A 72,089-nucleotide genomic window follows, 5' to 3' on the forward strand; every position below is an offset into this window, starting at 1 on the left:
TATGTCATTTCTCATTTCCATATGAAGCAATTAATCACTTGCTTATGTTAAATTTTAACATCAAGTTCTTACTCCATTGGAAAATTTGATCAATATTTACGTGAAGTTGTTCAGTGACCGAACCGATTTACTGATATATTTATTAATACTCTGCAAAGATCTTGCACAAACAGCCAGACGCTTTAAGTCAGTTATTGACAAAGATAATGAACAATTCTGGCCAAACAATATAACACTGCGGAATTCCAGACAAAACTCTCTCCCAGTTTGGATTTCTGTTTATCAATGACCATTCGATGCTGATGGTTTTATAAAGCACTTTCAGCCAATTTAATGCGGTCGTTAACACGAGTGCTGGTTCAAGGCTTTTTAATATCAGACTTTGAACATACATTTACAAAGCAATTTCCTAGTCATATTATAGTTTATTGAGTTAAAACAATACTCCATAACTGATCTTAATGTTTCGCCTTTACATACAAAATCGGTTAGAACAAGTTTATGGCTGTGCCTTATGGTCACTTACTTTAAAGGGGCCTTTTCACGATTTGGTAAATTGAAAAAATAAAACAAAAAATGTTTCAGATTCGCACATTTTCGTTGTAGTGAAGATATTTGTGAGGACACAATAATCCTACACATTTACCATGCTTTAAAAATATCCATTATATGCATCTTTTGACGATTTAAAAACCTGAACATTATTTAACGTTGCAATGCAAAACGATTGAATAATTTGGAGAGTTATGTTGTTGTCGTAATATTTTGTGATACAACGGGGATTGCTTATATAAAGTATAAAATACATCACTTATTGTATGAGCACGAATTGCCGAGTGGTCTAAGTGAGACTTTTACTCCAGGGGTCAGTGGTTCGATCCCAGTTGATAGTTACTTTTTTCTTTCTTTAATTTTATTCTTGTTTTTTATATAACGTTTTAATATATCAATATAAAGCATTTAATGACAAACTTCAATACATGAAAAAATCTGTGAAAAGGCTCCTTTTAATAAAAGATTAGCTGATTGTAAAGATAGTTGTTTCTGATATCGTGGCTGAAGTACATTGTATTGTATTTTGTACAATAATGCATGGCTTGTATACGTATTGTCTTAATACCATTATACACTTTAAAAATATTTCAGAACCATGTCTGATGTGCAGTATGCACAGTACATGCTGTAAAAAGAAAAAATCATAAAAAACATCCCTTTATGTTACAATGTTGACTTGTAAGTTGCCTTACAAATAATTTAAAAGATAAAATGTATTTTATTTTCATATAGTGTTCCACTTCATTGTTTCTATAGAGTTGCTAGATAAAAAGTGTTTTGTAATGTTACAAATACAAAAATAAAAGGAGTAGAATTTGTTTTCAATGTGTTCTCATATAAAGGAAACATTATTCCATGTAAGCATGGCATAAAAAAATATTGTTAAAATTATGTACTTAATGAAAACAATCCACAACAAAATGTGTTTGTGAAACACTATGTCCCCCAATATATTTGACCTTGAATGTGCAGCCCCGTGAGATACACGTGCATTCTAAATATCAAGTTGCTATCTTCAATACTGCAAAAGTTATGGCCAATGTTAAAGTTTGACGCAAACGAACCAACAAACCAACAAACAGACAGGGCAAAAACAATATGTCCAGTATAGACTCGGGGACATAAAAAACACGACATAGAAATTTATCAATACCAACACTTTTAAAAAGTTTTTGACCACACCTAACCGAAATGCAGCAGCTCATAGACAACACAGAAGCTCATAGACAACAAATCATTAACTTCCATTTTATTATTAACAGAAAAACTATGACCACCTTTCAACAACAAAGAGTAAAATATTGATAACACATGTAGCCGGATATAGACAGACAACAAAAGCTCACCTAGAGCACTTCATGCACATGTGAGCATAAAACAGAAGCTACATACACCAATTAATGATTTGTTGTCTGTACGCTGCTGCATTTTGGTCCTGTTGTGGGGAAGCGTGTACAATGTCATCAACTTCCTGTGCCTCACTATTAGGTATTTGCACCTGCTGATCTTTGCACAAATTGTGCAGGCGCATGCATGCAGAAACTTCTTGACAGCTCTTGTCTTGCCGTATGTATAAACACTCCAGTTTAATGTAGACACCTGTCAGTGGGGAATAAAAATCAATATTACCAAGTGATTTAGTTACAGATCCCTCAATTATGCATTTTATTTCAGGGCAACACATCTTCAGAAATTAATTAAATAAGACTAAATTAATAAAACACAGTACATGTAGCCATCAATCTATGGATATACATTGTTATCAACATATGCACGTGTATATGTAAGCAACTTGAAAATCTTTATTTTATGCTTTCCGGTGGTTTATAGGGAAATATCAGTAAATTTAAACTGATATTTCACTGTTTGTGTGAAATTACGCCATTTTGTTGACCAAATGACGTTATTATTAACGCGAAATTTTCAACTTAAACTCTTTTACAATGTAAATAAACGGTCAATTTTAAATCACTCGTGATCATAGAAAATATTTATTTTCACTCGTGGCAGCGACACTCGTCAAATTATTATTTTAAATGATCACTCGTGAATTAAAATCAATATTCCACCGAATCCAACAAATAGCCTCTATGTATCAAATGTTTTTTAACTAGATATGTGTCCTTCGATGATGCCCCCACGAAACGTTTCGATACACAAACAAGTCAATCAGTCATTTTAAGAGATTTTTTCGCACACACAACATCTGTTTATATGCTTTAAACTTGAAAAATAAAAAAAACAAACATTTAATTACACCTTTTTGTTACATTTAAAAATTATTCTTAAAAATCAACGACATATGTAGGTCATGAAGCAGACACAGTTTATGCAAAATCCATCAACATATGTATGGAAAGACATAGATGACGGACAGTTGATATGCTTAAGACTTCCAAATGTGTACATTAACTTAATTGTTATTATTATCATATGATGTAGATGTGATGATTACAATCACTCTCATAGGGTGAGGCATTAAGCATCACACTCGTTAATCCATAAAGTTTGTTTTTAAAAGAAATGCAAAAAATGTCAAGAGAGTAAACAATTTGTGATGGGGTATACATTTTCTTACTTTTCAGTTGGGCCGATATTCAAGACATTATTCAAGACATTATACAATGCTTAATTTTATAGACAACACATTAAAAATGTATGCAAAAAAGGTGTATCAATAAATTGTGTCGCCAACTAACTTGCATGGCAACGTCCAAAATATTCAATATCCGACTACCATTTCAATCCTTAGAATTCAAGTTATTATGGCAATATAACTGTTTACTTGAAGAGAAGCAATATAGACAGTTGTTTAGATTAACATGAAACAAAGAAACCGTAATACTTATACTTTTAAGGGCTAATCAATTAATTACGCGGAAACTAACAAATGCATCGCTCATGCACGACAATTCAAATAATGTCCCTTAAACATTAAATACATATATTAATATACCGAATTCATTAAACGTTATCAAACATAAGTTATTTCAATCATATTGGATTTATCGAGAACATAAAAATTATATGAATGTATCAACAGACATTCGTCATGGAAGGTTTAGAATGTGATGTCCTCGTCGGTTTTTCGGTTTTTGTAGATCATCTGTTAACAACACGACGAACGTCTGTCTAGCAGATAACGACTCAATTTATCTACATCTCGAAGATTGCTAATATCCTTTCTTTCGCGAAACAGCCTCATTTCCCATTGTAAAAAAAGTCTAAAGCTCCCACGGCCGCCTTATTTACGAATGCTAAGACTGGTCTTACCCAATCGTAACATTAAGCAAAACTCTTACGACATCTTAGCTCCGATTTCTTTGATAAAACGGCTCTTGGTACTTACGATAAGCGCATGACCGAATCTTCCGAAATCTTATGTAAGATCATCATTAGATCTGTTAATAAAACGGCCTCCATAACTTTTATTTAAGCACACCTTGTTTTCAGTGTATGGTATAGTTACTGACCGACTGTCCTTTAACGGCCATGACTGGAATGTGTACGTGTGGTATTTCACGATGACTCTGTGTCCGCAAATCTCTTGAGCTAGTGAATTAAGTAAGAATTAAAATATATTTTCAAACCTTGAATAGATTCAAACAAATAATATTTCTTAAAAAAACTTATTTATTTTAAATCTGAAGCGACTACGCTGTTTTGAATTGTTATGCGTATATTTGATTTAGTTTTCATTGCCATTTTTCTAAAATACAATTATATGATTGTGGTGTAATTGCCGTGTAAACGTCAACTCAATGAAAGAGTATTAGAAGAAACGTAGTGGACGACGTAATTTCGCAAAAAATGGAGTATTTTACTAGTCGTTTTCACATATTCGTTTTTATAAAATGCGTTGTCACAGATTTACGCAAAAAATATACGATTGAGACATTTACTATAAAAGCTTAAAGTTTTAAATCGGTGTTTTCTATCACATACGTCTCTAAAGGGAGATTATACGATTTTGTCAAACATTTATTTATTTATATAAAATGTGTAAAAAAATATTATACATATAATTCAATATAAATTAAAATAACATTTAAGAAGAACAAGTGTCGATATATGCGAAATAACCCAGATATTTAATTCTGAATCGAAAATGTCTGTTCAGTCGAATATATTCATACGACACACGAACACTAACTCCGATCCCAATAAAAAGCCGAATGCTTCGGTTATTGTAAAAAAATATGTAAGAAATATCTTCGTCACAATCGGCTCGGGGCGCTAATTTGTCTCTGCTGCATTTTATGAAATTCGTCTTCAATTTATAATTTGTCTTGCCTATTTTGTTTTATTGTAACATATTTGTATCAATATAGTACAATTTAACACATATAAAAATCGTATATTCTCCCTTAAAGGAACAACTCAACAAGATGGTGGTATAAAAAGATAACAATTTTTTATATTTATATTTATATTGAAATTTAAATATCGAATATCAGTTACATTTTTGTTTTGACTTCAACAACAAAACATGTTAGAGGAACACATTACGAACAAAATGTATGTGTTTTTTATTATTTTCTAAATCATTTTTTGCGTAAGGGAGAATATGCGTATGCAGTGCAAAAACATTAAATAGCAAAAGTTAAGCTGGCGGGATAGTGCGTAGATCATTAAACTAACGTAGAAGTTTACAAATCATGTTGACCTAAATAATTGAAAAAAAAACAGCCTTTGGTTTCGTGCAAAGTTCGATAATGCTAATAATCATTGCTTCACGGTCTTCAAACCTTTCTTTCCCGTGTCGTTGGATATCAATATTTTCTATTGAATTACCTTTTTGAACCCTTAATTCTTTGGACGAATCGAAGCGTAATGACAGAGTATTGAAGCATAATAGACGAACGTTACAATTAGACTATAAGTGAAATGATGTATTCGGTATTGAAAGAAATCTTGATGATTGGATCTAAATAACATGAATGCCGTCTTGTTGTGGTTAAAAAGTTAAAATCCTGTATTTCAATGTTAAGATTGTTAGTTTCATACTAAGTTAGGAATGTTTTCACTGGATATTACCCTAAACGTGTAATCTTATTGCGTTATTTATTTGATGATAACGTATAATGGATTAACACAATTAAAACTCGCTGTTAGTTTTGTAGTTGTTTAAATGTTGTTAAAGTAAAACGAAATAACAACAAAGTTCGTTCAATAATTACATGTATGCTAGGGTTACTTTTCTAAGTACGTATATTCAAAGCATAAAACACACTTCTTTTCAATGAAGTGTGTTTCGATCACTAACGTTTGAGTCTGAAACAAAAATTGAGAACACAAATAAACAATTACTTGTTCATAAACATTAAATTTGGAAATAAGCGAGCGAACAAAATTAAGCTTAATACATCTGATTCAAAACATTGGAGTTATTGTATAACTGTTGTTTTGCATCAAATTGTGCAGCATGTATTTGGTTAGTTTTGTTGATATAACGGTGAAACATGAAAACTTCATGTGTGTGAGTATGCATTGTGACGATTGATGCGTTTTTTTTTTCTTTAATCAAGTGCATTCAATCAAAACCTTACATAGTAATTTATATTTATGCGACACGATTCGACATTGAATTTAGATTAATAGCACCGCGAGTAAAACTTATAAATTGACAAATAATACAGGAAATATGATACCCCTGAAAAAATTATCTGAAGCAATAGTTGCCCTCCAAAAATCTTGAATTTATTGCAAATGAACGATCGCTTAATTATCCAAAACATTTAACACAACAATAAACATACAATCCAGATAGAGAATGATTGCCTATCACACTATCATAGCTCATTTACCTAATATGTAATACTGCATTCAATCCAAGCACGGTCTGGTTAATGAGCAACACTTAAACTGACCATGCAGTCAGTCCAGAGCAAAAGGTGAAGTCAAACAGACAGCTCAAACTGATAAGGCGATGGGAATGTTTATATCTTCAAAAAAAAATTATTTAGAAGTCGGAAAGTGTACCAAGGTAGAGCTTATGTTTCACAACAAACTGATACCGTTAACAGATAATAATTGTAAACAGTGAACCCGCTTTGTAAATTTGAAACATCTGAAAGACTGAAATATATAGACAAATCCGTTATTTGTGTTTCTGCATATTTTTTGTATTCATTTGTGGTGAAATCATATTGCTCTAAGTCGCTATTTCAAACTCATTAATGCATTCATCGTAGTACCTACTTTCCCTTTTAAGTCAGTATTGATGGGAATGTTAGTCACATGGTTGTCTTACGCGCATATAAATTGGTTTATTCCCTAGTTAGTTTTAAAATCATTTCCAAAGCAATGACCACATCTAAATAATGTATGTAATAAGGGATATTGTTAAAGTGTATTCAAGTATTTCTTTATTTCATTGGTTTCATGCCTAAACAAATCTTGCAACTGTCAATGGAGTATCTATCTTTATAATATTTTTAAGTTTGCCATATTACATGTGTATGGTATTTTCATCTACCTAACATTAGTCTATATTCATTACAACAACAGCATTGCTTTCACTTTAGAAATCAATTTTATGATTCTATCATGATGAACAAATATATAACAATGTTTATCTGTACATGATTGGCGGCAGGTTTTGTAAAAACTATTGGTCATCAGATTGTATGTTTACAAAAAATTATTTTGGCGTTATCTGATCGCTTGTTAGCAGAACTAAAACCACCTGTTAGTTCAATCTTTCTAAAAGTAAGAATGTTTGTCGTGGCAACATGTAGGCCAAGTTTAAACCTGGGTCAGGTGAAGTAAAAAAACACATGTTATTTGATGAAATCTGAGACAATGCTTGTTATCATTATTGAATCCATAATTATGATTCAATCTTTATGATAATTTGTTGTAGATCCTTCATCTCGTTAATACTTTGTTTAATGACAAATCTTAGTCAAGTTAAGAAAACAAAAATACATAGAGTGCATGTTCATCTGCTAGTAGAAGAGAAACCGTATTGTACCACCAAGTCCTGTATCTATGACAATTACCTATTGTCAAACAATTTGATGCCCAACAAACTCTACCCGTCAAATATTAGAATAACACAGCTACCACTCTTTAAGCTACATGTATAACTAATTATTTCTCTATATCGGTCTTACTGCTTATCTTAACAATATAAAAGTTTGAATCTGGATCTAGTGAGGTCGGTAAATAGGTCAACGTCTCGTCGACAATATATTGTCTGAGATACAGCGTAAAGATTTTCTAAAAGCCATCAAAAGGCCAGTTCATCACAAGATCTTGGATGACTGTGCTATAAAACCAGATAAAATGTTTCCAACAACAGCACTTTTTTCAATCCAATAGAAAGTTGTCGATTTTTATTGTAGATCAATTACGTTTTGTTCGTTTCATGATGAAACTCAACCATTCGCTTTATGGCAAGGCTTTTGTTATTGCTCTGTCAAAAAACCATAACAAAATGTCTTCATTCGAAGCAAAAATAAATCTATTTAATAATGCGATATGACAGAATGTCTTAAATGACTGAATTTAAATTAATACAACGTTATTCCATAGGACATTTATTCAAAATTGGGCATTACATACCCAAAGTATACAGAAAGGGGATCTCACTTGTGATTCTGTCTTTTAATATTGGCTTATCTAGCCCCTTGATAGGCATTTTCCTCTTTTAAATATAAAGTAAAGTATTATTTTAATTTAAGCCCGACCTGCTAAAAAGGCTCGTCATTCTTTTTGTATGGTGCAGTTATCCCCCTTTTGGAAAGGTTGGTGATTGTGTTATGAGAAATTTGTAAAACATGGTATTGCATTTTTCACTTACAATGTTTTATATACTATCAAGGCAGATTAGAGGTGTCGGTTTGCTAGTTAGCATTATCTAATCATACTGTGTCTAAACAGATTGCATTGGTTCCAAATATCTGCATAAACAAATCGATCAAATTTGATAAAAACAAATTTGGTAGTAACTGTACAGCATTCTTGGCATGTATACTTTTAAATCGCTATGAACTGGTAAGCTACTTCAACAATCATTTATTCGATGAAAAATAGAGCTTTACAACTTCATATATATTAGTGCTAATCAATATATTGATGACAAATGGGATAAGTAGGATCAAGGTAAATGTTACTGAACAAATAAATACTGAGTCAACTGAATAATTTGTTATTGAAAAAGGGTTATTGTATTCCAACGTCACACATACATACTTTATATCAAGACATCGATTGCTTATTTTGTTGGTGGAAGTCAAGGACTTGAATTTGTATTTAATAATAAAACATTTATACTCGGCTTAATTAATTTAGAACAAATTGAGCGTTTGTTATTCATACATACTTAACTCTCCGACAACGATAAAGCCAACGCCATTAGTTGTAAATATATAACAAAATGGTTTCAATGTTAACAGACAATAACGCTGTAATTTAAATTGAACAAAAGTATATTTAACCCACTTTATGTATGTTTTTTACGATACATTTTTCTTATTCTAATAAACTTTTCATGTTCTTTTTCTTTGGAATCTACATGCATAATAATGTTTTAAGTGAATATTGATGTTGTGTAGTTGATTAAATCGACTTTTTGAAGATCAATAAAAAGTGTTTGAGTACTTGTCCCTCCGGTATCGTTGGAGGGGAATCCATGAATTTATTATTTCATCATAATTTGTGATTTTGTAACATGGTTATGTATAGTAATGTATAGTTATGCTATAAAATGTTTAGTTTGACACATTTCTGCATATTTCAGGATAAAGGTTAAACAAAAACTTCAAGTACTTAACTTAGTGAAGTCATTCGTAGAATTAACACTTATTGATCTCAATTATATATTGATAAACCGTCATGGTTGGTTGGTATCGTATTTCTGCAACAATTTGAGCACATACGTTGTACATTATTAATTCGAGTTATCAATAACTTATACAATAACACGCATATATGTTTGTTATGTACAAATAGAACACATGCACAAAAACAACACCAACTAAAGCTTTAGTTTTCTTAATAATAAACACTGCATTATTTAACATAAATCATTCAATCAAAAGCATAATATAGTATGTAAAGTGCATAACGTCGTGAGCTAGTTTTATCACAGAAATGAGTTTTGCGTGCGCTAGCAAACATATAGTAGCATTTGTAAATATCAATCTATAATTAATAAGAACATGCAATCGAAGCATAATCCACTCGTTTCCGAAACATTTTTGTCATTTTTGAAAACATTTGTGCTTCTAATGAAAGCATTTTTTACGAATAAAATGAAATACAATATGGCACCCATATATGAAAGCTAAGAAATGATCGTACAAGGAATGATTACAACCTTTACTCGACAAGCATGATTATATGCCACTGATTGGCTTATAAGATTCTAACTGCTATACAAACGTGACATTTAATCATATTGTATAAATAATATTTTGTAATAATAACAATGACAATTTAAAATGTATTGCGATAATCTCACGGTCTTGCAAATGAGTAGAATATAGCAAACATTTGCAAAACAAACAGGGTTTTAATTGACGGTTTTTTATTGATTCTATTAATGAAGTTTGTTCATAGATTTCATCCAAATAAATGTATTTAACGATGGGAAAAATGTAGTATTGGAAATGTTTATTTGCTGTTATCGGTTTTTAAATCTTGAAAAAATAGCAACATAATTAATAGGTATTTAATGCACATACAAAGTAATAAAAACCTCACACAATTGCAACAATATCGGACGTATATTAATACACTTAACGTATGTCATGGCACATAATAAATTAATTATGTCAAATATACTGAAGAAGACAATAATAAAGATTAAAAGCATTTCAAGAATGCAAAACCCCAGTAGCATCATTATCTTTTAAGTCAACCATAGCTCAAATCAAATAAGTAAAACATAATAAAACAATTGTTGTGTGGCACCAGGCCTATGTGAGAGTGTTATTGTCGTAAGCAATATGCGAGCTTGAATAGAAAGGTTCTCCATTCTGTGGTTGCTGACGTATGTCGTCGCCTGGTTGAGCGGTGGCGCCGTATAGAGGGTTCACAAACCCGTCCTCGTCCTGCATCACCGGAACTGTTGGCAGAGGATCGAACCTGGAATTGACCAGGTGGGGGAGAATGATTTGATAATGCAAAACATGTATGTGATATTGTTACCATAAAATAAATAATGAGTAATTGATAAGTTATTGATAAAACCAAAATATCCTTTCAAAGGGAATGCCTTTGGATACATGGCAATGATGATTATAAACACGATATTCAAAATCTGTCCAACATTTATTTTATATGTTCACATTTTGCTACAGCGAAAAAATCTATCCGTAACAATATGGAAAGGAGTTGTCTACTAACGTAACATGATCCATGTGAGAAGGGTCAATGCCATGGTCATTCATTCTTGCGAATCCTGTGGTCATGTAGCCAGGGTTTTCAATCGAAATGTTCTCATCTTCTCTATGGAACGATGCATTCGAATACGGGACCTCCGTTAACCTTCGTCTGAAGTTAAACATTTTACTTTATAATTTCCAGTGTACTAGGGCCATGGCGTTTTATTTTATTTTAAGAGCATAATGTGTCGATTAATGAACACTGATTGTAAATCGTTATTAATTGAAAAGTTAAACATCGAAGGAAAACTGTTTAGCTAACATAATATCCACTACACGATATTGAATTTCATTTACACTTCATGCAACGCGCTAAACAGTTTGAGCAATACAGCATCTGTCTGATTGAGCGGATGAACAGTATCCAGTTGATAAACGATTTGGATTAAAAGTTGATCATTAATAAGTTTCGACTTTATTCAACGTAACTTAGTTGTTTTATAAATATATCTATACGCTGTAAATCAAATGGATTTTAATACACAAAATGAATATCCGAAACCGAACTCAATATAATACAACCCGTTTAATATCTGAATAAGTGGTAAAATCCATTATATGTCGACCCGGGCTCTTCGTCTATTAACATTTGATGAAAGCGTGAATACGGGACATTGATGTATTCATTTCCTTGTACAAAAGAAAAGATTTACACGAGCAATACACTTGAAGACTTTTCTAACTTAACACATTTCAAAAATATGAATTTCTCAGTTATGAGTTAAGATTATGATTCAAAATTTTACATGTTCTCATGTGACTACATTCTAAATAATCTGACGTGAAAATAATCCATCCTTGACAAATGGACGCTTTAAGACGTGGGTTATGTATGGTTGTAACTTTTTGCACCTGGAAATGGTGAAACGCGATATTATCCATAAAATCAAATGCATAATTTCAGGTGGGTTCTTAAACCATGAAAACAGTAAATTAATTCTCAAAAATGTATGGTTCATATGAATATTTAGGAGCGCAATATCGCAATTTCGCATTTTGCAAAATGATGAAACCATACATACCCAACGTGCAAAAGCGTCCGATCGTCACTGATGAATGATTTTATCGTTAGCTAGCAACGAATGTTGACAAATGATTACATGTAAAAAATATATACAAAATCTTAACTCATAGCGGAGATATTCAAGTTTGAGAAGTGTTGCTTTTCACAAGTCCCCAAGTGTATATATCAGGATTGATGGCAATATAATGAACTTAATGTTTCAATACAACGCGCGTTTGATTATGAGCTAATTACCTCTTGATGAATACAAACATAGCCACTGCGCCAGCTATAACGACGACCAACGCAATCGCAATTCCCAATCCCATTCCAATCTTTGTCCCCGAAGATCCTCCGGCTGAGGCAACCTGGGAACCTGTGACACCTAGAATCTCTGCGAAAAAAAAATAAATTACAGTGATATTATGGGCATCTAACAGTTTTTAGGTGTCTATCGCAACCGTTGTTTATTTTTTTGTGTTTTTACTTCATATACACTTATATTTGTTAATGCAGCATCAACATACTAAAACAATATCCCGGAAAGAGACAAAAATAATGCATTTGAATATCAACCGTACTTTCGTTTGACAACTGATCATGCATGTACGATGTGATACTAAATTTGGTTTTAGTGCAGATTCGTTCATACGACACAAAGACACAATTTTGTTTTACGGATCATTTCGGCTTACAGGACTCACCAGTCACGTGAAATATCGAATACAAAATATTTTTTTTATAAACAACTGGTAGCAAGATGAGTTGCAGATAATTGGTCAGTAACCACATTTTAACTAACTCTTTTGACCTGTTAATTTTTTCAGCTCAATTCAACAGTGAACAATGCCCATAATATCACTTTAAGAACTTAAATCGCAATTCCTGAATATTTCATTTATTGTGTCTAATGAACAGCGAAAAAACTTAACTAAAATGGAACTAGGCTTATTGCATATGACACATATTTCCGAAGAGTCATTTATGTTTATTCACATCAACACGCACTCTTACTATGCGCTTTTGACGTCTACGTTTACCAAGACAAGATTCAGAGGCCATGCATGTTACCATTGATGCAGTCTTTCTCTTTTCGTACGAAATGACGCCACCAAAAGCATATTCAAAGGAAATCCCGACTTTGAATAAACATTTTTTTGTTTAAACGAAGCCGTTTCCAATATATGTTTGACAGTGATTTAAATATTAAACTGAATATTAATTAAGCTGAAAGCAATGTCAATTTGAAGATTTTGATGTGAATTTGAGTCTACCTTGGCACGGATTAGCCGGGTCCCACTTGGCGTCATTGTCACACGTGATCGTTGTGTTTACTTGCGTGTATCCAGGTTGACAACTGAAACTGCACATGTGGCCAGCCTTTGGATTGACGCAGCTTGTGTTGATGTAACCGTTCGGAATGGCGTTTGCGCTGGTCATGCAGAATGTTGTTATCGTTGTTGTCGTTTTTGTTGCTGTCGTCAGTGTTGTCGTTTTTGTTATAGTCGTCGGTGTTGTCGTTTTTGTTGTTGTCGTCAGTGTTGTCGTTGGTGTTGACGTCGCTGTTGTGGTTGGTGTTGTCTTTGTTGCTGTCGTTAGTGTTGTTGTTTTTGTTGTTGTCGTTAGTGTTGTCATAGGTGTGGCTGTTGGTGTTGTCATTGGTGTTGTCGTTGGTGTTGTCGTTGCTTTACAACGATATTGTAAGTTGTTTTAATAACATTTATTATAAGTTTTATATTAATTATAATAATAATAATAATAAATATATAATAATAATAATAATAATAATAATAATAATAATAATTATTATTATTATTATTATTATTATTATTATTATTGGATTAGTATAATCATTTTATTATAATTATTAAAATTATTATAATTGTATAATTATAATAAAAATAATTATTATTATTATTATTTTAAAATACGTGTACAACATGCACTGATGCGCAACTTAAAAAATCCAATTTATATATACAATATGAAAATAGCTATTTACCTTTGCAGGAATCATTGGGAATCCATAATAAAGAATTACTGCACATCACATTATCGACACTCTTCACGTAACCGGTGTCGCACGTAAAATTACAAGTGGAGCCGACAGTAGGAAGAAAGCAGTTATTCAATCTGCCATTGCTCAAAGAGGCATTGCTGTTGCAGACATCAGCCGGCTTTTCTGAAGAAATTGTTATCAATAATGATAATGATATAATGTTAAAACATTCCTATTCAGTTCACAAAAATACGTGTATATCGCAAGACCTGCATTTAATCAGTTTATATATGTGCATAGGTACCCAAAATATTTAACATACTTAGATAAAACATATTAGAATAATCACAAGAAGTAGCATTATGCCACTTACTTATACAAAGTATTTCCGTCTGCATGTCCCAACCATCGTTCAAACACTTTACTACCAACACTGAGGCATTCTTGACGATGTAGCCATCAGGACATTGGAAGGCACAAACATCGTTCAGACGTTTGTCGCACATTGAACTGATAGTTACCCGTGTAGAATCCGACTGTACTATCAGCGAGTTACATTTATATACTGAATAAAAAAGAACATGCATTGTTTTTGGGTCGCGTCTATAAGTATAAACCAGCATATTAATTTGTATTTTAGTGTACCAATGTTCATGTAACATTTTGTTAATGTTATATACACTTATTAATAAAATGCCACATCGGCTCAGCCAGCTGCACAAGAAAGTGAGTATGTATTTTATTTGAGACATGTGGAATGTTTAAACTATATTATCTTTATCAACGCATGCTTGTTTTTGACTGTCAATATAGATACTGTTGTAATAAAGTACTTGGTACATTTTAAAACACTACACAACGATTATACTTAACACAATATGATAGAATGCGGTTGCAAGTTTGTTTCGACCATCTAGACAGATAAGCGGGACTTACTGGAATAATCATGTAACACGTTCAAATATCTTTATATGTGTTTAACAGGATGATCCAAAAGTAGACATTGCTCTAAATCCTATAGCGCACTCTTCATACAATTATAATTTACAAACAAAACATAGGTTGGAATAGTCTATTTTTACCATTGCTACACGTGCGCCCATCCTCCTGCAGATTTTCTCCCGTGTTGCATTTGCACGTCCTCTCCGTACTACCCTTGGGAAGGCACACTGCACTGCAGTCACCGCGACCATTATTAGATTGACAGGCTTTGTTTGCTACAATATGAAATAACGTTAGATACTGAAATTTAATTGAAACTACATCAATATTGTTAAGAGATAAATTTAACGTACATCCGCCAGTCTCTTGTTAAAGGCAAGTGGCACATTTCCTTTACAATACAGGAACCACATACGACACAGTATATCAATCGTAAACGAGTTCTTTACGCTTTAAACGGTTCTATTGTGTTAAATTCCCGGCATAGTTTGTAGCATATGCTTTACATTAACTCTTTCGAATGATACATTAATATGTTTTGAATAGTCCATGTCATAAGAAAAGCGCTCGTAACATGTAATATTTATGTACAGCAAATACATATCCGTGAACTTACTAAAAGTCGACTTAGTTTCAAAAAGAAATGAACACATTGCGTAGCGTTTGTTTTTGAATATAATAAATATCTTTCATATTCGGAAATGTCGATTCGCTTTTTATTGTTGAACACTGATCTTTCAGGTTTAAATATTGTTTCAGTTTTTGACAAACTAAACGAAAATAACTTATGTGTTGAATATTTGAAGTGATTATTTTGTTACTACGATACATTAAAACTTGACAAATTACCTGGTTGTTTGTTTGCAGAGTTCTTTGTGTAAATCACGAGGTCGGCTAGTCTACCCAGATTCTTCCCGTATGACTGTAATGTTTTGCCTGTCATGTTGTAGGCCACAACAGAACTGCAAGATACATATCCTCGAATCAATGTAACAACCTTGAAGTCGATTGCAATACATCCCAATAGAGCTATAATTTTAATATATTCCGCGTGTAGGCATTTTAATCGGGAGGTTCTTATATATGTACAAAATTACTATTGTTTATGTAGATTAAATCTAGGCTGAAATTGATGAGCGGTAACATTTAATATAATATCTGCGCGTTTGAAATTCGTGTTATTTAAACTACAGCGTATTTGTTTGATATTATAAAATACAATGCATCTGCATCTTTCTTTCCGGGTAGTTTAAATAATACTCCCTATCCATCTTAAAGAGTAATGCCCACCTCTGCCTTCGTTGAACAGTACTTATACCCCCACACTGTCTATGATATATATATATATAGCATATAAAATATGTGTGTATTTAGTTTGCATGTGAATTGATGTTATATCTTAAAAGAGCGAAGAAGAACGTTCTAGTAACATAGGTGCTAATTTATATCCAAAAGCAGTGATTATGAAATATGCTCTTACATCACAACTCAATTACATTTTGCCTGCGTATGTGCACAAGAACATATAGTTTATAGGATTATAACGCATTGTACAATATCAAATTATACAATTAATATGTATGTCATAACAACACTGTTTGCAAAATTGCTACGTTATGAGTTAAAAAGGGACGAAATCAATATGCAAACTTAATTAGGATACTTACTCCTTTTCATAGTCAGTGTAGAAAATTATGTCGCCTTCGACCACGAGGTCGCGAATGATGACAGTTGCGGATTCCGTCTCATTAATGATCGTGCTGCAGTTTGTGCCATTTAAGTTTAAGTTGCATCGCCGAATTGTATTCTCATACACGTCAGTCCAGTAAAGAAAATTGTCTGAAAAATGTCAATAAGCTTTTTCGAATGGTTTCTATTTAAGATTTCATAAAAGACATTTACCTCTGTACTTTGCACGGACAGTCACAACTCCTTTTGTACATAAATGTGTATGTAATTTTTTGTTAATAATATTGAACCGACCATTACTAAAACTAATAAGTCGTATGTATTGTAACGCAAAGGGTACAATACAAAACGTTTAATGTCTGCGCGATTGAATGAACCTATATTATTACATCCGTACAGGAACACAAATGTAAATTGTGTACTGACAATGTGCCTCATTAAAAATCATCATCCAAACTATATTCAAATGTTCAATGAAAAATTAACTCGCTGGATGTTTTTCTTAATGTGTATTGCAAATCGAAACTATTGTTTTAGAACAAAACTTTGATTAGCCCGCCGTATCAATAAATTGTTACGTGTCTTGGTGAGCAACACAAATGTAAATTTTCATTCAAATGTGTATGGCATATTGATATAAAACATTTAAAATTGGTCTAACTTTGATTTTTATAAATAAACACACACCAGGAAATGCTTTATACAAGCGTCAAAACAGCACAACCTTACTTATGTAATCTATAGCAAGCCCGTCGGGTGTGTCCACATCTGTTATAAACTTCCGAACGTAAGATCCATCCATGTTAGCCTCTGCCATGTAAGAGTTGGGATAGGCACTCACCGAGTAGTACATTTTTCTGAAGGCAAATACACAATGAATATAAGTTTTCTTTTTTATACACGCGCGGTAGGCATGTGTTTAATTAAAAACATCATATGCACTAGGTTACACAAATTTTCATTTTTGATAGTACACAATGTCGCAGAAACCGAAACGACTTGTCATTTTATACAATCCTTTACTTTTCGAGTTCAGGACTTTGGTAAATAAACTCCCAATACTCACATATTTCCTTGGCGAGTTCAATAAAATATTCATAAAATGAAAAACGAGTATCACACTGTTACCCTTTAAAACAATCTTTACAACTGACGAAATGTGTTATTTTGTGAAATAATTTAACGCACTTCTTTAAGTATGCGTGAATTATTGAAATGAGGAGTGTTTACTGTTCATAAAGATATTAAGTATATATACCAATGTATGATTGAAGCTAATAATCCTTATTGATCATCTGTATTCATAAATGAATAGAGATCTGAAATCAACACTTAAAAATCCAGACTTGCACTTGTTTGTCAACGGATTGTTCAAGAAATGATCCGTTATAAGATACAATGCGTGTTTAAAAATAAATATACATGTTTTGGATACATTAAAACTTTAAAATTATCCCTTACCCTAAACCAGGATGCACCGCAATTGATCCGATTGCATCTTGAGAAAAATCATCCACAAGGTTGATCGTTTCGCCCGATGGAGTTATTACCCCCACATGCTGGTCTAATGAAGATGACATTGATGTGTAATAAATATTGCCCGTTGTTTCGTCTTTTGCAAATCGTCTCACAACGCTGTTTCCTAACGAGTAAACAAGCAAAGAGAACTAACATGAACATAATGAAGCGTCAAAAATAACTAAAACCAAATGCATTAAAAAGTTATTAGTATTGCAGTTGAATAAGCGCTACCACTGTACCATTCGTTCATTTCGGGCTATGAAAGAATTCATGTTAGTCATTTTATCGATTTAATCCCCGACTCGGTTCCTTGATCGTTATGTTCATTATTCCAATGTGTTTATAAGCAATTTACTTTGTAGCACAGGGTTCCGTGTGTGCCACACGCTCAACCGATGTATTAAGTGATTGTGTTACGAATACAGGTTATAATTTGTAACAGTTTTTTGCAAGTCACGTGGTGTACCTGCATATCAATTTGGTCACGCCTCGTCGTTTAACCCTTTCTTCGAATCGTCGCCTAAGTTCGGTTTAAAAAGTCACTAACCTTATAGTGTGTAAATCTCCCTTCCGGACAGAGTGCTTGTAAAGAGAGATACTATCATAACGTTCACGTAAAGATTATCGATGTGTTTCGTGAACAATGATTTTATGATTAATAAATAAAAAAGCTCTTCAAATAACTCTTAAAAGAATACATACAAAACTCTTAAAAACTGTTAAAAGCTTACAAGCTGTACGTGTATCTGTGTTTTGTGGCACACATTGGACGCTGCGGGTTACGTTTGGGTACTTCAGTCGTTGAAATACTAAATTTACCTGTTTTTCCGACTACTTTGACACCGGTTCCATTCAAGAAAGCGCTGTATACAATTGGATTGTCGCGCTCAGACCATATGATTCGTTTGGTTTCAATATCGTAGAGGAGCCCAAATACATAGGACACATCCTTCAAAGGAACAACAGCCTGCTCATTCGTCCTAAGGTCAATCTGCATGATATTCGTATTTGTCGTATCGTAGACGATTGCAAAGTCCACCGGGGAAATTGCTGAAAATTAATCAGTAGTGTTAAACGTGTTTATATTGATTATTTTAAACTCAATAGTTTCTACAGTGTTATTGAGGTGTTGATCTTTTAATAAACAACGATATCTCGAAGTTATTAAACCATAATTTCATTCGCCCAATTTGTGTATTGTTCGCGCACCTTAACTAAGAGCTTTCTTTACTGAAACATAACAATACGTTGACACATATTTCTGATCTTATAAAAACTGACAAACCATTCCGACAACGATGAAGTGGCTCGAAGACAGTAAATGTACTGAATATAGGTATATGAGTGATACTTTTGATTGTGATTTTGACTATGAGGACTACCAATAACGAGAATAGTTATTACGGGGCTCTTATTTATGGATCAACCCAACAATGTTCATTTTCAAACAATAAATCATAAAGCATGATATAAATAAAAAAAAAAAAATTCAAGTACAAGGGACAGAAGAGGATGCCATTATTGCTCCTCTCCTTTGCGGAAAAGTACGTATAGCAATTGTAATAATAGGGAAATTAAAACACATAAGAATCGAGAGGAAGTAAATGATGAGGTTCTGAAGCAAAGCTATCTTTCAGGTAGTGTGATTGTAATGGTACAGTTGCGAACTGCATTCAAATATAAAAATGTTTTCAATAAGGTAGATAGTTATCGCCTCTGAGTAATGTGAGAATTCATTGATGAGTTTTGTAATATTTTATTGTATGCACAGATTGTATATTTTACTTGTGGAGGAGGCTGACGATTCACGTAAAACGTTCCTGTAATAATCATATAATATTTATTAGTGTATTTTGCAAGCCGAATCGAGTTTTAAATGGCTTCTATTGACATCATGTAAGCACTGGCAATGTTATAAAATAAACCATTAAATTTCGTTTAACGTTTGGTAAGAACTATTCCGTTCCAAGTCTCTGATAAAAAGTAATATATTAATATGTATTCCTTTAACCCAATGTAAATCAAGGGGCGATCTTTTTGCACTGGTTGGCGGACACCATTAAAGTGGTGATCACTTGATAGGATAGAGTTATTCAAATATGTTTCGGTAAAAAGTATTAATTTTCTTCTAGACCAGTTTAACGGATGTATACTTTTTAACATAGACTTATTCACAGCTCGTAACTTGCATCAAAATTATATGTGTCATTAAATCCGTATAATGTGGTCCATGGGTTCCATTTGAGTACACAACATGGCATGGTAATCCAAACATTAAACGGCCAGTTGAGCTAACAACCGTATGTGACTTAGTTGTTAACCCTATTTTTCATATGGGTTAATTGTAAACACAACTATCTGTTCGAATTATTTGAAAATATATGATTATGTCATTTCTTTCAAAAAGAATTATATTTGTGGCTGAGGTTAACATATTGTTACCTTTTTCGGTCGTTCAACTGGGCACATTACACTATTTAGCGTATATCTAGGTACTGTATATGCATACTGGATATAATTATTTTCAGGTGGCTAACCTGCTTGTAAAATAGAATTGCTATCACATACGGCGGAAAATTAGACTATACTTTATCTATGGAATATAGCTTACTCTTCAAAATGCAGTTTGTATTAATAGGGGTGTAACCAGCAGAGCATTCACATTTTTTCTCGAACGTGTTTTCATCCGTGTGGTAGGAAATGCATATCTGTTCACATCCTCCATTAAGATAAGCACATTTATCTGCAAAAATGAAAATTATTAAAATTGATACTAATGTCTGTCATTTTGTTGACGTCGTTCGTTTTGTTACTATATGGCCCATCCATGAAATTAATGCACACTAAGAGAACTGAAGCAACGAGAGACTGTCACGAAATTTAACAATTATATGACTTAGGAGATGGACTCAAACACTTAAAACCAAGCGCTATTTATAAAATTGGAATGTTCGCTGGGGGATAAAAATTTAAACTCAACTTAAATTAAGTATTTCAAATAAAATAATTTGTTATTTAGGACAGTCTGCTAAAAAGTTCAATGTTGTTAATTTCTGTGTATTTGAACTATTTATTCCTGATCCAATGAAAAGGTTTACAAACACGAATCATGGTAAACACACAATACTGCTCTATTTATATTTCTTTCAAACCAATATTCTGGCAAGTGTACCGGTATCAATGCTCATTGATCACTTAAAGACCATTATTTAGTGGCCTAAATATCTGTTCCTGAGCCTACCAAATGTTTGGCAAAGTAAACATATTTTTAAACCCAAAATTCAGTTCCATTTATGTTTATATTAGACAAATAGTCAGGCAAATGCTCCAGTATCATTAGTCATTGCGCGATGAGTGAACATAATTGATCTCAGCGGTTTTTCTCACCCGTTTCCATATTTTGAACGCTTGCGTCCAGCATCTTCATCGCCACTGCACGCAAATTAAAGTAGCCCAAAGTTGAAACTGTTGGTGTCAGTTTAGAAACTGACTTGTAGTAGGTCCTCGACGAGTTAACAGGGTTTGGGTACATCCACTTGATATATCCCTACATATTATGTAAATTCATTAAAGTGTTCAGGTAAAAATACTTTTCTTGGTAGAACATTTTCTTCTTTTTACCCAAGATTTATAGTTTGTACAAAACAACGTGCATATATATAGGAATATATCTTTAACATGATTTGCTTTCTTATGCAATTGACAAAACGTTTCAAAATTAGCACATGTTAATTATTAACCTTTAGAACTTCATATGCGAAGTTCCCTTTATAACCAATGTAGTATATATCTAGTTTTATTTACTGGTCAAAGTTAACGATGGGATTGCCTTGGAAAATTGCATAGCTTTGATCAAGTTCCTCACTCATGGTTTTCTCCATGTGCGTTAGTGTAAGCACTGACCTTGTAAACTGCTAGTAAGGACGTAGTCCGATCAATATTGTTATTAATTGTAGTTCTATTTTCATTGCCGTAAATCGTCATCTTGTACAGGTAAGTTCTTGTAGAGTCCGTCGACACCCAGTAAAACCTATAATGCGTAAGAATTATCTTAAGAAGAAACGTATTAAACCCCCGTTTTATAATCCATTTAATTCTCAAAATAAATATTGCCTAGACTAACCCTTTTATTGCCATGACCGATGTTCACAAATGGTCCAAATGACAACGTCCACACTACGATATTTAAGATTTATTCTCAGTATATAATCAGGAGAGAATGTTATTTCCCTTTATTATGAAAACTGAATACCAATTAAAACATGCAATGATCAAAACTGCGAGGATCGCCTTGGAAAATCAAATCCAAGAATTGGGGATTAAAACCGATCCGATGGCTATCCGTCATTAACACAAGCCAGGTATTGATCACAAACCAAACTCGCGTCAAAAATGCACACAGAAAACGAAAACATTAGTGCCAAAACGTGACGCATTAATTGAATACTACGGATAAAATTCTTGTGTTCGAGAGTCGTAAGTATCTGAAATCTATTAACAACGATTAGGGAATATGTTTTTAAGTTATAAATATTCATCGAATCTATAAACAAAAACATATATAAATATTATCTGTTTTGGTTAGCGATGTAGCTTCAGAAGATATTTAAACATCCTAGCTGTAAAAAAAGTTCGTTTACATGTTTGATCTACGTAACATGAACAGCTTTATTGCATACAACCTCTGAAGACTGAAATATGACAACATTATAGATATAACTGGGAAAAGTTCTACTGGATCCACACAGCAAATGCCTTAATTATATGCAATTAAAATTGCAATTCTGTTAGATTTCGTCATTTGCAACATATATAACAAAGTTATTTACTTACATATGTTCGTCATAGTCAACGACTAATTCAGAAATCGTTGTATTCGAATTTTCTTCTGAAAACACTGTCGTCATATTTGTGCCGTCCATAAGAACTGATTTAATAGTTCCATCAGTGGTAAAGCCTAGGCGCCTATACAGATATAAGAATCAATATACTAGATCAAATAGATGTTCTATATAAGTTCTTGGAAGCTGTTCACTATTTTATTTATATTTATGTATATGTGTTTTATTTAGCAAAATATTTTGGAAGAGCATTACGTTGGCTAACGACAATAAAGTCTAATTATTTTGTATTACTTTAAATATAACATTTACGGTTCTGGCACCTATCAATGCGATCATGGAAAATGTCGTAATAATGCAAGATACTTTACATGTTGTGAACGGCAACTCAATATAATTTTAGACCAGTTTGTGTGTTGGTACCTCACGTGTGGCATCACGACTAGGTTTGTAATATTTCCCGCATTCGCCAACACGCGTCTCGTCGCACTGTCTCCGACATTGATGACGTATATGGTTCCATCGGACTGAGACCAGTATAAACTGTTGTCTGTCCAATCGTATGCTAGTCCTATAGTACACATATTGGCTATTAAATTTAGTTGTGTTTAATAAATTGGAACTGTGATGGAAATAAATTGAACAATGATGTCAAGAAACATGTCTTTATTATCATTTGATATTATGTGTAAAATGAACAGTCTTTTTAATTAATAGATAAATTAATTGCATTTTCATATCGCTATACAAATGCTTACACGACTAATTGTATGCGGTGTGAAGATACTATTAATGCCTACTATATAATTATTGAATTTTTGATCTAAAGTTTTATTCCAACGTGCTTGATTTTGGTATGTACTCTTTACGTTTCTAATAGTTTTTTATTAACGATTAATTTGTTTGGTTTACTGTTATACTGTTCTATAAATTGCGAGATGACTTGATAAGATCGTGGCAAAGTGGAAGTAGACTCTACTCGAAACTAGAAGACTCTTAACTACGTACACCTAATGATCATATATTAAAACGGTAGTTTAATACTCTAATTGACGCAGTATATGTCTGATTATGTTATGATGTTTTGACATGGTTTATTGCTTCTACCTGTTATGCTGCCACTTGCTGTAGTCAATAGATCTAGGGCAATGTCTTCCTTCGGAAGGTCAACCGGACGTCTGAAGATATGTCCAATGCTGTCAGCTATGTACAGTACCCGTTTCTTCATGTTTACGTCCATGTAAGCTATTGTCGATCCTGCAAATAATAGTTTTGAAAGGTTTAGATTTTAATACGTTTGCACAATAATCTTATGTTTACAATCTAGAGAGTAAGCCGTATAGAAACGTTATTGTTTTCAACATTAAAAATTCAGAAACAATTGTTAAACTTGGGCGTAATTTTTAAGAAAATCAATATGATTTGCCTTCACACTTATGCTTATTTAATAATTTGAGATGACATTGTATATCAGTATACTACAATTATAAAATCGAATATCATATTCAGATAATTGTTATAGCATTTACACTATCTAATACAGACCAATAATGAGTTTCAAATTGTTTGGCAAAACTTAAAGATAGACTAAAGTATATTGCATGTCTTAATTAAGTGAACGAACCCACTATGAACTTTGGCTTGTAATGATATAAACTATCTTTTGCAGAAACAGCGAGTATTTCTAGTATTGTTTCGTTGTTTATTCAGAAGCACTGAATGATAATTAAGTCCCCCCAAAATAAAATAATAATACATAATTATAAATATGTGAAACTTTAACTTTTTTATGTACAGATGTTTGGAAAACTAGTCTTTAGAACCAAATTAAATTTGGAGTATGTGTTTCGAATACTCACTGTTTTTTGTCTCTTTGTTTAAATCGCAGTTTTAGAAAAGAAATAAGTAATGACATTACTTATTTATAACATAATCATTACTTTGTCATTGTCATGTAAAATATTTTCAAATAAAATGATACTATACTTTATTTTATTAAGAAAAGTTACTTTCTTGGTTGCCTATTTACTTGTAAATTGTGTATGTATTACTAAAATAATTCGACATTATGTTCTAATATTGTTGTCACTCTTAAACTTCATCTAGTATTCGCCCCTATTTGACACGCTTTTGCGTCATTATATTTATAACTTACCCATAATTAGATAGATAGATTTATTTCAACATAAAATGCATAGATTTACATGGCAGCATGTTATATACACACAATAAGTAATAAATAAGTATAATTCGTATAACAATATTCATCATAAATATTGCTGTTATATGAATAGATGTTCGTTCGTGTAAGACTTTCGCAGCGTTAATCTTTGATTTAAAATGTAATAAATTGTATAATGACTGTAAATAAATTTGTTTAACAGTGTTATGTCTACAATTTCTGAAACATCTTTATTGGTTACGATATTATGTAGTTTGGTTTCACCTTCATAAATTAAAAAATATAATTTTGAATGGGTAAATTTCGTGCCATAATAACGCTATAAATAAATGTAAACATGCATATTTTTCAACTCATATGGTAGTTACGAATACGGGAAAATTACTATGTATAAACTTTTGCTAAATGTCCACTTGTATCGGCAGAAAATAAAACACTTGTTTAAAATGTGTCGCTCCTTTAACGCCGTAATCTGCAATCACTGTGCGTAGGGTTGTAAGGGCCGATACAATGCTAATAGCGTAGAAAGACGGTTAACAAGATAAAGAACACTTTACCTGCCAATTATGAGGCTATACGATTTTAAACGTTTAGTTCCTGAAAAATCTGAGTAACAAAAATACTTACGGCTTGCATTAGGTGGCAAGATATTGTTTGGAAACTGAAAAATACATTATGAATCATATTTCTAGTAAGTAATCATAAAGGATTCTAAGTGTTTCATTCAAATACACCGCACATATAAATAAGTGCATAATGATGAATATGTTTGATATGAGATTGAGTAAGATTTGATTTTCGGGCTTAGTGTTACTTATTGCGTGAATAACCAAATGTTTCGGGTTCCGATGAGTATGAATAAAACCACGAATATCGGATCGACATACCGTTGGCTATTTACCCGATAACAAACACTTAGCAATGATTGTTTTAAGTAAACCATTAGACTAATGTATTTTTTTACACTATAAAATGTTCATTTATCGCAAAAAGCATAGAGCCATGCGTTTCCTTGACGTAAACAAAAAACGTCCGCTTTATTCATAGACATAAAGAGTATGATTGCAGTCTATGCAGTGAAGCTATATGCTAACGCATGCAAATACATGCCAAACTAACCCCTGTTGACATTTTGTGCATACTTAATTTTACCAACTGCACACCTAATGTTGATTTCATTTATACGAAATTAACGTTTAACATGTGTATTAATCATTTATTAATCATTTGTGTCAACAATTATTAACTTCTTTGAAAAGAATGTTCTGCCAATGTTGCAGAATAATATACAGTTAGAGCGGCGTCGGGCTTCTCCGAATAGGGTTTAAGTCCGGATACTTTCAGCCAATCATAAATAAGTTTACATGTCAACTCCCTTAAGTCATTATCTATGCATGAGCAGAAAGCGCGATGTTTCTTTTCCGGTTTTGCAAAATTTCAAGGCGCGGACATTTTGAAAGGCTAGAAAAACCATCACTTGTTCTGAAGGTAAGAATTTTCTTTAACGTTTTTACTGGGTATGCTAAGCAACATTGATAACATTATTTTCGAATAATATTTTTTTAAATTAAACCATTGACAGCGTACACGTGAATTATGTTATGTATAGAGGTTACAGTCATAATTGACAAGTATAAATGTGACGTGACACGATTTGTATGGGTATTATGTAGGTATCCGAAAGAGCCGACATAAAATTCAAAAGTCGGATCTTCCGAATACCTGTTTTTTCGAATGAAACTTAATACAAATGTATGTACAAACTTGTACTCACATTAGCAATTGATATTCTATTGACCATTGGTCAATATAAATGGTTTTGAAATAAGAAAATCTTGTCAATTTATACCTTTCTAAGAAAATAAAACACTACACAAAAGTCAAATATTTAGATATTTCTATCAGCCTGGAGTGTTTCCTGACCCTGTTGCTATGTACTTGGTAAGTTGTTAAGACTCTGTATTTTACTTCTAGGATGAGTCGTCCACTAAAGTAGGACAAGACTGCAGTTGGAGCAGTAAAAAGTAAATCTATGTGCTACTTTAAGGCATCTAGGCTCTACAATGTACCAAGGTCAACGATGTTTGACAAGGTTAAGGGTTATTCCAGCATCGAATGCACTATGGGGCCACATACAGTTCTCACAGCTGCTAAGGAAAATAGGATAGTCGAGTGTCAGACACAAATGTCACGTATCGGTTATGGACGGACTTAATATGAACTGATACGGACTGTTTGCAAAATTGTAAAGAAAGATGGACGATCAACACCCGTCAAGATGGATTAAGTGTGAAAATTGTCAAATACGTTGGCATTATATGTGTGCCAACAGGCCGGAATATGAGTTGTTGGATGAGAAAGAAAGAGCAAAGATAGTGTTTGTTTGTGTGATGTGTGAAAGACATGATTGAAGTATCAGATGCAATTATAAGAAATAGTGATGCTTTTTAAGTATTATCACGTGATCAGGGCCCTCTCTTGCCGCCAGGGGAAGCCACCCACATTCCTCATGAGGGGGAATTTCGCGTCGTTTTGGGCCAAAAGGGGAATTTTAGAAGATCTTTTAACCAACCATTCATCACCTAAAATTGCTGTATTTTAATGTGATTTACATAAATATACATTTAATCAAAGGTTAGTAGCATGATACAGGCTGGCAACATAGGTATAAAAGCATAAAAAAAAAAATAATTTGGAGGGGGAATTTTTAGCTGAAAAAGGGGGAAAAAGTATACTTTTTTATGGGGGAAGCCACCGATATTCGGCGGTAAAAAGTGCCAAAGAGGGCCCTGATGATTGACTGATTACTAGTATTTGAATGATGTACATGTACTGCAGTTGCGTTCGTGTTCCTGTTGATATCAAATATGTTTGACATGTTTTTTGAGTGTTTTTACTTAAACAATGGTGTAAAAAGCGTAGGTCATTTGACAAAAAAGCGTTACGTGACTGAAATGAAAAGTTTTAACATGAAATAATATCATAAAAGATTAAGCTAGTATACAATATTTTCATACTAGTTAATTTTGTCAGTAAAACTATATTTTATTTTTGTATAATGGACAATCTCAAGAAAGAAGTGAATACAATTTGATAACGCTATGTTTAACTAAAGATTTGTCTGTGTTTTGAATCGTTTTTTTTTAAAAACCTCATATGTATCCGAAAGACCCGATGGTGTCCGAATTTACCCGACGATAGTTACTTGATGGTTCCTGGCATACTTGACATTTTCATAAGAGTAACGCTGTGCAATATAGACGAAATGGATGATAAACACCTGCTTTAGGTAACCTGCTCATAATCGTTCGGCACATTCGGATATTAAAAAAACAATCGAAAATAGTCTTTAAAGTATCCGGAGACTGCCGACATCGCTCTACTTTTATTCTTTTTCTTTAGGAAACATGTCGCGGGTTTTGGTACAGCGACACTTGAAATTCGTAGTTACGATTTACCTATAAAAGAATTTAGTAATAATCTTGAAATCTTCATACCGAGCTGCTATTTAAATAGAAGATGGGAACACAGTCATAGCTTGTGTCCGCAGCCACTCGAATGTCGGTAAGGCATATGGAGGTGTCGTCGGTAAGTATCATGGCTCTGTGAGAAACTTTGCTATTCTCTAGAAATTAGCAACAGCTACTATATGGAAATGCTATTCAATTATGTAAATACGACATGCTCTTTAAAATGCAAACACGTGTAACAAAATTCACATGGCATCCTACTTAAGATACATCATTTTAAAGAGGATTTTGCAGGGACAAGTTCGTGTACCGCTAGATCCCTCAAGTTAAGAGTTACATAAAAAGCTAGTGGGTGGTAACATGAATTGTTCATCTAAATATTATTAATGTAGTTAATTAGTCTTTTATCAAGTTAACTATAAACATTTAATCAAAGAGAGATAGATACAAGATAAAAAAAACATTTCAACATTTTAATTACTTTTTAATGAAAACTTACCGTCACACGAGTTGGTCGATTTATTGAAAACGAAGCCTTCCGCGCATGCGCACTCTCCTCCTGTTGATGTTGTTATGCACATATGTGTGCAGTTTAAATCGAGGCACGGATCTAAAAAAAATAATAAAAAAGTTGTCCCATGCATGTACGGCTTAAATAATTGTTTTGACATTAGGGGATTTATGTCCGCAAAATATATGTTTAAATAAAAAATATATTACTGTGTGAATGTTGAAGAATTAGCTATCGTTCTTGTATTGTAGATTTTGTCTCGAAACTTTATATAAGAACAAGAAGTTTCTATTTAATATCTCTATCTGTCAAAATAATTGCTTAAATTAAAATCTGGAATGTACGGACGAACAGACGGTAAGGAGGTCAGAATTTGCCTTACCTATAAGTTTCGAGGCTATCGAATGAAAAGATCGCTGACGTAGATATTGAAACTTTTTGAATAATAAAGCAAAATTTCCGAATGCGGACTCATTTTTAACATGGACCCTCGTTAAAATGATCTTTGTTTATGATTTTAACACATACACACATTATCACATAAATACCATAATTATGTAGTTTAAATGAAATTCAAATAACTTTACCATCTGCTCTCCAGGGTTGACTTTCTAGGAAATAAGTCGCTATGTTGTACGTTATATATGTTCTTAAATATATGCTCGAAGCGGCTTTTTCGCGATTGGTAGTGTTAAAAAACATAATTCGGTTGTTGTAAACATCCGTGACGGCTAGAACATCCTGAAAAGAGGAAACAATCCCGACAAGAAATGTCATGATTGATCATGCAATGTCCTATAATCTTCTTTTATGAATTTTGACGAAAAATACTCATGGTGGATATTCGTGTTGTTGTTTCATACGTACGTGCGACAAATTAGGTTGTATAATATTTTTAGTTTCTCTTGCTTTTGATCTGAGTCTGTTTCAGTTATGCAAAAACGAAACAAGAACCAGTTAAACAAAGGTGATGTTTTCAATGTAATGAATGGAGCAGTGGATGATGTTTCAATGTTCAGAACAGTCAGTTTGCAACTAATCGTTCCACAGATTTTAACATGTATAATATCCAACGTTAGCTGTTTAATTTTGTTCAAGCTTATTTGAGATTATTGTATAATTAAGAAGTTATTGCGATGAACTTCCCGGATCAAAAAGAACGCACAAAAAAAACAAAAACAGAATACCTCAGTGACAGAATACTTACCCTGAAAATTGCGAGATCAAACAACGTTGACAATGTTATCCGTTTTAATGTCACCCTGTCTGTACCGTCGTATTTCGAAGATTCGATGTTTTCTGTAACAGTATCTATCCAATAAATTCGTTTGTTCGCAATGTCCGTTTCCATGGATATTGGTGAAATGAGACCATCTGTGATAAGGGTCTTTCTGCCTCGCCCTGCCATGTCCGACCGTTCTATCTTTGGATGCAGGCCATTGTCCGTCCAGAAGAGGAAACTGTAATGCATTTAATTTAATAAACATTTTACAAGACCGTGTATATAAATAACATGCATCACTCGTGCATGACAAAAGCAATGCATAAATAGCACCAGTATTGTATAAGGCATTTACTAAATAGAAATGTTCCCAATTAGACAATTACGAGATCTCACTCAACATAGTTACTTACTCTCCTTTTTTAGTATTTATATGAAGAAAAGAAGCCGACAACGACCAATTCAGCGTTGAAATATATTTTAAATATATTTTAGTACCCGGGGCACATTTAAATATACTTAAGAGTACTCGTGGTACATTTAAGTAGTATCCGAGCCGAAAGTGACCAATCGAGCGTCATTAACCAGTCGTTTCGTACCCATCAAGAGGATCCAACGTTATGCCGTCAGGATAGTAGAGGTTCGTATCGGCAATGATTTTATAGATGTCATTGTTCATTTTTTCAATTGCCCCAGGGGCGGCAGCAATCCAACGATAGGTGGAGTCGGTCCAATATATTGTGTGAGACAACCAATCAACGGCGATCTGTGGATTTTGAAAAGCGTCTCCACATTAAATGTTAAAACCCATCGACTTAATATATACTCTCATGCAAGCAGGACAACTCACTATTACGGAAACGTTCATAGAATTCACGTTCCTTTGTAAAACCTTTGAAGTCATGGTTTACAGTATGAGAAATTTACTTGCCAAAAACAGTATTGTTTCATTAACGCATTTTCATCGCTAGGTGTATCAATGTATCAAATAGCTGTATACAAGCGTCCAATAAGAGCGTCAGTTACATGTCATATAAAAGAGACAATCATAAAATAGTTTTACAACAATTTTCAAATATAGTAAGTATATATGCTATGAGATGCATACTAAATGAAAAATGGAAAACAAACGGGGAAGTTAGCTCCCCATGAATTTTGTGCTTGTATTTTACATATGAAACGTATAAATGCATATAAACTAATACAATTCATTCTCTAACTCTTTCATGTTATGACACTTCATATTTATTTTAAAAGAACACATATCAAAACATGTTTAGATCAATTTTGTGTTTTGTGAAATCAGATGACAGCTCGACGTTTCAAGCTCATCAAACCGCTCACTGGCATAACAAAAACACGTTTCCATGTAAATGTGTCTGGTAATTGTTACACACCTTCAACACGGGCTTGACTTTCCGCCCTGAGATTTTATGATAACAGTGCCATTTTATGCTAGCACTTACGTTCGCATTACAATTAATTCTTATTAAGTGTATACATCTTACTGAACATAACAATCATATTGAGTAAAGTAGTATTTAACAAAATTCTTGCATGTTTATAACACTTTAAAGACTAACTCCTTTCATCGGACAAAAACTAAATGTTAAATTGGAAGAACAAATCATCAATATGTTTTGCTCTAACTTAAACTTCCACTTTTATAACATTTTTAATAGATACTTAATTTGAAGTGTATTAATCGTAGCTATGTTTGTTCACACTCTGTTCATTCACACTATGTAGTAAATGCCATTTGCATCATTAAATCGTATCGCAATATGTATTGTTCACTATCAAACTTACGTGTTAATATAGATTACTTATTCATCATATAAATACGCGAGCACAATTATTATACAAGGTATGTACACAATAATAAATGTTCGTTACGAATACTTTATGGTTTGTTAAGAATAAATATATGTTCCTATGTAAAAATTCATAACTTAAGAACTTCTAGGTACGCCAAACGGTGTTATATAATACCTGAACAGTCCCGGATGAAATACCAAGGTGAAATGGTTTTGCACTTGTTATATGATCCATACTTGCTGTGTAATTTTCAACGGCTAGAAGCGACCTGCAAATTTAAATATTGTATTGTGAATTGATGTTTAAATGCAAAAACGATCGCATATAAACCTGCCTTAAGAAACTTACTCTGGTATCATGCGCTGTTATGAAAATTTTAGCGCATACACATTAGCCTGTCTTCTTTTGAACATATAATGCAGGCCATATACATTCCATATAATGAATTGCAAAGGGAAAATAAAACTGCAACTTATATTGCCATAACATAGCGACCCTCCACATTGATGAGCGTTGAAACTCTAAGTTTGTTTTGAGTAAATACTACATGAAGTGCACAGACAGTGAACCGTTTAATATTTCAGTTCAGCATTAACAATATGATTACTGAGAGTAGTATTCAGTTCTGAGAAGCAAACATAACCAAAATAGGACATGCTGCCTTGTTACGTCATTTGTATTACAATTTCATTCCCCGTAGAATTAAAAGAAACAACAACGGGACTTGAACAAAAAGCTTATTTCAAACGATACTCTAGAAACAGTACGTGTTTATTGAATGCAAGTGAGATAACGTCAACGTTTCGAATATTTGAAAACATGCAGTGTAGAATACATCCCCAACTCATTTATTGCAATTTAGTGACAAGATAGTATACGTTCTTATACGCTTAGATCCTTGCGTAGTAAAGAATTACAACCTGTAATGCCTCTCGTAGATGTAAACGATATTCTTCCTATAATCCACATCGAGGCTGTAGAACTGTAGGAATGGATCATTAAACGGTACTAAATCCACCGTTTTCGGCACTTCATCGTACGCGGGCATCGTGGGTAAGTGCCAGAGTGCTGCGCTGGTTCCCCAGGTGTTTCGTGCAGTAAAGATGAGGCCCTTCTCTGGAATGAAACCAATGAAGATGTAAACATGGCTTGATGCTATAGCGTTTATAAGATTGTCGAGTTCGAGAATTCCAATATGACATAACTTTTTTAGTCGTAATGATTGGTAGTATCTACTAAAAGGAAGGGTATCTTATTACCAGTAATTAAAGGTAAACACTAAATTTAATGAATGACTATCGGCATGTTATATGAACTTTTACGCTGTTAACGATTGTGTTCCCAGAAATTACAACACAGTTTGTGTGGTAATATACTAGCGAGAAAGTAAATAAAATGTCCTTGTAATCAGCACATACAAACTGTTACCATTCACAGCAACTAACTGAATAGATACTGGGTTAATTATGCCTAAACGAGTCAATGTATTATGTGACAGAAAGTAGCTTATGAAAAAAACACAGGATTACCTTCAGTTCCATTCATGGTTTGGGAATGCGCATTCGCAGAAAGCATGGCAACCGTACACAGCACCACAATCAATCCCATGTTTGAGTCAATCACTAACTGCACACCTGTCAAATCAAACCCAATGTAAACGTAATGAAACATCAGCTGAACTTTCTTAAGAAAAAACTAATCGTTACGTACCACACTTTATTTATGTCAATAAAGGTATTTCCGAACTATGGAAATTTACAAGAAAAACACACTAGACATGAAACACAAATTCACAATAAACACACGCAAATTAACGGTTTTCCAATTAATGTATTTGTTCAAGAATTGTTCACAAAACATTAAATATTAATGTGTATAAAAATATCCCTATAGCATTTAAAATCAATTATTAATTTGTTATTGCTTAAAGGGGCCTTTTTACAGATTTTGGCATGTATTGAAGTTTAAATCATTAGTCATTAAATGCTTTATATTGATAAATGTAAACATTGGATTTAAAAGGTCCATTAGAAAACAAGAACAAAATTACAGAAAAAAGCAACCATTGACCCCTAAAGTAAAAGTCAAACGCTTAGACCACTCGACCATCCATGATCATACAATAAATGTTGTATTTTATACTTTATATAAGCAATCATCTTAGTGTCACAAAACATGACGACAGCAACAGAATCCAAAAATTCAATCGTAGCGCGTTGCAACGATTTATAATTTTTAGTTTTTAATTCGTCAAAATATTTGTATAATGGATATTTTAGAGCATGGTTAATGTTCAGTATTACTGTTTCCTCACAAATATCATAACTACAACAAAAACTTGCGAATCTTAAACATTCGTTTTAATTGTGTCAATTTACCAAAAACGTGAAAAGGCCCCTTTAATGAGTGGATGCAAGCCAGAAAACATTAAAGTAACTTTCTGTGGCAAAAATAAATGAAAATAAAATGAAACTAAACCCAACATCAACTTCACCTTGTCCTTGAAGTAAGCACGCACATATGCATACCAAAGTAGTTTCTGCGTTACTTTGTCTCACTAGAGATGCATTTGAAAATACCAACTTACTGTAGGTGCCCGTATGTACATCCCTAATGCTATTCATGATTGAATTGCCAAAGCTCAACAATGAATTTAATATCATAAAAAGAAAGTGATCACGCGTTGCAAAATATATAGTTAATACGTATTAGAAACCAAATACATTGAGTATATGAGATTAAAAAACGCATAAACAAGCGACAATATAAAATGCAGAATTTGTGCAAACACATCACCTCAATTTGAGTGTAATACAATTACAAACAAGTTTGTGTGTCAGTAAAAACCTTATTCATGTCGATTGTATGTAAATCTCAACAAGCCTGTGCAGATTTGATCATACAACTGACGTGTTGGGTTGTCCACCAAAAAGCAGCTATAGTGTCGGTGTTATTGTCAAATTAGTTGTGAATTGTATTGAAGTATATAATATTTGATTTGGGGAACCAGTAAATGATTTTTTCATTTATCTAATATTCCCTATGCATATTAATGTGTTAATTTAAGATCGAGAAAACAAATTGTATCCGTAAAATCGTAAACACTCGCTATTAATGTAAAATTAAAAGAATATCGCGCTATTGGTGCAAAAAGGTGCCATGCGACATTGAAATAAGAAGGCACATGATACCTTTTTTGCACCATTTGCGCGATATAAATTAAACTACGTTTAAATTTAGTGAAGTACATTTATAAACTATTTTATACCGTTTCCTTACCTTGTTTGCATTTAAGTAAAAATTCCCCAAATCAAGAAAGATTTGCAAAATTGTACGACAACTTAATGTGGTAGAATACGAATGAGTATTTCCTAAAAAGACGTAAGTGTCCATAAACATCAATTACCTCTTTAACCTGAAGTAATTCCTCGTGTTCAGTTAGTTAATGTTCAAAATAATAATCTTCCAATCGTTCATGTGTATTACAACATAATTTCCTTTTTTACGTTTCACAGTTGCATTATAATATCGCGCTTTATATTGCATTGAACCAAACATGTACTCGTCGCTTTTGTAAACCAGGTATTTTGCAAAAACTATAACATGTCTTCACTTTGATACCTTTCAAAACAAAAATGATTTGTCGTTGTCACGTTTCCATCTTTTGACAGAACAGAACAGATTATTTGCGACTTAAGCATATACAGTTTATCGTCAAATAACAACATTTATAAATACATTTAATCATTTAACACTACCACTTTTCACACCATCAAGCGCTACAAAACTATACCATCATACATGCAAGATACCGTCGATGTTAATGTCCATATTCATATCGGCTTTAAATATGAGTACTGAATACTGTCAAAGGTGCATTGATTCAGAAATACCCGTTATTTGAAATCAATACGCTATTGTCCGCCAGAGAGACGAGCTAGTTGAATATAGGCCATTGAAAAAAATGTATAACCTATTGGCTATAAAGTATTTATTGCACGTTTCTATACATTTAGGAAGATTTGAATTTTACATTGTTCATCGTGCCTTTGAAGAATAAGGAAGTGTGAATACACATTACTAATGTACATTGATAGTGTAGTCATGAATAAGGCCAAAACGACCTATGTGTGACATGTTAGTAAACATGAAACAAACAGGAAGAAACAATATCAGCATGCTTTAAAGAACATATATGCCCTGTATGTTAATGTTAAAATGTTTAAGTTATGAAGGTTATAGTTTATACAACAATTATTTTTTTTTCATTGTTATATATCTAAGGAAAAGTAATGCAGAACTAAGAATACATTAGTTGATGTTTGACATGTGTGCATATAGAATACTTGACAAGAAAAATGACTTTCTGACTAAATACACTTCAATTTATGTCGGATTTATGAATAGACATTAAACATTCACATAAAAATTGTACTCATCTTGGAGAATATACCAAACACGTCAAATCCCAGGCCCGTAGGCAGGATTTGAAAAGGGGGGGGGGCGAAATTTCGCTAGAAAATTTTGAAAATGAAACGTAAAATCCTGCTTTCTGTCGACATGTTATCTGTATTTGGAGACTGAAGTTATAGAGCATTTGTATATGAAATTTCACTTTCATTGACCATACTCAGTGACTGATGGACATGAATATGATATAACATACATGAATTCACCACTTCCGTTTTTCAATAACCACCTTTTTCGATCAGTCACGGATATACACTATTTTATACGGTGTTTAACCCGACACTCGTATGCGCGCTCACACTTTCTTTACATATGCAGCAACAAATGTAAAGAATGTAAAATCAACAATAAGAACGGTATAAATATCATTATTTATTGGAATCTTGGAATCTTGATAAAATTGGTGTATTGTACCATTCACAAATTCTACCATTCTTAAATCAAGCAAATTAAAATGTAATATTTGACTCTTTTTTTTCAAAACAGTTATTTGTCTGCAACTATACATAGTACCAGAGGCACAGCATTGCTCTAAACGTTCATAGTGAATTGTACAATAAAAACTGATTAAGAAAACTTGGTCATCTCTAATCTGCCCCAATGCTGTACAGAAATCAAAACGGTATAACTGGTTACTTTTATTTTTAAAAACCATTTAAAATAATTAGTTATCTATTTCTAAACGAATTTCAGACACATAACAAATAAGGCTGCATAATAACCCTATAATCACAAACTGCTGGCCCTATGGCCTATAAGTCCTTAACAAAAAGATGGACTCATTTGCCCATTATGCTCAAGATCAGTCACAGGTAGCGAAAATTAAACGTTAACGCCCACCTGATAATATGTTATCACGTTTAAATTCATTTTAACAACTGTTTAAGAGTAGGACGTATTTTCAAGTGTCAAGTTTGACATAATTAAAACATTGTGGAAACTTCTTTATGTGGACCTATCTTGGAAATGACTTCATCGAGAAATTAATTTTATGGTGACCTGTCGGAAGCCTATTGAATTGAACATTATTGTAACGCTTAAATACGAAGGCTCACTGCATTCAGGGGAAAAGAGAAATAACAACTTATAGTGGCTGCAACTTATATTACAATTTTTCACTCGTCACAAAATATTGGGTTCGAGGTTCGAACGCACCCAACGCATCCCCCCTCCCTGGCTACGGGTATGAATCCTTTCGCTGCGATCGGTATTATTCCGCCGTCTGAATATGTAATCTGTGATACGATACTTACTTTGATAATGTGACTTGACTTTGGGAAGTATCTTATTTTTTCTGACTGTTTTAGGCGTTAACCATATTTGTTATTGTTTGTAACATAAACCAAAATGCACGCTCCAATAATTTTGTATAACGTTTGAAATAAATACTCGTTTCGTTAGCCGATAAAACGTGACATGCTTAACGGTTAGCTCTATATATAGTGTAACCTTATACTGAAATATGCAAATAAGAGAGTTATACATATACGTATAATATGACTTATTTTGCGCGTTAGGAAGCAGATGACACACAGTGTTTTTTTCAGATAACAATTCTATATGGTAATGTAGTTAACGTAAAATTGTTGGGCTCCATTAAATGTTTAACATCCTCATTTTGAAATGAAAATACAAACATGCGTACTATCTCCAAACAAACATATTGTACTGAAACGGCAGACATTCTACCAGTTAGTGCTGCTTATAAGCTAAATTAAAAAAGGAGTTGCTTAATAACGTAGACCCTTAGCGCAACCAAACTCAGTATTAATTATTTCATTAAATTAGTAATGCCTTTACGTGCGCAATATACCAATATCAAAATTCATACCGATATTTATTCCATATTAGTTAGCACATATGGTTGAGAGCGCTTTACAAATGTGAAATCCAACTTGTCCGCTATCTTCGCGCCTGGGTAGGTGTTAATGAGGGATGTAAATATAATAAAATGTACCACCAAAGCTTGTATCTCATATGTTTCACGTGAATTTATTCAACCATAAGAAATCATATGACAATTTAAACCACGCGATCTTGATTACTTTATAATGAACGTAATATATGAAGAAACTCGAATGTGTACGTTTCGCCAGCAACCCGTTCAAATGTTAGATTTTGTTTTACATATTGCAGACATACATACATTTACATAAAGCCTTTAGAAATTATACTAATTAATAAAGCGATCTGATTTAAGTGTTAAGTTATGGTTTGCTCATTAAACAGTAAATAACTCGTGTATTTTAGCCGGCTTTATTTGGAAATTCCGTCTTAATATTTATTCTTATTAGAGGACATCGACGCCGCATCATTGGCGCAATATTTTAATTCTCTAAACATTGTGTTGGTTTAAAAAAAACAGCACATATTACACTATGCCGTTATTTGTTTTAACCACCCAACATAGAATAATTGCAGTCTGGGAGCATGAACGTATTATTTAAACTCCTTTTTATATTTAATGTTTAAAATAATCATTATACATGTGTTCAATAGTATTTCAACATGACCTATACCGAATATCATTTGTGTTGCTCATTTAAAATTCGCGCGGCAAATATTGACCTTACTGTTTGCAGAACAGGCTTTATTTAGATTTCGATAGAAATAAATATCGAAAGAGTTTATTTTACTACATCTACTTGTTTTTTTTAGAAAGACTATCATACATTTACTATTTACATATTATAAACGGAAGAGCTTTACAAATGTTTTAATCTAATCTATTTACATCCGGAAATAAAAGTTCAACCACATTTTAATTTGTACACAATGAATACGATTGTAAACTTATGAGTACTTCGACGCCAAAGTTCTTCTTCCACGGAAATCAACACAGAAATGGGTTGTTGTAGTTTTTATTGTAATGTCTTGATCACTCAAACCTTAACTTAGTACGGAAAGAGCTTCTGGGTGAACAAGAACCAAACCACGTTTAAGACAACGCTTACTTGTCTTGGTATGGTACTGGCCTGTAGTGAAATAACTATTTCCATTAATTAATAGGAAAATTAAAAAATGTTATTCAAAAACTATTTAAACATAGAATCTCGCTTTAAGCAAAACTTGAAAATAAATTGAATATGGCCATTTTTTACTTATTGACTTATGATCGTTTGATCATAAGAATTAATGTCGCATGCATCCGTGTCGATCAATAAGCCCATTGTGATATCGTAGATAAAATAAGCATTCACAATTTAATGGAAACAGATTCGCTTTTAAGAGTCAATGCTCATCATGCCCGAATAAACTCATTTGTATTTGTATCACTTGTTAACATTTCTGATTAGCTGTCGCTATTTATATGTTCAATTTCGGAAATTTCAAACAACGTATTTAAATCGTATTTAAACGTTGTTTTATTCAACCAATAATCAAAACGCATTAATAGTTTTGATATTTAATAATAGTTTCGAAAGCATTTTTAGAACACAACAAGTTGAAAGCTAGGTCACACGAAAAACGCCAGCGTTCTGCAGTTGCAATTGCGTGTGCTCATTACAAATGATCCAGTCTCTGGGAAATCCGGGCTTAATGCATATGCGTAAAAGATCGTCCCATACTTTCTGCCAAGAGTTTATTTTCATTTAGCAAAGACTGCTTATAAATGACATATTCCAAAAATGAAGGAAGTGTTTTACGCAGTTGAATGCTAGTGTAGATGTTATTGAGGAAGAATGATGGAGTTTAACAAGAATAGCATGCCCTCACTAATAAGATATGAGGTTGTGCATGGATCTTGTATAAAGTATAAATAATTATTTTATTCAGAAGGTTTTGATGAAACTCATGTATATAAGTCTGTACAAATTGGTTTGCGTTCAAAACGACAAGATATTTTAAGCAGAGTAGGAGTCTTGACGAACTTCACATTTCAAATGTATGTGCCTGTGCATGCGCATTAAATGTAGCCATATCATTAATATCTCATAAGGGTAAGGTTTCAATGTAATCGTATTATTTAATAACAAAACATACATTGATGTGAATCATCACATTTGAGAGATAAAACATTGTATATAACGGAAAAAGCAAAATAATAATTATACGGCTTGACCATTTCCTCTCGATGTAACGCATAATCGATCCAATAATAGACTGTTTTAGGGCAAATAAAGGCAGTCTAATAAAGGAATCACTGAGATGCAATCTTGCATGGATGTTGTTATTTCGTCATAAAGGGTATGTTGTTAACAAAAGAAATAAGCCAGCTCAAGTTGTATGCATTCATTTATGATAAATAAGCACAGTAATTTGAAAACGATTTACGAGTTGGAAGAGTTTTGGGAATGAACATAAAAGAGTTTCAATATCCAGGCAATGAAAATGACCTTAGCAACAACTTAAATAAACGCATTTAGAATCCAGTCTGTTTATTCGGTAGACAGGTTTGTAAATCTGGAAAAGTGGAAGCAACAATGTTATTAACAATTTTACAACACTTTATATATTGCTAATTTACAATATCTTTTATCTAGTCATTTTCCGCGAGATAATTTTACATGAATGAAAAACAAAAACAAGCAATTGATTTCGCAGTTAGGCCGGTGTATCTTGCGACCGGTTTGACATGTCTCCGGATATCATTTTCTGATGCGACATTAGCTTACTCAAGGAAGGAAACAGTTTGAATGAGTTTTTGGTATTAAGTAAACAGAGTTGTACAAAATAACTTATAACGAAATGTATAGCAGTAAGTAAACTTACTAATAACCATTCCTACTTTAAACAATATAAAAATCTCACTCCATATCGACAACCGCATGTAAACGTGGCGCTCAATAATGAAGCGCCATATACAAAACAAATTCAACAAATAGGGACCAATTATTTCATTTAATCGGGGGATAATGGATTGCTTAAAGACGGAAATGTTCATGGGTCAAGTATTATTTCTGTGTGCGAATGACGCGAACTGTGAATCTAGCGTGTTTTACATGGATACATTGATTGCATGTTTTGCATCTTCTAATTAACGATATCTATATTATAATAGTGTAACATCAACAGCGTATATATATCGCAAGAGCAGTCTTTCAGTTATGATTTGCAGCATATCAAATATTATTGCCAAAATATCACGTACACAATTAAAAATGGGTTCCTTAAGTAAGCATTAGCGCAGTGCAAACAACTATGTCGCTTTTAACTTACTAATGAATGCTTTAATGAAGTGTAAAAAAAGGCATTGCAGATGGGGATGAGTTGTACTGCCACAGCACGCAATACATTCCAGAAAGACGACACACAATAATACACGTGTTCCATGAAACTTTACATTTTCTTTGTCAAGTACCACTCGTTACATTTGCAAAACAGTAATAACCAACAGTTAGACCTACTCCTGCCAAAATGGTTGGTAAGAATTTAAATATTATACACAGTCTTACGTGATTCTACTTCTCATGCTTGTGTCGCAAATGAAATCACATAAGACATTTGACATAAATATGATAATCTGGTAAGTAGCGAATTGTCAAACAGTCTGCTTAAATAAACTACACACGACTCACTTAGTTAACAAACACATATTATTTTTGTGTTATCAGAAAATGAAAGCCCTAATACGAGTTGAACATATGCCATTTTACCAGTCAGCTGTATACTGTAATATGATATAATCATTATATTATTTATGTTGACAGTTAAACAACCCATGTACGGTATACATCTTTTTTAAATGTTACCATACATTAAATGACAACAATAGATATGGAAATGAATCAACCATTTGTTATTCCTCATCAAATGAAAACATGGCATTTAAACAAGTTCATTAAAGGTAACTAAAACATTTAAATCAGTTTGAGATTGAATATCGTCTCCGAATATATCACTTATAGGTGTATTATCACTGGCAAATCAAATGTCCGCAGGGAAATGTTAATGGGTTTTCATCCAAACGTCGTTACATTTACTGCTTGAGTGAAAATGTTTGCAGCTTTAATGTTTCAAAATTACCCATTACCTGTTGCTATGTATGAAGTCAATTTATTTAGGTGAATTTACGAAATAGGATCTTGTTTGATTGGCTCGAACCGATTAAAGCAATCCGTAGGAATATCATAATTCATTTTAATATTGTTAATAAATAGTTTATATTTGACAGCTGGTCGGGAACTGGATATAATTCCTGTCCGGAAATTAATAAGTTAAAAAATTAAGCATAGTATCATTAAATCATCATAATGCAACCACCTTGGTGATATGTAAATTTGCATGATAAAACATATTGCTTCTTAAAACTTCTTAAAACTTCAAGTCCAAGTTAGTCATCGCAGCTCTGTATATAAACTTTAAAACATATTTATAAAAAAATTACACATATAATTTAGCCTAGCATCGAATTCTTGCACCATAAACCGATAATTTAGAATTTATACCATCTCGTTACGTTGTTAATATCTGTCAACATGTGTAAAGTGTTTATACAATAGCGTAATCTGCATTTACAGCTTGGTAAGTGTCGCGACATACCAACAGTTTTTGAGACACTATTGCGGAAGATAAGATGAGTTTCCAATTTCACGAGGATACAATTTCGTTCTTATTGCGATTTGGATTTTATACAGTCTATGACCACTAAAAGGTCACGACACGGTCGCTCCTAAGCCACTTTAAGGCAATTTCAAATTATTCAAATTAAAATTATTTCGAGTCTCACATGAAAGTATAAATGTAACGCGAATTTAATTCGAATAAAAGTGTACAAGATTTGATCGTTGTTGTGCATAGTTATTACCAGAGTGCTTTTGCGCACATGCACAAAAACATTTTTAAATATGTTATGTGATTTGTTTACATGCCATGTATATATACAGTACTCTATTTAATTATCAACGAAACCACACAACTTACAACTTAAATTCAAACTATTCGAAATGTATAATAATAATTATATTCGATGTAAAATATACACTTTATCATTTGTTATGCCTAGTTATTAACAATGTAGTTTTGCAAACACGCACGATTACTTTTTTGACTATGTTATTTGATTTGTTTAAATGCCATGTACATATACGATACTCTATTTAATTTTAAACAAGACCGCACAACTTACAACCTAAATTTTAAATTTAAGCGATTTGCAATTTATAATCATTATTATATTCGATGTAAAATATACACTCGTGTAAAATACGTCAACATACAAACACAATTTTCACAAACCTTATTCTATTGTCATTCAATCCTAGTTTAACCTGTTGCTTTGTACCCTTAACTCAATAACGTTAAATACAAACGCCGGTTTTAAATAACCTGTGCGTGACAAACTATTATGTTTACCAAATATGATCTATGAACCGAAACGACAAATTTTGTTTTAAATTCGCTTGACTTCCTCGTTATCATCTGGATCAAAAAAGTTTTCTTAAGAGTATACATTTTAGTACATGCTTGACCATATGTAATATTATATTATAAACGCATTTGCTTTTATACGACGGCTTAAAAAAGTACAAGCAGTCTCGTTATTCCTCTTTTATATCGAAAGCAATGTGAGCATTACTGCCTTTGCCTTTGCTTTTTGATAATTTATATTTATATCGAATTCACCATCATGCATATCCAAGTCTTAATCTAAATGTTCATCGCTCTTTCAAATATAACGCAGTTAAATGAATATGTATCTCAACATCTGTTTTATTATTGTACACTGGTCAAGTGAAAGTTTAAATTGCGCTGTTCGTATCCGTTGTATATGGCACAGTCAAAAATCATGATTTGTTATTACATGACTACCTACAACTTTATCGAGGAGTGTTTTAAACCGGCCTAACTGTGAAGCTTTCTCCACAACTTTGCAAGGTAGACGACTGGGATTTATTTAAAAATTGAGTCACACGTGAAGTTATGTCCAATTTAGTGTAAAAGTTGATGGAAAATTCACATTTAATTCATGAAATAAGGAAAAAATCCAGACTGAGTGCCGAAGGACATTTAGGATAGCTAAAAACTGTAATGACCAGGCTGCAGTTGGATCCGAGAATTTTAGATCTCTTTCAATTTTCCAGACAGTGTTACCATGTTCGGGATTTCTGTTTATATGAATCTTTAGTTCATGTAATAATACAGCGGTTCAGTGTATATCACTCGAAGCAAGATGCTATCTATCTATCTTTACTGTCTAACTCCGCTTGCGGGTATTATTGACAGGTGCGACATTGATCTCACCAGAAGGTAGAAACTTGGTGGATATAATTGTTTTGGCTTATGCATTAAAAAGGCTTCAGTGGATAAATGTACACGCAAGAAACAACACAGCTTTGTTAAGATGACTTGACACTGACAAAATGAAACGGTACTACCTTTCCATAAGTAGTTAATGATTGAATGTGTTGTTTCATTTACAACAATAGCATATATATTTAACATTGTACAGTTTCAATTCATTATGTAAACAACAGATATTGGTAGTGTTCAACAACAAAAACACTAACTTAATGTTCTATGATTTCAAGGAAACATAAATTCGTGTAGTCTTATTGAGTTTTGTAGCACATTGCTATAAAAATACACATTCATATTTTTCTGAGAAAGAAACAAAAAATAAGAGAAAGATCGATTTGCAGACGAAGAAATTTTTTTGACGTAAATGTTTGGATACACGAATTTAAATTCCATTTTCTAATTCATAGTGATTATGTGGAAAAAACGCCCCTTTATATTTGTATTAAATTATTTCAAACATGGAAATGTTTTATTGCAAGTGAAACACGTCCCTACTAGATGCTAGAAATAACACTGACATCGATGAAAATAATCGGGAATTTGCAGACGGGTGATGTCAAAAGCGCCGACTCGACATGCGAAAACAAACTACATAAACTAGTGATGCAAATGTGCAACAAATAAAGCTTTTATGTAGTTTTTACTTAGAACCTTTAATAATGCACGCACTTGAGGTTAGTAATTTTGTTTAAGCATATTGTTTTGCTCATTGTGCATCTTATATAACAATAGCATTTAATCTTAATTGTTAAACGTCGCGAAAAAATAAAAATAAATCCAAATATTTTGGGCCGAACCGCTGCATATGTAGGTAATATATTTAAAAAGTAAACTTTAAAATTCTTCTCTGAAAACACAAACACAATTGTGTGAGTATGTAACATCGTATAGTGATTTTTTTCCCTAGGGTTGACACTGGCCACGCCTAAGGGGTCACATTATATATATAAAGCCTTATATAGTAAACAACTTTGAAAATTCTGACTTTGTAAGGCTAGCATGTTTTATGTTTGGTAATATAGTTCGTTTCTCTAGAATATCTTCACTGTTGTTTCTGTCTTAAAACATAGAAGTTTCTGTTTCAATTTATACATATGAAAAGGCGCCCTACATTTATGGCGTCATGTTTATCGACGGAATGGAACAATTTGCAAATTCGGCCGATACGCCAATCGAAAAGAGATCTTAAGCCTCTAGTTATTTATGATTATTTGTTCTAACTGCGGCGATTAAAACGCTGAATTTACATATGAAATCTCTTCAAAAAATGTTCTTCTTTACAGTGATGAATCTTATGTAGCTTTCTGGCAATTGTTCGGTCGTGTTGAAAAGGGCTGGTATAGAAGTCGCTCTGTGCAGGAGATGCGGAGTAGTCCACGTAGACACTTGTGTCCAAAGGCTTGTATCATGTGTTATGTGTTTTTCGATATACCTGTATTAAGTAAAAATTTGGGAAACATGAGCGTTATTCGTCTTTTTACAGGCTTCGTTGATTGCATTTAAGTTGACCCTCCTCCACGATTCTTGTGTAAAGATGTACATGAATCTGTTGACGACACGTCAATGGTTCGGCTTTTATTTTCGACGTTATTTTTTTAAAAACAATATGAGGAAATAATGCGTTTTAATTACGCAAAACAATGTATGATGTCTTTTTTCTGAACAAAACTTCTTTTTAAGTTTGACATTGCAAACATCGTGTTTACTTAGATAAACGTCTGTCTCATTCAAGAAGCAATCGTTAACCGTAACTGGTCGGAGTTGGAACCAAAGATAATAAATACAAATTGATTTTGAAGGCATGTCATATATTGTAGGTGTTTTAATTTTAATCATAAATAGAATGTTAGGTAAGTATACGGTTAATCAATGTTTATTGTGTTATTGGCACACAATTAAACGGTTTACACCATATTAATTAATATAATTTTTAAAATCACTTTAATGTGGTTGTTGTTTTTTCATGCAAATATTACCACCTTAAATAAGTATGTTCGTAGATGTGTTATTAAACGAGCGAAAAACATAATTTTAAAACTCGCATTATAACCACAAGAGTTACTGCCCAGTAGTTATACAAAAGTAATTTCATATTGATATAATAGGTTTTTATGTATGCTTTTTGAGACATAAACAAATATAACGTTACAATTTGGTGTGTCTCAGTTATTTGTTATTCTAACGTTTAATCCTCAAACATAGTTCACTTAATGATTTACCACTGAAATAAACCCCATTAAAAGGTAAACTTAATTATTTATTGACAACTCGTAAGCGGTCAATTGCATTTTCATACAGTGAATGTTTTATTTCAATCATTGTCAAGCTTCATAAATGATGCAATGGCCATTCATATGTTTGCCGCTTTCGAATGGAGATGGCAATCTTTAATATGCACCCATAACGAAGAAGAAAAGGTATTCTCTATACACCATTGACGTATGCCAAACTCTGCAAATATGCATTCTCATGTTTCTTGCGCTTGGAATAAAGTGGTTCATGTTAAACATAAATCAACAGCTAGGTAGAGCAGGCATCACGGATACAAAATTGACGGATATGTATGCTCTATGTGCGACTGTCTGTCTATTCGTCGATCTATCAGTTAAAAGGTTCGTAGTCACACAAAAAGAAGAGTACTCATACACGTTTCAAAATACAACATTTAAATGTGAATGAATTATCCCATAGGATGTAACGTTGTGCATTTGTATATTGTATTATCTTACGTTTAAATATGCTTACGTTATGCGCACATTCAATTTTTGTTTATATAACATGTTTACGTGCATTTAAACGTGCTACACATTACGACTCGCGGCGTCGGGGGTTGAGAAGGTACAAAGGAGTGATTTTTAATGGAGGCCGGATCGATGGTTCAAAGTGTACATGGGGGGGGGGATCGTTTTCGATAGTTACCCTGATGTCATATTCGCATAATATTGCACATTGACTCACATTTGGTATTACTATGTGCGTTTGTTTAAAACAATAAACTAAAAATTCCTGTAAATATCAAACATGTTCATTTAAATACCAGTTTTTACTTAGCATCATTTATTATAATTCGAAAGTAACATAACTATTCAAAATCAACAAAAATTTCGTACAATTGTTCGTAAAATAAACTTAACCAATTAAAAATCAGTGTTCCTTATGGCAATTGCCGAAATTTCAAAGTCAGATGTGGTCTGGTAAAATAGATGTTTGTAGATACAAAATGGTCGTTTTTATTATTGTTTTGCATATCTATTCATACGACACATGAACACTCCAATGGTGTTCGTGTGTCGTATGAATAGATATATTCGCGGGAATTAATTGTGGCTACAAATAAATAAAAACGAGCATTTTGTATCTACAACAATCTATGTAATCATACGACATCTAGCGTTGAAATTTTGGCTATTGCTATAAGGAACACTGATTGTTAAGGTGTTAACTTTATTTTACGAAATACTTAACGAAATTGTCGTTGCTTTTGAGCGTTATAGAGACTTTAAGTATAGTTTGTTGACTACGGAATACCGTTAGTGCCATTGTGGTGACACATTAAATTCCAGAGGGCGAGAATGCGGGAACGCGAGAGTATGATGACGAGAATGCGGCAAAACGATGACGACAGTACGACAATACAATGGCGAGAATGCGAGAACGCGATGGCGAAAATGCGAAAAGACGATAGTAGGATGACGACAATGCGACAGTACGACAATACGATGGCAACAGTGCGATAGTACGATGGCGACAATGCGATAGTCATATCGTACTGTCGCCATCGTATCATCGCATTCTCGCCATCGCATTCTCGCCATCGTATTTTCGCACTGTCGTCATCTTATTGAATTGTCGCATTCTCGTCATCGTACTCTCGCCTTCTCGAATTTTCGCCATCGTGTTCTTGCATTCTCGACATCGTATTGTCGCACTTTCGTCATCGTCTTGTCGCATTCTGTCATCGTACCCTCGCGTTCTCGCATTGTCGCCATCGTACTATCGCAACGTCGCCATCGTATTGTCGCACTGTCGTCATCATCGTACTATCGCGTTTTCGCCATCGCGTTCTCGCCATCGTATTGTCGCACCGGTGTTATCGTTTTGTCGCATTCTCGTCATCGTACTCTCACGTTCTCGCATTCTCGTCATCTGAATTTTAATGTGTAACCACGACGGCACTAACGGTATTCCGTTGTGATTTTACATGCATGTATATATAGAACCGATTGCTACTAATGTGATCATCAATACGTTATCTTGGGATGATGGTAAATCCTCAGATTTAAATACCCTGATGAAAAGTAAAGCTCATATGTTTGTGAAAATATCACATGTATTTATCATCTATCTGAACTTATATATGATGTCTCATTTCAAATACATGGACGTACCGTTAATTTAGATACTAGTACAACATCATGTAGTATACGAAAATCACTATGGTTCGACCCGAATTCAAACATATGGCCAATTACGGGGTCTCTGATTTAGAAATAGGTCAAGGGGTTCCCACTTTGAACACATGTATCTCCATACCCTTTTTTATTCGATATAAACACGAATTTAGGTATATAGGGGTACCTAATATATAATTATATATAAATACGGTATTTATTTAACGTCTTATACAAATAAATATATAGCGAAATTAATTGCGAGGTATAAAAAATTTCAATTTCAGAAGTGATTTTGGTTTTCGATTTAAGACCTTATTGTGATTACATTACCTCCCCTACACCACCCTCATAGTAATTAAAGGTGCCTAGAACGCGGGGTTGTATATATATATATATATATATATATATATATATATATATATATATATATATATATATATCATCATCATATATATCAAAACAATGAATCTGTACATATATATATATGATATACACATCGATTTTCGCCTGCAGATTCATTGTTTTATAAATTATCGTTGTCCATGTAAACTTTGTCGCACTTTCGTCATCGTCTTGTCGCATTCTGTCATCGTACCCTCGCGTTCTCGCATTGTCGCCATCGTACTATCGCAACGTCGCCATCGTATTGTCGCACTGTCGTCATCATCGTACTATCGCGTTTTCGCCATCGCGTTCTCGCCATCGTATTGTCGCACCGTCGTTATCGTATTGTCGCATTCTCGTCATCGTACTCTCACGTTCTCGCATTCTCGTCATCTGAATTTTAATGTGTAACCACGACGGCACTAACGGTATTCCGTTGTGATTTTACATGCATGTATATATAGAACCGATTGCTACTAATGTGATCATCAATAAGTTATCTTGGGATGATGGTAAATCCTCAGATTTAAATACCCTGATGAAAAGTAAAGCTCATATGTTTGTGAAAATATCACATGTATTTATCATCTATCTGAACTTATATATGATGTCTCATTTCAAATACATGGACGTACCGTTAATTTAGATACTAGTACAACATCATGTAGTATACGAAAATCACTATGGTTCGACCCGAATTCAAACATATGGCCAATTACGGGGTCTCTGATTTAGAAATAGGTCAAGGGGTTCCCACTTTGAACACATGTATCTCCATACCCTTTTTTATTCGATATAAACACGAATTTAGGTATATAGGGGTACCTAATATATAATTATATATAAATACGGTATTTATTTAACGTCTTATACAAATAAATATATAGCGAAATTAATTGCGAGGTATAAAAAATTTCAATTTCAGAAGTGATTTTGGTTTTCGATTTAAGACCTTATTGTGATTGCATTACCTCCCCTACACCCCCCTCATAGTAATTAAAGGTGCCTAGAACGCGGGGTTGTATATATATATATATATATATATATATATATATACTTCTTCCCAAGCACACTTAATCTAGTGTTATAATTATATATATTATATATTTCCTCCAGGGTAGGAGAGCAGAACATAAAAACAGCAAGCATGTATTAAGAATTAAGTTTCACAGCACATTGTATGTTATAGTTACATATACATTTAAGTAATGAATAGGTACATTAAGAATATACATTTTGACAATTGACAATATCACCATAAAATAACATAAACAATAAACAGCGCGACAGCAATTGTCAACTCATTGATAAAATTCAGTGACATGTCTGAGCGATGCGCTTCTACCCCTGACTATTAACTGAGGTTCTCTTGACGAAATCGAAATTCAAGAAAAAAATAGCTAGTGAATAGTAGTCTACATACGTGTAAGGTGACCCTCAGCTGATCATGAGAGTAGCAGAATGGCAAGCGTGTTAATATTGTCTTAAGAAAAAACTGATCTTTCAAATATCATTTCTTGTAATTTAAATATGTAATTTAATAAACTTGAACTTTAAAAAGCTGAATAGCAGCCATCGTAATAGAAAAGTTTGAGAAGCGCCCATTTTCATTTTCTGAGCTGAGTTTCAGCAACAACACTGTTTGCCCAAATGGGTACATTGACATTAATGCCGTAAATCGGAATATTCCGATGCGGTTAAAGACACGTTCCCACGGCCGCTTTTGTTGTGCATCATTGGTGGTACAGAAACACATCAAATGTACAGTTATGTTATCAACTCAACAATAATGTTACACAGGCTACACTTTTGAGAGAATGGGCGTGACGTCACTAATCCGATACTATTTAGAATTGTTTGACAGGCAGTCAGAAGATTTCGATTTGCCCTGGCTATATCCCACAATGGCGAGCAATTGCCTGGTTTAATCACATTTCCTAGAAGGTCGTACTGGTCATAGCACAAAAGTCGCTGAGCCACATCGATTTTCGCCTGCAGATTCATTGTTTTATAAATTATCGTTGTCCATGTAAACTTTGTTGGGATTAGTTCAGTTTCGATTTATTCATTGATAAATTGAATTAGACAGTACTTTCCAAGGAGCCTGTACACGTCTGGCATAAAACCTACACTTTGATTTTCCAGATGCATATATCTGACCAACCTGTTGTGAAATTAATCTGTCACCGAGTACTTTGGCGATAATCTGCATAGCTGGCATAGGAATGTTAACTTCGAGCAGTCCATGTATGTTTCAATCGGGGTTGCATTTGATATACATATACACTACTTTTGTGCAAACCCTGCATGTGTTTTATACAGACTCTATGTGCCGATTCTAACCGAGCTACATCACTTGCTGAACAGTTTTTCCAGAGTTAACAACTGTACATTGCCTTCGGAAAGACAGCTGATGTATCGTCATCAATGTTTTTGCAATTTACAATTTCGCTCGCTGCTAAGACCAGTACCACATATGTTGAAACATGTCCCACGCAGTTTTACACTTGCTTCCTGGAGAGATCCATTTGTTGCCAGCGCACTGTCGCAGACAATCCCAATATGCGTGTATTTTTCTGCAATATGAACGGGTCGGGACCCAGTTTGAATGAATGTTAGTGCTTATGTCTTTGCCCATGAACAACAACTACAGCGCGATACTAGGGTTGTACAAGAATCTCCATTTCTTCGAAAATTCGTAACAAAAATTCAGCATATTGTCAAGTCCATGCTTTGCAACAGAAACAAGCACCATATCGTCGGCGACTGTCGGAGCACACACATTTAGATCGTACAGGCACACATCATTTTTACTATTCATAAATTCCTTTATAAGTCCATCAATGCACACAAGGTTCAAGAGCGGCGAGCTCTTACCGCCATGTCGAGTACTCTGGAGTACCGGAAGTTCACATGAGTGCAATCCCTGGTAGAGTACCCGACTTTTTGTGTTACGGTACATATCTCTGAAAGCTGCTAGCGTGTTGTTATCGACCGATGGCGCAAATGGGTCATTATTTAATGCTAGCAACTTGTGGAATAGGCCCTCGGTCGAAAGCTTGTCGAGCGCTCAGGTGGCAAGAAAAGACTGAGGATGAGTTTTCTCGAGCGTATTGCAAGTATTCACAGAGCGCGATACTCGTCATTATGCAGCCAAGCTGGACTTTGAAGCCCCTTTGCAGTCTGTTTAACTGATTTAGTATATTATTCTTACAGCGGTCTAAAAGAATCATTTCATACAGCTTTAAAGTAATATTACTACTCAAAATCAACGAAAATTTCGTACAATATTTCGTAAAATAAAGCTAAACAATTAAAAATCATTGTTCCTTATGGCCATTGTCAGATTTCAACGCCATATGTGGTCTGGTAAAATAGATGTTTGTGGATACAAAATGCTCGTTTTTATTATGGTTTTAACATGGTACCATTTTAGTGTTCGTGTGCCGTATCAATAGATATAATCGCAGGAAATTAACATGGAATTTATTGTGGTCACAAATACATAAAAACGAACATTTTGTATCCACAAAAATCTATGTAATCATACCACATCTAGCGTTGAAATTGTGGCTATTGCTATAAGGAACACTGATTGTTTAGGTGTTAACTTTATTTTACGAAATACTTTACGAAATTTTCGTTGATTTTGAGCGTTATAGAGACTTAAATAAATAATGTTGATGTTATTGCCCTGTAATTATTTGGTTCATCTTTTATTTTGTTACCTCTCTTATGTAAGGTGATTATTTCCAATTCCTTCATTTTATCGGGAATATGGTCGCTTTGCAACATCTGTGTATACATGTGAGACAATGGCTTCGCCAGAGTAACGGCACCGAATAACAAGTGTTCGTGCAAAATCCTATCGGGCCCGCTAGCTTTATCTTTTACCAACGTTTGTATGCAGGACAAAACTGTTGTTGGGTGTACAATTGCTCTGGAGTCAAGGACCATATTTTAAAATGACTCTTCAACTTCGATCGTCACAGCCTGTTTCCACTTATCGTCGAAATGCGGAATATCTGTCGGAGTGTAGAGATCTGCAAAATATTGACCCCACTGTTTAACAATATCCTCTGGACTTCAATACACAGTGCCATTGAACACAAATCCGTCGCCGATTTTTGTTCTAATAACTTTTCACGGTATCTGACTCTGCCGTCGTTTCTAGTTTGCGGTCGAGATGTTGCATGTAAGACAATGAGGCACGTCTGTGTTCCTGTCTAAATTCAGCGTTCCGAGACTTGTAATCACGGTACACTATCGATAAGTCCCCCGCGGTCGTCCTTTGCGACAGCAGATATCTTTTGCACGCTTTGCACGTGCATGTAGAGCGTAAAGTTCCTCAGTCATGTAGGGTTTTAAGTTTGTCTGAAACGTTTTCTTAGGAAATGCGTTGTCCGCACTCGTACTAAGTATGTCACAAAGCTTGGCATACATACCATCACTTTCCATGTACGGAAATATAATATCTCCAACTGATTGCGTGAGCATATCGTTGTAACATTTGATGTTTAGATCATAAACTTTCTTCCAGTTGATACAGCTCTGTGCAGCAGACTTCACTTACATAAAAATAATCACAGCTAAAGTTGAGGTAGCAAAGTATAGGTCGATGCCTAGACACGTTTTTACAACAAGCATTTGCCAATTCACAATAATGTATATAGTCCGAATTTTCAATAGGCACAAATAAATAATCAAGTAGAGAAATAACGCTTTCGTCGTATGAAACAAAAGAGTGCATTGCTCAACATCTGGAATTAGACAATGTAGCTGCTGTTTAGTTACAGTCCTGTATAAATTTCATAAAAATTCTATCTCTGCTATTACAAATGTTAGCACCAGCAAGTTTTGCTTTAAAGTCTCCTATAAAAATACTCACGCCTTTATCACAATATTGATTATACAAGTCATACAAAGTAAGCAAATAATTGTAGAACAATTACAACGGGGTGATTACTACATGGCAGACAATTGCATTTGAATACCAACTCTTCGGTCATCGTCAAAAGATAAGGGTTGTTTATATGCATCGTATCGTTTGTGCCATAAAAGCGATATACCACCCTTACACGTTAGCTTATACGAGACAATATCATGCTTACAACCAACAGTATGATGTTCATTATCGCCTATAGCGGTGTCTTTGAAGTGCAATTTGTTTGGTAAAAGCCAGGGTTCAGATAATCCACAAACATCTATGTTGCCGTTAATCAGTATATCACTAACGTAAGCAGCTCTGGACATGATCCCTGTGACGGTCCACGTTAGTAGATTTAAGTCAATCGTCATTATAATAAAAAAAGTCGTGATTACAATATTCATAACGCTGTCTTATGATAGCCACGTCTAGTCTACATCTGCTGAGAGTGCACTATAGTGATTCAACGTCACAATACTGTCTGAAGGCATCTGTGTTCGGAATCTAGGTGGTCCATCGGCCCCTTAGGTCGGCGTTTGTAATCTAGGGTCATTGACCAGTGACCCCCATTGTTATAGCGCGACCCCTGTTCACTGGTGGCTCGAGTTGACGGATGCTTTCGTTGAGCGTCTCTTGACATCCACGGTACACATTTTACATAGTCCGGCCAGAAGTTGTTTGTGAGTTCAGTCCCTGCTTGATCATTGGAAGTCAGAATAAGTTTGAGCAGCACTTTCCGAGGTTTTTTTAGCAGAGGATAGACTCACATAGATCTCACTTGTGGCCCTTTTTCTTATAGTACAGTCTTAAGGACGTCCGTGTTTCCTCGATTGCTTAATCCTAGCACACAGAACCGCTTAACTTGTCTGGTTTCAACCCGCCGGAAGTCATCTGCTGATTGTGTGTCGGCATCATCATTACTTATTGTTAATTTGACAGGGATGTGTTCACCAGTCAGCTCCGTATGTGATTTTGTATTGGGTCGTTTATGGATACTGTCCACATAATCATCTGTGGCTGTATGTGTCCGGCTGCTAAAGGGTGTGTTAAAGTCTCTCGCATCGCAATAACAATTTGTAACATTTATGTTCTCCGACCCTAGTTGTACCTATACGTTTCTCACTCGGTCTCCAACCTCTACTATTCTCGAAACAAGGGAGCCAGTGAGATTCCTAATGGCCTGGAGTGTCGCTGCCGACACAGAGTTTACGGCATTTAGACAATTTAGAATATCCATCTTGATCTTCAGATTACCAGTTTTATACTGTTTATCTTTTCCGACCTCACTTATATGTAGAGATTGCAAAGTACAAACAAGATCAATCAATTGCGAACAAAACTTCGTTTTTACAAGCCAGGTCGACATATTGTCAAACAAAACGTATTGTTAAAAATAAATTAAAACATTATCAATTTTAAGTAAATCCAACCCAAAGAAATTTTAGAAATACATAAATAAATATAAGCTTAAAAAAACGTCAGTAACTAATGACGTAAACATTTAAGATTTAATTGGTCACTTTAAAAACCTATCTAATACACCACATGACAACTCGTTTAGTGTTGTTGAAAATGCTTTGAGATATGATACATTTCATATTGAGGAATTAGATCACCCATTTACCGTTATGCAAATACAAAAAAAAACTATCAAAGCTCAAACGCCATAAATCCGCTGAAATGTCTAAGAATGTTGCAGATTTGTTTATTAACTGTAACGAGTGCGTGTCTCCTAATTTAGTTAAAATTTTCAATTACATATTTGATAAAGGTATTTATCCTGAAGCATGGTGAAAGGGTGTCATTGTCCATATTTTCAATCAAAGCGCTGTATGCACTGAAGGCCTGGGGCTAGATTAAGTGTGCTTGGGAAGAAGTATTGTCCGAATTTCTCCCTTTGTCCGAATTGATACGGATTGACCCTAGCTGTTGATTCCAGAGGGGGCACACTACAGTTTTTCAACAATCGGCTACTGGCTGCCGGGGTGGGGGTATGTCCGTCCTCACAGCTGACACAACGTCTACACCTGAAATCATAAACAAAATTTCTTCAGTATTGTTGGGGGTATGTCTTACAAAAAACACATGGATAGCCATGGTGCACCAACTTGCTCTATATTTTTATCATGGAAAATCAGCCAATTCGGGGGTCTGAATGTCACCTGTTTTGGCGGCCATTTCCGTGATTTTCAACACAAATTTACCACTAAACTGCAAATGCCAGTTCATTAAACATATCTGTTTTACTGCATCAATAACCATATATTTGACCGACACCGAAGAATCCTAGGGACATCCACGTGGTTTTTCACAGAAATTCAGTTGAGTGGAGGCACCTTTAATATTCATGCAAAATTAGCCTTCGGAGCTAGAAACCAGCACGTACGTATTTCATGACCTTGGCAGCCCAGCAGAGACACTGGCTATGCACTGGACACATTTTTGAATTCACTAAGCATGCATTTCAAACCACCACCACTCAAATCTGATACTTTAAACTTGTAAAACACTATTATTGCTGCTCAGTTTCAGTGTATCCCTATTTATTATAAATTTCTCCCCTGCCAATTCGACACTAAGGCTCAAAACTGTATAGTACTTCCAGAAGCTCAGAGACTGTAAGAAAAGACAATATTTGTGTATATACTACAATGTACATAGACCGTGGAGGACTACACGATACTGGTGGTGCGAACGATAACTTTTTGTTCAACTCTACACATCTGGTAGAGGTTCGTCTACATTGGCGGTGAAGATATACAACAACAACAACATAAACATGGCCGCAAAAAACCCTTTATTGTTGGCGTCAAATAAATCACTGTAAATAGCCTGAAATTGCTTTTTATTACATAATTAACAGATCAGGAAAACACTCATACTTCCTTTGTACTGTGAATACAAAAGACAATCAACTTACCCTGATAAAGAACGGTGTACAGAATGTGTACTTTGTCTCACGTATAACTTTTTGCGCTCGATTTTCGCAATCGATCTGCGCAGTGAAATACCATATCCGGTTACTTCGTCTATTTCCGAGAATGATCGTGAATATATTGATTTTCATTTTCTTTTTTTCTGGAATGTCTTGTTTACGCAAAATAAAATAACAATATTTTAAAATATGTCTTAAATACCAAATATAAGGTCTTCAAATAATGTCCAAGAAAAAAATTCTCCGTTAACACTCGAATCTTTTCGGCCTGGACCGTCAAGTGAGGAACTTATTCTCGCATGAATATGTAAACAATAAAAACTATGTTGTAGCCAAATGAATGATTAAGTCCAAGTATCACTATTGGTAGAGCCCCGGTCCATCCCGATTTGCTAACGCAGTTCGACCGGTGAGAACCGGGATGATTAGTAATTTTTTAATGCAGTCACACTATTTCCCGGTACCGCCCCGGTTGAAGCTGGTCAACAGCCCGGAAGAGTCCCGGTCAACACAGGACTGGCTACGGTTTATCCCGGTGAAGCCGGTTAAGCCCCGGTGAAAGCCAGAAGCGTCCCGGCAGAGCCCCGGTATACCATAACTCCGCCGGCACTCTTCGGGGCTATACCGGGATCAGACCCCGGTAGAGCTACGGCAACGCCCCGGTTTAACCCCGGTCGTCGCCGGTTTTTACCTCGGCGAAGCCCTTGTGAATACCGTTGGCGTCCCGGCAGAGCGCCGGTTTACTTATGTACCGTAGCTATACCGGCACTCTGCCGGCATTTACCGGGGCTACAGCGGGGCGTTGCCGTAACTCTGCCCTGGTCTGTATTGGCCCCGGTGGAGTAACGGTGCCGTCCCGGTTGTTATCGGTGCCGTCCCGGTTGTTCCCGGTGCCGCGCCGGTCGTTGCCGGTCCTTCCCGGTGACTCCCGGTTCATTCTGGAGGTATTAAACATTGTAATACTTTCCCGGTGGACCCCCGGTCGTCCCCGTCGGAGCCCCGGTTAATCCCGGTAGAGCAGTATAGTGAGACTGGACTTTAAATAGCAATATCGCTTCAATATTATTTGTTGTACACTTTTTATGACACTGTCATGTTATTAAGTTTTTATTCGATATCCTAGGTTTTCATAAGAACCTAGGTTTTCATGAGAAACTAGGTTTTTCATGAGAACCTAGGTTCTCATTTGAAAACCAAGGTTCTGGTAAGAACCTAGGTTCTCAGAATGAGAACCCAGATTCTCACGAAAAACCTAGTTTATTCAGAGTATGCGTCGAACCGCTTCCATTATCCGTGGTTTTCATTTGGGAACCATGGTTCTGATGAAAAGTGATATTATGGGCATTTTTCACTGTTGAATTGAGCTGTAAAGAATTAACAGGTCAAAAGAGTTAGTTAAAATGTGGTTACTGACCAATTATCTGCAACTCATCTTGCTACCAGTTGTTTATAAAAATAAATTTTATATTCGATATTTTACGTGACTGGTGAGTCCTGTAAGCCGAAATGATCCGTAAAACAAAATTGTGTCTTTGTGTCGTATGAGCGAATCTGCACTAAAACTAAATTTAGTATCAATCGTACATGCATGATCAGTTGTCAAACAAAAGTACGGTTGATATTCAAATGCATTATTTTTCTCTTTCCGGGATATTGTTTTAGTATGTTGATGCTGCATTAACAAATATAAGTGTATATGAAGTGAAAACACCAAAAATAAACAAACGTTGCGATAGACACTTACAAACGGTTAGATGCCCATAATATCACTTTAAGTTCTCATCTTTAATACTTAATCCGTGGTTTTCATTTGGGAGCCATAGGCTCTCATTAGAACCTAGGTACCCAGAATTACGCGTCGGACGGCGTTAATTTGCTCGTTTGGAATACGGGACACATATTAATCAGGGTGCAGGATCAATGGAGTTCACATACGATTACACACGGGCTGGACAGAATGAAAACACGCCGCTAAGAACTTTATTTTTGCACATATCTCAAGTTATTGAAATATGTTTGCAAAGTCTTTAGTGCATACGTTTTTCTTGCAGTGTGGGCAAATATCTTAAGATTAAATAATACAATATTACACATTATCAATAGAGATTTAATTTCTATTAATACCATAATGATTGCTTAAATATATCACAGACATACTTAAAATAGAAAACTGTACCGTACACTCGTTTGAGGCCCGAACAAGAAAACTGAATATCTGAAACCCATTTAATGCGGTAACAACGTATTATGTAACGATTGATCTGAATTTGTTTCAATTTTTAGTCACAAAATAATATTAACAATTAAGTATGTATTTCATAAACAGTTTGATTCTTTATTGATGTGTTCAGACCAATGTCGACCGATTACTTTACTTATTTCATTCCTCATCCCAAGAATATGAAATCCCAAGAAACAAGGTGTGTCATGAGAACCTAGTATCTCATCAGAAACTAGGTTTTTCATGAAATTCTAGGTTCTCGTGAGAAACTAGGTTTTTCATGAGAACCTACGTTATCATAAGAAACTTGGTTTATGAAATCTCAAGAAACCAGGTTTTTCACGAGAACCTAAGATCTCATGAAAAACCTAGTTTCTCATGAGAACCTAGGTTTATGAAATCCCAAGAAACAAGGTGTTTCATCAGAACCTCTGATCTCATGAGAAACTATGTTTTTCATTAGAGCCTAGGTTCTCATGACAAACTAGGGTTTTCATGAGAACCTAGGGTATCATGAGAAACTTGGTTTATGAAATCTCAAGAAACCAGGTTTTTCATGAGAACCTAGGATCTCATGAGAAACCTAGTTCCTTATGAAAACCATAGTTTCTCATGAGAGCCTAGGTTCTCATGAGACAGGCTGTCAAGTGACCTTTTTCAAAAGATGGAAATAATTGGAACTTTTTTTGCAAAAAAAGTAGAAAAAAAGTAGGAAAAAGTAGGAACTTTTCCCTAAAAAGTAGGAATACATAATACAAAATCTTTAGACACAAGTCCAAGAAACATAGTTTGAAACAGAGCAGGAGTGCCAGCACATGTTCTGTATGAATACCAATTTGAAGCTACCTTAAGGGCCCAGAGGATTTCAGCCTTTTGTACCTGTTCCTTGTGTGATGGATGTACTTGCATACAGATAGAATGGTCCCCACCTCCCTGAGAGCTGCTTGGCTTTGGAGCACTTCCAAACAAATGCTTTTGTGAATTATCATGCATGTATTTCATGTTTTCCTTGTGTTTTTGTCCATCTGCATGACTTATCAGTTGATTAGCACCAAAATTACTACATGAGATGGACTTCATGCAGACAGTACAATATCCTGCGTACTCATTGCCGGTATCTCTCTTGCACCACGATCCAAGTGTTTTTCCACTGATGTCCAACTTCTCTATCTATGAAGGGTTAAAATTTGTTTTCCCACTAGGCATTTTAGCACTTATAGTGTATCTATGATAATTAAGCTCCACGCAAAGCTACCCCATTAAAGAAGTATCATTAGATGCTGTTCATTTTGGTGTATCATCAAATAAGTGGTTAGAGGTCGTCTGTATATGGATATAAAAATGGTAATATATTGTGCATGTTATATCCTTAAGCAAAAGACCAAATTTATTTAGTGTTACACCAACTGGTTGTACAAGATTAATACTACCGGGTAGTATATAAAGCAGTGTCAAAGCTCTGCTACAGCTACATTTTGAAACCTTTAAATTGACAATAGGGTGCAGTTATAATGACATAAGTTACATTCAAAATGACTGGTCATTGCAGAGCACATTATGCAACTGGAGATAGGACCTTATCACCTAACATCTTTTATGACATCATTGATTGGTCAATGAAACAGTTGCACTACATTGTTTATTCCAGTTTCAAATAATGGTTTTTACATCATTGATGACGTCGCGGGAGTGTAATAATGCTGTTTAATATTTTTAATACTACGCTGCAACACCTTGAAGTTACCTCACTAGCTATGGCATCATCAGAAAATGTATCAGGGCATTTAGGTTCTGTGCATTTATTTATATTTACTAAACATGATGTACCAATGATATCAAAAGAACATCATATCCGTTATCATTTAATACGGAATTTATTACATTATATTTGTAGATGATAAAAACCCAGCAACGCATCAGTTTTATCTTTAAAAAAAAATGTGTAATAAATTCCGTATTACAATACATAACCACTCATACAATACATGTATCTCTTTATCTCTACATTCCAAACAGCAATATCATGTGAACGTTCATAAGGTTTGATCAAATTGTTGTCAATGGGAACAAAATAAAACTGGAATAAACAATTGGTTCCCTCAGCTCTTGCATTACTGGGAACTGTGTAAGGTAGTGAAGTATGCAGTGTACAAATGCTAAGGAAGTAAACAAGGCACTATTTTTACTTAAAACAAAACTTTTGTCAATAATTTCAAAAGTTACATAAGAAATAAATATCTATGCTTCCTGATGAGGTGCTAGCAGACAGTCAGCATGGGTTGTCAGGTCTCATTTAGATGAATGCACCTTAACAGGGATACAGTCATGCCATAGATTTATTCATCCTGCAAGTTTAATAAATAAACTCTAAAAAAAAAATCTCCCTTGAAAATGAAAAAGTAGGAATAGTAGGAAGATTTGGTAAAAAAATAGGAAAAAGTAGGATCTTGATGAAAACGTAGGAATAAGTAGGACAAAGTATGACCGCTTGACAGCCTGCAATGAGAAACTAGGTTTTTCATGAGAACCTCGTTTCTCATGAGAAGCTAGGTATATGAAATCCCAAGTAACCAGGTTTTTCATGTGAACCTTGGTTTTCATGAGAAACTAGGTTTTTTATTACAACCTAGGTATGGCAAGCGGTTCAACGCATAATCCCAACAAACTAGGTTTTTCATGAGAACCTTGGTTCTCAGAATGAGAACCAAGGTTCTCATGAGAACTATGGTTCCCAAATGAAATCTTGGGTTCTCATGAAAACTTAATATATTAGAGAGAACAACGCGAAAAGCTGTCGAGAACCTAGGTTCTTGTAAACCTTGGATATCAAACAAGAACTTCTCAGAGTTAGAACCTAGGTTCTCATAAAAAACCTAATTTCTCATGAGAACCTAAGTTCTATGTGTCTATGAGAACCTAGGTTCTCATAAAAAACCTAGTTTCTCATGAGAACCTAGGTTCTCTAGCCTAAACTAAGATTTTCAAATGAGATACTTGGTTCTCATGAAAAAACTAGTTTCTCATCTAGGATCTCATGAAAAACCTAATTTCTCATGAGAACCAAGGTTCTCATGATAAACATGGTTTCTTGGGATTTCATAAACCCAGTTTATCATGAGAACCTAGGTTGTCATGAAAACCCTGGTTTCTTGAGATTTTATAAATCTAGTTTCTCGTGAGAACCTAGGTTCTCATGAAAAACCTAGTTTCTCAAGAGAACCTAGATTGTCATGATAAACCTGGTTTCTTGGGATTATACAACAGGTTTAAGCCGTTCTCTTGTTCATATGTACGACGTTTTCCGTGCATGGGTGTTCTTGAGGAATGACATGTGTAAAGAAATCGTTCTAAATTGGTTTGAACACATGAATAAAAAAGTAAACTCATTATGCAATACTTTAATTGTAATTCAGATCAATCGTTACATAATTCATTATTACCGCATTAAATGAGTTTCGTATATTCAGTTCTCTTGTTCGGGCCTCAAACGACTGTACGGTACAGTATTGGTCTATTTTTAAGTTTTCTATTTTAAGTATATCTGTGATATATATAAGCAATCATTATGGTATAAATAGAAGTTTAATCTCTATTGATAATGTATAATAATTTATTATTCAATCTTAAGATATCGACCCTCACTGCAAGAAAAACTTATGCGCTAAAGGATTTGCAAACATATTTCAATAACTTGAGATATCTGCAATCATAAAGTTCTTAACGGCGTGTTTTCATTCTGTCCAGCCCGTGTGTAATCATATGTGAACGCCATTGATGCTGTGCCCTGAACAACATGTGTCCCGTATTCCAAACGAGCAAGTTTACGCCGTCCGACGCGTAATTCTGGAAACCTAGGTTCTCATGAGAACATAGGTTCTCATGAGAACCTCGGGTTCCCAAATGAAAACCACGGATTTAGTATTAAAGATGAGAACTTAAGTTCTCGTCATGAGAACTATGGTTTTCACAGTGCAATTCTAGAAACCTAGGTTCTCATGAGAACTATGGTTCCCAAATGAAAACCACGGAATATGTCAAGCGGTTCGACGCATAATCCCAAGAAACTAGGTTTTTCATGAGAACCTTTGTTCTCATTCTAAGAACCTAGGTTCTTACCAGAACATTGGTTTTCAAATGAGAACCTAGGTTCTCATGAAAAATCTAGTTTCTCATGAGGACCCAGGTTCTCATGAATACCTAGGATATCGAATAAAAACTTGGATTCTGGAACGCTTGAGAACCTAGGTTCTCGTGAGAAACTAGGTTTTTCATGAGAACATAAGTTCTCATTTGAAAACCTTAGTTCTCGGCGAGACGACGCACATAGACACATATAACTTAGGTTCTCATGAGAAACAATGTTTTTCTTGAGAACCTAGGTTCTCATTATGAGAACCAAAGTTCTCGTTTGATATCCAAGGTTTTCACAAGAGCCTTGGTTCTCGACAGCTTTTCGCGTCGTTCTCTAGGATATCTTAAGTTTTCATGAGAACCCAAGATTTCATTTGGGAACCATATTTTTTATGAGAACCTAGGTTTTCTGAATGAGAACCTAGGTTCTCAGAATATGTTCTCATGAAAAACCTAGTTTCTTGTGATTATGCGTCGAACCGCTGGCCATACTACTTGGGCCTTGAACTTCACTACACTGGTAATATATCTAAAGCTATTAAGGCAAATAATGAACAAGCCTTAAAAGCTCACAATCATTTATTTTCAATTTTTAGTAAAGTGAAGCTAAGCGCTAAAACAAAACTCGCTCTATTTGAGTCCCTAATTGTTCTAATTATTCTTTGAAGTAACATTACTACTCAAAATCAACATAAGAGCCTGTCGGTACAAGCGGTGAACACCTTGTCAGCAAGCATCAGTCTGCATTATATACTCTATTGCTTGTGATCTGAACAATTGTGAACAATAACAGGTTTTCTAATTAAATCTTAAATCAGTTCTAGGTCAATGAAAGTGTTATCAACCTTTTTTTTTTAAATTTTCTAGATAAGTGATAAAGTGCTCGAATAGAGCTGAACATCGCAGTTAGTATTATTCAAATATCATGAAACATTTTATCATAACATGTACTGGCCCTTTATTGTCCATTTAATAGTACTGGTGACATAACAACCACATTTAAATCAGAGTATGCAAAATCACAGACTTTTCATATGTAATCAAGCTGATAAAGTCAATCTCATATTGTAGCTACCGGTATCTTAGTTTGAGATAAATGTTCAAAGTCAACAATCTGGCCTACGATGTTTCGACAATAAATGATGTTGATAACACAAAATGACCTATGGATGTTCTAACATTTAACCTGTTTATTCATGTCAGGTGAATTTATGACATGATATCAATCATATAGGTGAAGTAAATTTAAGATAATTGAAATATTATCTGACTTAATCTATTGTTTTTTTTTCCATTTATAGAACATCGGATGATTTAACTATTTGTACTTTGCCCTAACATGTGATATACAGATAAAGGTTGCAAAATATTTGTCTGAGAAGCAGTTAATATAATTGTGTATGCAATGTTTGGGTCGATTTTCATGTCACAGTGGACACACTGATCCCAAGAATAAAATAGAACAAGATAAGTAGTTCTTACAAATTCAATAAATGACATTTCAAAATATTGACTGAAAATTGGCCACAATATTTTTTGTTTCATATTCATGTTTAGACATAACTATTATTACACTATACATTATTTTGTGATTGCGCAAAAGTTAAAAAAAACAACGTTTTCGATAGATTTTTAGCTCCACTGGCCAGAGGCCAGCAGGGCTTATGTCATGGTCCTGTGTCCGTCGTGCGTGCGTCCGTGCGTGCATGCGTTAACGTTTCCTTAAAACATCTTCTTCTCCTAAACTACTGGTTCAATTCCGATGAAATTTCACAGGAATGTTCCTGGGATGAACCTCATTCAAATTTGTTCAAATTATGCCCCTGGGATCAAATTGGACCCTGCCCCGGGGGTCAAAAAATGAAAATGTGCTTATATAAGGCCTATTTTGTGAAAACTTTCAAAATCTTCTATTCAATAATCATTCGGCCTAGGGCTATCAAATTTGGTATGTAGAGACATCTAATAGTCTTCTACCAAATTTCTTCAAATTATGCCCCTGGGGTCATATTTGAACAGGCTCCGGGGGTCACAACATTTATCATATGCTTATATAAGGCCTATTTTGTAAAAAAATTCAAAATTTTCTTGTCCATAACCATTGGGCCTAGGGCTATCAAATTTGGTATGTAGAGACATCTAATAGTCCTCTACCGAATTTCTTCAAATTATGCCCCTGGGGTTAAATTTGACCCTGCCCCGGGGGTCACAAAATTGAACATATGCTTATATAAGGCCTATTTTGTGAAAACTTTCACAATTTTCTTATCCATAACTATTAGGCCTAGGGCTTTTAAATTTGGTATGTAGAGACATCTTATAGTCCTCTACCAAATTTATTCAAATTATGCCCCTGAGATAAAATTTGACCCTGCTCCGGGGGTCACAAAATTGAACATATGCTTATATAAGGCCTATTGCGTGAAAACTTTCAAAATTTTCTTGTCCATAACCATTGGGCCTAGGGCTATCAAATTTGGTATGTAGAGACATCTAATAGTCCTCTACCAATTTTTTTCAAATTATGCCCCTGGGGTCAAATTTGACCCTGCCCCGGGGGTCACAAAATTGAACATATGCTTATATATGGCCTTATTTGTGAAAACTTTCAAAATGTTCTCGTCCATAACCATTCGGCCTAGGGCTAATAAATTTGGTACGTAGAAACATCTTATAGTCCTCTACCGAATTTCTTCAAATTATGCCCATGGGGTCTAATTTGACCCTGCCCCAGGGGTCACAAAATTGAACATATGCCTATATACATGTAGAGTCCATTTTGTGAAAACTTTACAAATTTTCTTGTCCACAACCATTGGGGCTAGGGCTACCAAATTTGTTATGTAGTGACATCGTATAGTCTTCTACCAAGTTTTTTCAAATTATGCCCCCGGGGTCAAGTTTGACCCTGCCCCGAGGGTCACAAAATTGAACATATGCTTATATAAGGCCTATTTTGTGAAAACTTAAAATATTCTTTTCCATAACTGTATGGCATAGGGCTACCAAATTTGGTATGTAGTGACATGTAATAGTTCTCTTCTTCGTTTATTCAAATTACGCCCCTGGGGTCAAGTTTGACTCTGCCCCGAGGGTCACAGAATTGAACATATGCTTATATAAGGCCTTTTGTGGGAAAACTTTCAAAAATCTGCTTGTCCATAACCGAATGGCATAGGGCTATACAATTTGGTATGTAGTGACATGTGATAGTTCTCTTCTTAGTTTGTTCAAATTATGCCCCTGGGGTCAAATTTGAAACTTCCCCAGGGGTCACAAAATTGAATATATGCTTATAAAGGGCATATTTTGTGAAAACTTTAAAAACTTCTTGTCCTTAACCATTGGGTCTAGGGCTACCAAATTTGGAATGTAGTGACATCTTATAGTTCTCTACCAAGTCTGTTCAAATTATGCCCCTGGGGTCAAATTTGACCCTGCCCCGAGGGTCACAAATTTGAACATACGCTTATATAAGGCCTATTTTGTGAAAAGTTTAAAATTCTGCTTGTCCATAAAAATTGGGCCTAGGGCTACCAAATTTGGTATGTAGTGAAATCTTATAGTCTTCTACCAAGTTTGTTCAAATTATGCCCATGGGGTCAAATTTGACCCTGCCCAGGGGGATCACAAAATTGAACATATGCTTATATAAGGCCTATTTTGTGAAAACTTCAAAAATCTTTCTGTCCATAACCATCCAGCCTAGGGCTATCAAATTTGGTATGTAGTGACATCTTATAGTCCTCTACCAAATTTGTTCAAATTTTATCCCTGGGGTCAAATTTGAACCTGCCCCGGGGGTCATGAAATTGAACAAATGCTCATATAATGGTTATTTTGTGAAAACTTTCTTGTCTATAACCATTAGGCTTAGGGCTACACAATTTGGTATATAGTGACATTGTATAGTCCTCTACTTAGTTTGTTCAAATTATGCCCCAGGAGTCAAATTTGACCCTGTCCTGGGGGCCACAAAATCGATAATATGCTTATATAAGTGCCTTTTTTGTGAAAACTTTAAAAATTCTCTTGTCCTTAACCATCAGGCATAGGGCTACCAAATTTGGTATGTAGTGACATCTAATAGTTCTATACCAAGTTTGTTCAATTTATGTCCCTGGGGTCAAATCTGACCCTGCCCGGGGGTCACAAAACTGAACATACGCTTATATGGGGCCTATTTTGTGAAAACTTTAAAAATCTGCTTGTCCATAACCATTGGGCCTAGGGCTACCAAATTTGGTATGTAGTGACATCTAATAAATCTCTACCAAATTTGTTCAAATAATGCCTCTGGGGTCAACTTTGACCCTGCCCTGGGGGATCACAAAATTGAATAAAGCGCCTATTTTGTGAAATCTTTAAAAATCTTCTTGTTGAAAACCATTCAGACTACGGCTACCAAATTTGGTATGCAGTAACATCTTATAGTCCTCAACCAAGTTTGTTCAAATTATGCTTTTTGGGTCAAATTTGACCCTGAACCGCGGGTCACAAAATTGAACATAATATACGCTTATATCTTGCTTAATTTGTGAATATTTTAAAAATATTCTTGTCCTTAACTCTAGGACCTAGGGCTACCATATTTTGTATGTACATGTAGTGAGATATAGTAGTCCTCTACAAAGTTTGCTCAAATTATGCCCCTGGGGTTAATTTTGACCAAGCCCTCGGGGTCACAAAAGTGTACATGTGCTTAAATAGGGCCTATATTTAAGTATTTGCACATGCAGAGAATATTTGTTTCAGCCTTTTTTCAGCAGTGGAGCGATACAGGGCCATCATGGCCCTCTTGTTTAGATTTTCCTATGATCTAGAAACTTTTTTATAGAAGCAGTTCATGTTATGAACTTATTTTGTTATCACTTTATGCAAGCCGACTAAATGGTACTTATTTTGCTAATTAAAAGTTTGAAATTAATAAGTACAGTTTTTCATTTTATCGCTTAATGTTATCATTTTATTTTAGATTTCTATAAACAGAGTGCTGTAACACGGTTTTGAAATAGCTGTTGTTACTTGTTATGCTTACTGCTTTTTAGCGCAGATAATTGGTCATAAAATCTGTAAAGATACGTTGTGGCGACTTTAGATAATGTCCAAATATATCTTTGTGCGTTACTTAATTTGATGATAGTCTACAAGTTCATGTTGTTGACATACATGTATGACTGTGACGCGATAGCATTCGCATGCTTTTATTAAAAGTTTATTTTAAATTATATGTTTTATAACGGTATCTTTTTCTTCCGTCGACCTTTATAACCAGTCACGCACTCGAATGACTATTGCCGCTTATTTTGACATGAGTGGTCCATAAATATACAACACCATAATAGGTATCCGAGTTCCTTAGTGAATAGTATTGACATGTGACTTGGAAAACCAAGAAGTACGTTATTAAATTAGGAGTTTCCATGATTTGTTACGTTAAATGTCACATTGTAACAGAGTACCGAGCATTAGATGGACATATTTTTAAATTGTTTTATTTCTTTTATTGCTTTTTTATAAATATTTTTTCACTTCTAAAAATAAAAAAAAACATTAACATGTTTAATTTATCACACAAAAAATGTTCATCATTTGTGCAGTAACGATTTCCCAGTCAGTGTGATGAGTATGTTAACATCAAACAATGTCAAATAAACGTTTAGAATGCGATTGTCTGTATTTTTATACATCTACGCTTCAATCTGACAGATATCAACATGAAGGTATAGATATATAGAAATACGCATTCAAGTAGCAAGGATAATTAAATATCTAAAGGGAAAACTTCAAATATACCCCCTTAAAAAATGTCGTATCTGGCGTATCTTAATGTTTCGGATGAATTGTGTTAATTGTTTCTTATAAACTATCTTTTCTCGATATATTTAAAGACAAAGCAAATTACAGCAGTTTCCAGCATAAAAATACTTAAAGTATTGTTAAAGATGACCATTTGACAAATATTTCCTAATTTCCGCAGCTTTTAAAAAAGGACTGAAGTTTTTTCCTCCCCTGAAATGATAAGATAATCTAGGTACGACATTTTCGCACGGAGCCGACGATATAATGTTTGGTGATTTTAGAAGATAATGAAATGCCATATAATATATTCAACTCACACATTCTGAGATACAAATTAAACGTCATATGAGCCAAAGTAGTTAAACTTTTATTTATACAAGCACTTCAAAGTAACATGTCATTATATACAATGCACAATTATATCTAATGTTAATAACAAACCTCAGCACTCAGCAACACTTACAACGTAAACATAAATAATGACCATAAACATTTATTTTCTGTTACGCATACACCATACTTATTTTTAAGTGTTGGTCTACAAGTAATACATATCTGCAACGAGAAGAAAGATTACATATTTAATTTACATAATGCAGTCAATAAGAAGCCTAATGGATTGTTGCAGAGACCATAAAAGTGTTCGTATCTCTCCGTTATGTTTATATGTATAATGTATTGACGTAGCGAAGAAGACATCAGAGTTCTTGGTTTCCATACGGTTATGCAATGTGGCGACCGTATTTAAGAAAACCGAAAACGACAAAACATAGCATACAATGCATAAAGTATAAAGCAAACACACACGATTGCGTTTTTAGTTTTTAGACCCTGAATAGATATAAAGCTATTGGTTTTCTTATAAGTCATTGTTTCCAAACAATGATATGCAAAAGTTCACAAATAAGTTTCCTTTTATCTTCAAAACCACATGTATTTCTTTCGTAACGTATGTAAAGTATATCAGCATAATAATTTAGCATATCTGGAAATCACCTCCAAGTTCTCCGCTTAATTGTTGAATCCCTTGCTGAAGAGGTAATGTTATATATTCTTCATTTCCATCCGATTGTCGTTTTCCTATAAACATCGATATCACGTTGACCGCATGAGTTCCTCTTTCATCTCTGCAGATAATCGCCCCACTGTCTCCAGCACGGCCAAACGGGTTGTTTCCATTATTCGCACGATTTTTTATCAATAAGTATTTATACTCAAAATCAGGTCTGATATATAACGGAATACTTATCTTCCCCACTTTTGGCCGCTCGGTACATTCAGCCGTCCAGGAGAAAATATATTCTCCCCGTAACATGTCAGTAGTCTGTTCTTCGCTTTGACCTTGGAAATCAAACAGGGAACTTTGTGTTGCTATACCTCGTGAATCTTTAAACTTGGTTTCGGATATTTCACAACCAGGCAATACAAGACCTGCTGCAATGTCAAGTTCACCACGCAATTTACTCCGCTCAACAGTGGCAAAACCCTCAGCGTGTACTCCGTCTATTTTATGATATATGTAATTGGTTCTTGTCTTCCTAATAAAATGTCGCGAAGTTAAAACATGCAGACGTGTGCCTTTTTTGGCAAATCCTCCTAATGTTGCAAAACAATCGCTTCGTTGAAGTTTGGTTCCAACATGGATACCTGCAAGCGGTTGTATCGCACTCACGTTATAATGGAAGCGATAGTTGTAAATTGAATGTCGATGCAACATAGTTGTTAAAGTTTTATCCAATGCTGTGTTGGCATGCCTCTTGAGATATATCTGCAGAACATGGTGCTGATATCCACAACCGTCAATGCTTGAATCAATGGCAAATAAATCTCTCGCCACCTGTAATATAATATTTATAAATATATATATATATATATATATATATATATATATATATATATATATATATATATATATATATATATATATATATATATATATGTATATATGCAAAAATATATAGAGTAATTACTTTTTGGTTAGAGGATTTTAAGGAAAGATATTCATTCGTGTTTATATAATGTTTACGTCCACAATCGATGTCAAATTCGAAGCATAACATACAAACCAAACCCTTAAACCCCAAGCGAAATGTCCATGCGGTAAATATACATTTTTAAACACATTTTGGCATCTTAATTTACCGATATAATTTGCTCTATACATTTACTTCAGGTTTTAAGACGCGGGTATTGATGCACTTCATCGCCGGCCACTCATTTTTAGGCACGCTGCTTCTCTTGAATAAAGCCATCGCGTCTTGAAAAAGAATATGGATTTCTTCGTCTTTTGCCGAATCGCTAACGCTGTCTGAGGATCGGAATCGCTTTCCTGTGCAGATAAGCTACTGTAATTAGCTCATTTTTGGTTACCGCGTTTCATATAATTTTTTCAAATGGTGGACTATTATTGAAATGATATAATTGTTCCTTCATTTTA

The 72,089-nt window shown here is 34.2% G+C and overlaps 2 protein-coding genes across 2 annotated transcripts in view; both read right to left on the minus strand.

The window, feature by feature from the left end:
* Positions 1-8,661: 8,661 nt before the first annotated feature.
* Positions 8,662-35,845, minus strand: LOC127873408 (low-density lipoprotein receptor-related protein 2-like). Its single transcript, XM_052417256.1, has 28 exons — positions 35,554-35,845; positions 33,677-33,781; positions 33,068-33,263; positions 32,322-32,415; positions 30,929-31,095; positions 30,315-30,567; positions 29,695-29,848; positions 29,096-29,206; positions 28,624-28,751; positions 25,754-25,787; positions 24,052-24,201; positions 23,368-23,515; positions 22,937-23,068; positions 22,007-22,133; positions 21,491-21,650; positions 20,715-20,846; positions 18,923-19,153; positions 18,044-18,224; positions 17,312-17,439; positions 16,561-16,732; positions 15,743-15,855; positions 15,034-15,168; positions 14,325-14,516; positions 13,955-14,134; positions 13,227-13,637; positions 12,208-12,346; positions 10,912-11,058; positions 8,662-10,650 (listed from the first exon to the last, which is right to left on the minus strand). The coding sequence occupies exons 2-28, from the start codon at positions 33,753-33,755 to the stop codon at positions 10,482-10,484; spliced, it is 4,263 nt and encodes a 1,420-aa protein (XP_052273216.1). The 5' UTR covers positions 33,756-33,781; positions 35,554-35,845; the 3' UTR covers positions 8,662-10,481.
* Positions 35,846-69,996: 34,151 nt separating this feature from the next.
* The window catches only part of LOC127874030 (uncharacterized), a 3,778-nt gene continuing 1,685 nt past the window's right edge, over positions 69,997-72,089 (minus strand). Inside the window, exons 2-3 of the mRNA XM_052418132.1 lie at positions 71,821-71,981; positions 69,997-71,489 (exon numbers count right to left, since the gene is read on the minus strand). Of these exons, the coding sequence (XP_052274092.1) occupies positions 70,629-71,489; positions 71,821-71,981 (1,022 nt within the window). The 3' untranslated portion in view covers positions 69,997-70,628. The remainder of the gene's footprint in view (positions 71,490-71,820; positions 71,982-72,089) is intronic.

Source organism: Dreissena polymorpha, chromosome 3, assembly GCF_020536995.1.
Source record: "Dreissena polymorpha isolate Duluth1 chromosome 3, UMN_Dpol_1.0, whole genome shotgun sequence".
NCBI lineage: Eukaryota > Metazoa > Mollusca > Bivalvia > Myida > Dreissenidae > Dreissena > Dreissena polymorpha.

Bases quoted from the DNA above. Each gene is read 5' to 3' on its own strand.
- LOC127873408 (XM_052417256.1), bottom strand. From the start codon at position 33,755: ATGGGATTGATTGTGGTGCTGTGTACGGTTGCCATGCTTTCTGCGAAT. The intron at 29,207-29,694 runs GTAAAGTTATTT...TATTTTTTTTAG, and splicing joins TCAACCCTGGAGAGCAGATG to ATCCGTGCCTCGATTTAAAC. The intron at 20,847-21,490 runs GTGAGAAAAACC...TCATTTTTGCAG, and splicing joins CGTTCAAAATATGGAAACGG to ATAAATGTGCTTATCTTAAT.